The sequence below is a fragment of the Quercus robur genome, chromosome 9 (genome assembly GCF_932294415.1).
Source record: "Quercus robur chromosome 9, dhQueRobu3.1, whole genome shotgun sequence".
NCBI classification, from domain to species: Eukaryota; Viridiplantae; Streptophyta; class Magnoliopsida; order Fagales; family Fagaceae; genus Quercus; species Quercus robur.
The window spans coordinates 53,036,830-53,108,918 of NC_065542.1; the positions used below are offsets into that span (position 1 = coordinate 53,036,830).

Consider the following 72,089-nt stretch of genomic DNA (forward strand, 5'->3'; position numbering starts at 1 on the left):
AATAAATAAATAACTTTTGGCACGATACAATTACAATTTTTTTTTGGGTAAACTAAATAAATGGTCCCTATCCTTTACATTATATTTCAATTTGGTCCCTAACCTTTCAATTGTGTCGATTTAATCCCTAACCTTTTAGTGCCATGTCAACTTAATCTCTGCTGTTATCTCATGGATGGAAAAGTCTGACATGTTAAATGGTTTATGTAATGACTCAATTTGTAACGACCACAAAATGATATTGGGTTCGCATGCAAAAAGGCCCAAACAATATAATTTGTAGAGCGTGGGTTTGAAAGGCTAGGCCTTGGTCACCGGATGATGGTTAATCATGGTGTTCATACAAAATTAAACTATGTTCGCTCAAGGAGTCTTTCTCCTCGAGACGGTCTGGGAGGCTCTGGTTCTTGGCCTTTTTTCCCAGCCCCTTTTCCAGATTGCTTGCTTCTCCTTTTATATTAGCCTGTATCCCTTATCTTACGTCCACGTGTAGGTTCGACTTTCCAGAACTGATACTTGTCCCATCAGCCCATATCCAAAGTGGTTGGGGGTGGTTGTAAAAGCAGAAGAGCATGGCTCTGTCAGGTGCAGAGTATTCAATGGCAGTAATGGCAGCTTTCCCTTTGTCCTTGGTCGCCATACTGTCCAAGGGTCCTTTTTCTATCAACGCAAATATTTTAGGTTTTTCCCAAAACTGTTCCTATACCGTTCTTGCCCTTTCTTTCAGGAAGGCCTCGGGGATGCCGAGGACAGAGTCATCCTCGGCTATGTCTCAAGGTTACTTGGACTTTTATTATATGTCCTCGGCTATATCCCTCCTTGGCTCGGGCCTTGGGTCCCAATATAAAAATGGGCCAGGGTCACAAATTATTGGGCCCCACAATAGTCCCTCAAAATCCTGCTGCCCCACCTCTGGGTCGGGGAGGAGGATTTTGCTGATGTCAGGCCTATATCATGGCTTGCCCAGCTTTGTCCCTCATTAATGTCGGTGTCTCTCCAACTGCCTAGAAAATGCGCCGGGGTTACGAGACATTCTTTTAGATTTACTCACGATGCGCTCCTGTCGTTTCTGTGTACAAGGTGCGTCTTTAATAACTTCCCTTTACGAGGCCAATCAAATCTTACGGTTATAGATGGCGTTGGGAAGCTGAGTGGACACTATCTCGTTTGCAGCTCTTCTTGGAAATCTGTACAGATTAAATGCCCCTGAACTTACCTTCCATATAAGAAGTAAGGCAAGAGGGTACTTCCTTTACATAGAGACCCTTTAACCTTTCTAAAGCCTTAAACCTCAAGCTGTGCTCAAAGTTTTCCTTATCAGCGCAATCAAACCTTAGAGTGTGATATGTCTAAGGTAAAAGCGGGGGTGAAGGAACCACACCCTCTCCAGAAGCACCGTGTCCCTCCGAAACTTAAGATGACTCGGTCGGGACAGGGTAGGCAGAGACTCAAGATATTTTTCATCTTCCTTCAGCTAAAATTTGAAGCAGGTGTTAATTGCATCAAATTTTTGGTGCAACTGAGCTGGGGTTGCTCATCATCAGTACCATCCACTCTCTTTCAAGCATAGCTAATATGGTACCAGCGTAATAGGAATCAAGGCTGACGTAGGGATTAAGTATCCCTGCTTCTTCCTCTCTTCCTTCACTGGTGCCTCCTTTTGCCTCCCCTTCTTCTTCTTTCCCATCACCGGATCCATCCTGGTGCTTTTACTTCTTCCTCTTCTTCTCCTCATCCATCAAAGGGGGTCACCCTCTCATACACGATCGCTACTGGAGCAGAGTTTTAGAAAGATTTGTCGTTTTATTGTAATAATTTTTTTTTTTTTTTTTTGCTTTTGTAATTAGCTTCCTGTATAGGCTTGTTTAAGCACCCTCACTGTACGCTGTACTACTTCTTTATGTTAATAAAAGTTGACATTATTTTATTCTATGTATTCTTTCTTTTCTGCAATAGTTATGCTGTGAATAGATGTGCCATCATATGACCCTTTTTTTTTTTTTTTTTTTTTTTTTTTTTTTTTTTTTTTTTTTTTTTAATTCTGAACGATACTTAGGGCCGAAACCCCTGTTAAGAAAAAAATATCTTTACGAGCTTATTGAAACTATTCGGCACAATAATGCCGACCTGAAAAAACGATACTTAGGGCCGAAGCCCCTATTAAGAAAAAGATATTACTCCAAGCTTATTGAAACTATTCGGCACAATAATGCCGACCTGAAAAAACGATACTTAGGGCCGAAGCCCCTGTTAAGAAAAAGATATTACTCCGAGCTTATTGAAACTACTCAGCACAATAATGCCGACCTGAAAAAAATGATACTTAGGGCCGAAGCCCCTGTTAAGAAAAGGATATTACTTCGAGCTTATTGAAACTACTCGGCACAATAATGCCGACCTGAAAAAGGTTACGTACCCAAGACTAACCAAGATAACAGCTAAATGCTCGATATTGTGTAGGGGGTAATCATCTGAGGAGGGGTAACCCAAAATGAGCTGCCCATGCGGGTCGCCAAGTACTAGGGTGATTTGTCACCTTCTTATTATCCTTCATAGCCTTAGCCATTTTTGGCATCCGGTCCGAGGATTGAAGCATGATCATACCGAACTTAAATGCTCGTTTGCATCAGTTCCCTTAGAATTGAGGATCCGAGAACAGGTCGGGACCTTCATTCCATCTAGGACTTAATCCAACTTTTAGTATATAATCATCCTGTAGGACTGAGCAATTTAGAATTCTCCTTAAGTGGTTGGTTTTTCCATAGGTTTAAGTCCGAGGACCATGCAATACCTTGGTTCTGTCCAAAACTTAGCTTTTTAAGTAGTTGGTTTCCCCATAGGTTTGAATCCGAGGACCATGCAATACCTTGGTTTTGTCCAAAACTTAGCTTTTTAAGTAGTTGGGGATTTTAAGTAGTTGGTTTCCCCATAGGTTTGAGTCCGAGGACCATGCAATACCTTGATTTTGTCCAAAACTTAGCTTTTTAAGTAGTTGGTTTCCCCATAGGTTTGAGTCCGAGGACCATGCAATACCTTGGTTCTGTCCAAAACTTAACTTTTTAAGTAGTTGGTTTCCCCATAGGTTTGAGCCTGTGGACCATGCAATACCTTGGTTCTGTCCAAAACTTAGCTTTTTAGGTAGTTGGTTTCCCCACAGGTTTGAGTCCATGGACCATGCAATACCTTGGTTCTGTCCAAAACTTAGCTTTTTAAGTAGTTGGTTTCCCTATAGGTTTGAGTCCGTTAAGTAGTTGGTTTCCCCATAGGTTTGAGTCCGTGAACCATGCAATACCTTGGTTCTGTCCAAAACTTAGCTTTTTAAGTAGTTGGTTTCCCCATAGGTTTGAGTCCGTGGACCATGCAATACCTTGGTTCTCTCCAAAACTTAGCTTTTTAAGTAGTTGGTTTCCCCATAAATTTGAGTCCGTGGACCATGCAATACCTTGGTTCTATCCAAAACTTAGCTTTTTAAGTAGTTGGTTTCCCCATAGGTTTGAGTCCGAAAACCATGCAAAACCTTGGTTCTGTCCAAAACTTAGTTTTTTAAGTAGTTGGTTTCCCCATAGGTTTGAGTCCGAGGACCATGCAATACCTTGGTTCTGTCCAAAACTTAGCATTTTAAGTAGTTGGTTTCCCCATAGGTTTGAGTCCGTGGACCATGCAATACATTGGTTCTGTCCAAAACTTAGCTTTTTAAGTGGGGGGGATTAGCCCCTCGGCCAAGCCATGGGACATTGGTTTGGGGGGATTAGCCCCTCGGCCAAGCCCCTAGAGCCATCCGCGCTACTGACGCTTCGAAGCATAGCCCCTAATGGAAAAACGTAGCCCCTAATGGAACTTTATGTTAGAATACTACGACGGGCTGTTGGAAGTGATGGGGGGACTTTCTCGACCCACCACCTGTGCCAACACACAAGCCTTCCCCATAGACGGCGCTAATTGTAAGTACTCAATTTGTAACGACCACAAAATGATACTTGGTTCGCACGTAAAAAGGCTCAAACAATATAATTTGTAGAGCGTGGGTTTGAAAGGCTAGGCCATGGTCACCGGACGATGGTTAATCATGGTGTTCATACAAAATTAAACTATGTTCACTGAAGGAGTCTTTCTCCTCGAGACGGTCTGGGAGGCTCTTGTTCTTGGCCTTTTTTCCCAGCCCCTTTTCCAGATTGCTTGCTTCTCCTTTTATATTAGCTTGTATCCCTTATCCTACGTCCACGTGTAGGTTCGACTTTCTAGGACTGATACTTGTCCCATCAGCCCATACCCAAAGTGGTTGGGGCTGGTTGTAAAAGCTGAAGAGCATGGCTCTGTCAGGTGCAGAGTATTCAATGACAATAATGGCAGCTTTCCCTTTGTCCTTGGTCGCCATACTGTCCAGGGGTCCTTTTTCTATCAACGCAGATATTTTAGGTTCTTCCCAAAACTGTTCCTATACCGTTCTTGCCCTTTCTTTCAGGAGGGCCTCAGGGATGCCGAGGACAAAGTCATCCTCGGCTATGTCTCAAGGTTACTTGGACTTTTATTATATGTCCTCGGCTATATCCCTCCTCACCTCGGGCCTTGGGTCCCAATGTAAAAATGGGCCAGGGTCACAAATTATTGGGCCCCACAGTTTAAATAAAAAATTAATCTATTGGACACATGTCTTGCCACATTAGTTCCTTTTTTTTTAACCCAAATCAAATTTCTTTTTTCTTTTTTATTTTAAGAAAGTTTTCTGGTTTTATTGAACTAGGCAGACCCAAATAAAAACACATATCTCCCTAATCGTGAGGACGATGGCGCCTTCTCCTTCCGACAGCTTCTCTCTTCCAGCAGCATCTTCTCTACTCCAGCAACACTAGTTGTGTCTCTCTTAATTTTGTATTTTCATTTGGCTCAGTTTTGTGTATTTTTCGTACTTTTCTACTTCACATTTTGGCATTTTGCTTATATATAATCTTTTTTTTACTTGATTTTTAAGCTCAATCTCACATCAGTGGAGATTGGCCCTATGGTTGCTGCAATAAAGAAACTCCATTCTTTTAACCCTTTAACTTTGTAAGGTTGAATTTATTCAACCATCTAATTGGCTTTATTCCGTGCCAAATTTGCTTGTAATTCAGTATTTAGTAACCCTGTATTTAGGTGGAATTGTTGTAAGGGTAGTGAGTGAGATAGAGTGAAGTTTGCTCAAGAGTGTGCAAGAAAACAGAGTGTCGCGGCTGGGACTCGCGGGTGGACTCGCGGCTTCAACCCGCCAGAAGATGCACACGTGCCAAGCATGCTGGAAGATGAACAGTCATGCTAGCTGGAGCACTACAGGACAAAACAGGACAACTGGCCATACGGTTAACTCGCGACTGGAACTCGCGACTTAGTCAAGCCGCGAGGTCAAGCCGCGAGCCACCCCTGTTTTGGAAAAACCTGACGTTTCGCATTCCTCTTCACTCCAGTATAAATACCCTTTTAACCCACGATTGAAAGAGAGCTTCCAGAGAGAATTTTGAGAGAGAAACCCTAAAGAAAAACCAGATTGTTTCACCCACAATCTCTACCTTAGAGTCTCATCAAATTCCCTCACTCTCTTCCTCTCCATTGTCAAATCCTTGAGAGGCATTATACCAAACCTGGTTCTCACCATTATCATCTCTGTGAGACAGACGTTTGGAGTTCTGGGAAGCAGTTAGGAAGGAGCCAATCTTCATTGGTTGATGCTACGGTCTAGTAGCGGAATCCGGAAAGCTAGAAAAGAAAAAGGTTCGGCGCAACCTCGTTGGAGCAAGAAGCTTGGAGGGCTTAGGTGCATTGGGTAGATTAGGCTTGGAGGGTCTATTGCTGTCCTTGTATCCCAACTGTATTTTCTAGTGGATTGATTACCGCTTGGAGGGCGGCGGAGAGGTTTTTCGCCGAGGTCTTCGGTTTCCTCTTCGATAACATATCTGGTGTTATCTCTGAGTTTGCATCTTCCTTCCTCTCTATCTCTGCCTTTACATTATCTGCTGTGGTTTATTTTGTTGTGGCTTAGATAGTTGTTTAATCAATTCCATATTATAGCATATGTTAAGTTTCCGCACACTAGTTGTTTGACATATTGCTTGGGTTGGTTAAGTTGGTTTTTAGGGGTCTAAACGTTCAAAAGTGTTTTTGTACACGTTTTTGAACTTTCAATTGGTATCAGAGCGGGTACACAGTTGTTTGGTTTCATTACCATTGTGTGATCCTTGACTCCTTTTTTGAGATGGATAGGTGTCAATCCCTTAATGCACCTCCATATTTTGATGGAAGTAATTATGCATTTTGGAAGGTTCGTATGAGAGCTTTTTTATGCTCTATTGATGAATCCGTGTGGGATGCTGTTGAGATTGGTTGGACCAAACCTGAGGCAGCCAAATCCACATGGGATAAGGCAGCACTTGCTGCATCTAATGCTAACAGTAAAGCACTAAATGCTATTTTCTGTGGTGTGTCTCCAGATGAATTTCACAGGATTTCTCACATTACCATTGCCAAAGATGCATGGGAGATTCTGGAAACAACTTATGAAGGCACGAAGAAAGTGAAAGATACCAAGTTACAAATGCTGACCACTCGGTTTGAGGAGCTCAAGATGAGTGAGGATGAGTCTTTCGACTCTTTCTATGGGAAGCTAAACGAAGTGGTTGTCAGTAAGTTTAACTTGGGGGAGAAAATGGAGGACTCAAAGATTGTAAGGAAGATCCTTCGATCATTGCCGGAAAGTTTCCGTGCTAAAGTGACAGCCATTGAAGAGAGCAAGGATCTTGACGACATCAGAGTACAGGAGCTGGTTGGTTCTCTGCAGACCTATGAGATGTCGCTGCCAAATCAACGGAAGAGCAAATCCCTTGCTCTAAAGACCACTAATGAGAAGGTGGAAGATCAAGGCTCATCGGGAGAAGATATGGTGGACAAAGATGTAGCCTATCTTGTTAAAAATTTCAGAAAGTTTTTGAAATTCAAAAACAATGGAAAATTTGATGATAAGAGAAAATTCCAAAATTCTGGAAGGGAGAAGAGGGATTTCAATAGGAAAGATGGAAAAGAATCCCAATCCACACAAGGTGTCACTTGTTTTGAATGCAACGGGCATGGACACTTTAAGAAGGAATGTCCGAACTATTTGAAATCGAAAGGCAAAGTGTATGCCACAACCTTGAGTGACTCAGATTCGTCTGATTCAGAATCTGAAGAGAGCTGTGATGGAGAAGGAAACTATTCAGCTTTCATGACTATTGCTCATGTCGAGTCTTCGGATGAGTTGAGTTTGCTTGTTCAAGACCTTGGAGAACATAGTGATGATGAATCACTAAGAATTGTTGAAGAATCTGAAGCTGCAGAAGAAGAAAGCACAGCAACTCTTCAAGAAAATTACAACTCACTCTTGGAGAAGTCAGGTGAATACACAAGGGTAGCCAAGGTTGCTGTAAGAAAAATGAAGAAGGCTGAGGAGGACTACAAAAGTCTCCTAATCCGGTATAGGGAGGCCAAATGCGAGATTGAAACTCTGAATGGTGAGCTGTCTGAAGCTTACACTAAAGTGAGATTTCTTGAGAACGAGGTGATGCAAGCAAATGCTAAAATAGAGAGGGTCACCACCAAGAAGCTAGATGATGTTATATCTTCTCAAAAGAGCTTTTCAGACAAATCCGGACTGGGATATACCGGAGGAAGTAGCTCAACTGGAAATGTCACTAAAGAAGTGAAATTTGTGAAGGCCAAAGATCCAGTTGTAGCTGACCCTACTGGTGTGAAGCTCGAGGTGGAGGAGAAGAAGAATGTGGTGGACCAACGGATGCTGAATCATCGCAATCAGTCTGTGGGCAGGTCTGAATCTCGTGCCAAGTCACGTCCATGACCACAAAGAGGTCCTAGAGGAATGTATGTGTGCCATTATTGCGGACTTCAAGGGCACACTCGACCAAATTGCCAAAAGCTGAGAGCAAAAAACAGTGCAACTCCTCAAAGGTCAGGAGGACCAAGAATTGATAGGAGAACTTGGGCAGGTGATCAACCTAGAGAGCAACATGGAGATCCCGGAATGATGAACGTGATGAAGATGATTGGTGCATTCACCAACTGCTTGGAAAGCTTCTCACGAAGGTTTGAAAGCCCTAACTCCCGTACCCAATCCTTTAAGGAAATCACCCCAAACGCAAGTGACGTGTGGGTGAAAAGGGGTACTCATGCATAAGCATTACAACATGTCCATGCATTAATACTTCCTATGCTTTGTGACTATGTTTGTTTGGTATGCTTGTTGTGTTTGTTCTTGGTTGCTTGATTATTCTTCTTGTGAATATTTCTTAATTGTGTTTTATCAATCTTTTTGTTTCTTGAGTCAAAAATCCAAAAATTACATAAAGAATTTGAAAATCAAAAGGCTTGATTGACTTTGTTGAGTTTTGTCTTAAAACTCGTTTTGCCTTGTACATTTGTGCTAATGGCTTTGTGCATTTTCGAGCATTGCTTGTTTTCATGCACTCATATCACTATGGGAAAAATCTTGAAATCTGTGTGATTGTTGTAAATAGATCTTCAAACTTGTCATGAATGATTAGAGAATGGTTATGTTGATCTTGAAACATGCATAGTCTTGTGTCTATATCTCTTCCCACTTTTTATTTTTTTTGCTAAAAAGAGCTCACCAAATGTAAATCTCCAAATGAAAAGAGATATTGAGCTGCAAAAGCCTATCGCACATTCTAGTATTTGACTAGGAAAAAGGGTAAGCGACCTTATATTAAAAGTGAAATTTCTTTCAAAAAGGCCAAAGGCCTGTTCTTCAAAGAGAAATGTTATATATCCCTCTCACAATGAGAGATGATTGCCTCAAAAGATCAAATGTTTTGGCTGAAAGTGGAGTCAAATGAAAAGCTCCAAGTTATGTTATCAAGTTGTGTGGGAAGTCATATATTCATATTTCTATAATTGAGATTGGTCACATGATCTAGTGCTAATTATGTATGCCTTGGTTGAATTGATCATTGAAGCTTCACATTAGACAAAGGACTATCTCATTGTTGATATCCACACACAACACACAAGTTTATGTTCAATAAATGACATATTCATTTGTGTGATTGTACTTGATAAAATGTGTTTGCACATGCTCAATCTTTGTTAATTCAAGCACAAAAATATTTTTGAGTGTTTTAGGTGTTTTTGGAAAGTGTTTTGTTGGAAAAATCTGAAAAATTCAAAAATACAGTTTTGCCCTGTTTTGGTGGCTCAGTTGCGGGTATGTCAAGTCGCGAGACTCAGTCGCATCCTCGCTGGTCAGTTTTGGCGACTTGTTCGCAAGTGGAAGGTCCAGTTGCGAGATTCACTCAGAGATTTTCGCGGCTCAGCTTGCGACTCACTCGCGGGTAGTCCTTCCAGTCGCGAAAAACACTTAGAAAAATTTTTCAAAATTTTGTTCTTGAGTGCTTTGGCGACTTGAGCTGGCGACTATGTGGCGACTTAATCCAGTCGCGAAAAACGCGTGTTTTGCAGAAACAGGAGCAGTTTTTAAACTTTTTCAGTTTTTCCCTCGAATTTTTGTGACTGTTCATCTTCTCTCTAAACTCTCTCCCTCCCAAACACTCTGTGCTCCCTTTTCCAATCTCTTGTGTTGCACTCTTGTAGCTCAAAATCGTCAAGTTACAGGTATGGGTTTTCTGTTTTTCACTCTTTTCTACTTGATTTTGTGCTTTTACCCTTGATTTTTCGCATATGATTGTGTTCTTTTTGAAATGGGTTTGTGTTTCGGTCTCTGCTCCTTGTTCTTGCTTAGCTTGTGGATGCTGTTGCTATAGTTTGTGTTAAATGATTGTCATATGCTTATTGCTCTTCATCTTGTGCTTAGCTAAGTGTTTATTTTATTTCAATCTGATCTTTGAGCTGTTGAGTGATTTCTATTGGTTCGTTCTGAGGTTGTGAGTTTTACTGTGCTAGATTTGCATGCTTTTAGTGTGTTAATCTGTGGGAAGCTTTTGTTAGGCTCAATATACTGTTTGTGTGTCATATCATTTCTTCCATTTTCTGTCTCAATGTCATTTATCTGTCTTTAGGATAGTTTCACCATGTTGTTCATGTGTTTCCTATCCTAGGCTTGGTTTATCCATATGTTTGAACTAAGTAGCTTGTTGCCGAAGTTGTTGAAATTCATTTGTATGGTTGTTATCTCTCTCTGATTATTACATGGTTCTGACTGGTTATGCACATATATTGCTATATGTTGTTGTGGCCTTTTCTGATTGTTCACAGATGGCTCCCTCACCTCAAAAGAAGAAATCTACTGCAAAGAAGGCTGACAAGAGATTAAAGATGGATTCTAGATTGTTTAGGTCTGTTCACCACTTTGAGAGATACAAGGATAACTTCTTGAATGCAGGAATCATTCAAGAGAGATTTGTGGATTTGGAGGACTTAAGGAAAACTTTTATTCCCAGTTGTTTTGAAGGAAGAGGATGGGAAAAGCTTTTGGGTGGTTTCCCTGTTGTGTGTGAACCCTTAATTAGGGAATTTTACTCAAATGCTGTGATAAAGGATAATGAATTGAGTTGCTGGGTGAGGGGTAAAGAATTTGTCTTGGATGCTCATGTCATAGATGATGCATTAGGGCTTGAAGGGTTAGATGATGAAGAATTTATCAATTACAAGGATAGGAGTGTGTCTATTGAAACAATTCAACAAAGGATAGGTGGGCAGAGAGAAGGGAAATGTTTGAATACCACTGCCTTTCCAGTGGACATGAGGTGCCTTACCATAATCATGATGTTTAACCTCTATCCCATTAGGAAATTGACTACAATCAACTGTGCTAGAGCAGTCTGTCTGATGGATCTCAAAGAAAAGAACTTCATAGACATAAGTTCCCACATTTATGACACCATTGTGGATGAGACTAGAACAACCTCTAGGCCTAAATTTATCTTTCCAAGTTTGCTAATGAGGATTTTTAGGAGTAAAGGAGTTCCAATCCCTCAAGACATCAGTCCCATGTCTACACCCTCTGCAATCAACAAGCTTACCTGCAAAAGGATAAGTGTTAGGCTTCCAGGAGAAGAAGATGAAGGTGATGAAGGAGAGGCTGCTCCAATGGAGACTGAAGCAGAAGCAGCTGGACTTGCATCAACTTCAACACCTAGGAGAAGTGGCAAAAGACACAGAGCTTCAACCTCTGCAGACACACCTCCAGATGCTTTCCAGATCATTCTGGAAAGGCTTGATGGGATCAGGGCAGTCCAAACTGAGCATTCTGACAGGATGAGAGCCATGCAAGACCAGATTGATGTCTTGGCTGCTACACTTGACAGCTTCACAACTCAGCATGACAAGTGACCCTTTGGCCATTCCATGTCAAAAAGGGGGAGAAAGTTCATTGATGATTGAGAAGCAGAAAAGCAGCCCTTAAGGGGGAGTAATTAGTTGAGGGGGAGTAATGTGGTTATATATGTTTATGATTTGGGTATTTTAGTGTTTTTTATGGTTTTTGATACACTGTGTTTTGGTGTATAACTGTTTCTAACTCTTTTCGTATACTCTTGGTTTAAACTTTAATATATGTTTGATGATGTTATTCAGGTATTGGTTGGTTTGTACCCATATGCTTTTGTAAGCTTTTAGGGTTTATGTTTTATGCATAGTTTGTAGGCTTTATGGTATGTACCATGCTTAAGTGCAGCCTTTATGCTATGTTGAAATCAGTACTTTAATCTAAATGTTCTGCATTTTGGTTTATGTACTGTCACTCTTGTGCCCTTGTAGGATTGTTCCTAGATGCATATGCCTTGTGTGCTATGCATTGGTTGAGTGTTGAGCATACAAGTGTCTTGCCTTGTGCTTGTTAACTTGTATGTCTTTGTGTTCATTCCAAGTGTGAATGAGCACTGTGATCACTACCTTGTGGTGTTCACTTGGTTGATCAAGCCATGGTTTGTGTATTAACTCCATCTTTGCTTGATCACATTCTGCCTGTTTCATATGCATTTATAGTTTTCTGCTTACAATGATCATGGTGTATTGTTGTGTTTCAGGAGTTTATGTTCATATGATTCAAGTGCTTCACAGCTTCTAGAGTTAGGTGTGAGTGAGTTTTGTTCAACTGTTCCCAACTCACATGTTAAGTCTAGAGTCTGTTTTAGGGTTTTGTCACGGAATAGCCAAAGGGGGAGATTGTAAGGTTGAATTTATTCAACCATCTAATTGGCTTTATTCCGTGCCAAATTTGCTTGTAATTCAGCATTTAGTAACCCTGTATTTAGGTGGGATTGTTGTAAGGGTAGTGAGTGAGATAGAGTGAAGTTTGCTCAAGAGTGTGCAAGAAAACAGAGTGTCGCGGCTGGGACTCGCGGGTGGACTCGCGGCTTCAACCCGCCAGAAGATGCACACGTGCCAAGCATGCTGGAAGATGAACAGTCATGCTAGCTGGAGCACTACAGGACAAAACAGGACAACTGGCCATACGGTTAACTCGCGACTGGAACTCGCGACTTAGTCAAGCCGCGAGGTCAAGCCGCGAGCCACCCCTGTTTTGGAAAAACCTGACGTTTCGCATTCCTCTTCACTCCAGTATAAATACCCTTTTAACCCACGATTGAAAGAGAGCTTCCAGAGAGAATTTTGAGAGAGAAACCCTAAAGAAAAACCAGATTGTTTCACCCACAATCTCTACCTTAGAGTCTCATCAAATTCCCTCACTCTCTTCCTCTCCATTGTCAAATCCTTGAGAGGCATTATACCAAACCTGGTTCTCACCATTATCATCTCTGTGAGACAGACGTTTGGAGTTCTGGGAAGCAGTTAGGAAGGAGCCAATCTTCATTGGTTGATGCTACAGTGTAGTAGCGGAATCCGGAAAGCTAGAAAAGAAAAAGGTTCGGCGCAACCTCGTTGGAGCAAGAAGCTTGGAGGGCTTAGGTGCATTGGGTAGATTAGGCTTGGAGGGTCTATTGCTGTCCTTGTATCCCAACTGTATTTTCTAGTGGATTGATTACCGCTTGGAGGGCGGCGGAGAGGTTTTTCGCCGAGGTCTTCGGTTTCCTCTTCGATAACATATCTGGTGTTATCTCTGAGTTTGCATCTTCCTTCCTCTCTATCTCTGCCTTTACATTATCTGCTGTGGTTTATTTTGTTGTGGCTTAGATAGTTGTTTAATCAATTCCATATTATAGCATATGTTAAGTTTCCGCACACTAGTTATTTGACATATTGCTTGGGTTGGTTAAGTTGGTTTTTGGGGGTCTAAACGTTCAAAAGTGTTTTTGTACACGTTTTTGAACTTTCAAACTTCGTTATAGTCGCGACTAGGGAAAAAAAAAAAAAGAACTTCGTTATAGTCCACTGTGAATCTATTTGAGACCATCTCTACCTTAAATGCTTGGACCCACTTGTAGTAATTAACACATACAGACAAACACATTCAAATGAACTTTTGCATGATAAGTCACATGATTCTAAAGGTACTAGATTCACACAGAAGAGATAGACTTGGTGCTGCTGGAGTAAAAAAAGCGTTGTTGGAAGAGAGAAGGTGTTTCTGGAAGGAGAAGGCGTCGCTGTCCTCACCGTTAGGGATTTTAGATTTTAGGAAGATATGTGTTTTAGATTTAATTTAGGTCTACCCCTCTTTAATAAAATCTGCAAATTTTCTTATCAAACCCCCCCCCCCCACCCGCAAAAAAAAAAAAAAAAAAAAAAAAAAAAAAAAAAAAAAAACTAACGTGGCAGGACATGTGTCCATTGATGTGGCAATAAATTAATTTTTTATTTAGGCCGTTTGACACGTCAGACTTTTCCATCCATGAGATAACAGCAAGGATTAAGTTGACACGACACTAAAAGGTTAGGGTCCAAATTGACACAATTGAAAGGTTAGGGACCAAATTGAAATATGGTGTAAAGGATAGGGACCATTTATGTAGTTTACTTTTTTTTTTTTTTTTTTGGAGGAAAAAGTAAGATAGCCTTATGCAAAACCCTGAGTCATGATGGAATACATGACTCAGATCGGACTATAATTCCTCTATTCATACAACTACAGATTTTAGATAAGAATAAAAAATGAATATCCATAAATAAATATAATAGAAAGAAATGTTAGAAATATCAATTTTTTTATGTAGGATATAGCTTCATAATTTTACAAGGTAAGAAACCATTGGATTTATAACCATATCAGCCCAATTACTCAAATTGGATCAATGCCCTTAATTGGTAAGCAAAATAATAAAATTCTATAATAATAATTTTTTCAAAATAAAAAGGGATTAAAAGAGGAGGAATAAAGTTTCTTTTGTTTTTGTGGTTGAGAAACAAGGAGGAATAGTAAGTTAAGAACTAAGAAAGACACTTTGTTACTAAGGGGAAGGGGATGAGGTTATGACAATTTCTTTATTGAAAATTTTGTAGTTTTTCGATTTGTATGGCAATGCCCCAATAATAATAATAATTACATTTTACCCTTTTAAAAAAATCCATTCAATTCTTCACCTCCTTCAACCAAGACTTCAATTGTAAATTAAAAGTCCCAAAAAAGTCAAAACTTAAGAATATATTAATTTATGGAAAAACTTAACCGATGTTCTAAGGGTATTGATTTAAAAAAATATTTTTAAAACTCTTTTATGACTTTTTTTTACAACTTTTTATATTTTTCATAAAAATTGTATCAAATTTTTTTTCAAATAATCCATCAACAAATAGACTAAAGACACCTATAAATTCAACCATTACTTTTATTACATCTCTAGAAATCAGTAGTCCTAAACAAGGAAATTACACATACCCACTTCAAATAGAATCCAATATCCTTAAATATTATCTAACGTGTCAACCCCTCATTAGCTCTCACCAACATAGAAACAAAATAAATGCTACATTTTTTTTGCTAAACAAAATAAATGCTACATAAACTAAGAACTTTCCATATTTTTATACCAACTGCAGGCCTTCTTCATATCTTTAAAAAAGGCTCTCTTACTCTTATTACTTGCCCCCACACAACATCAAAACAAAAACGCTCTCTCTTGTTTGGTTTGAGTTTTGTGTGTCTAGCTAGAGCTAAGAGAGTAATCATCATGGGTAGGAAGAGGAGTTCACCTATGAATGTGTTGTCTGAATGGGTGAAGAAGCAATCTATGAGGATGAAGATTTGTCTTGGTGCAATGGTTGTACTTTTAGCTTTGGTGGCTTTGAAGCTTACCATTCAAGATCTCAACCACTTCTACATTGGCTCAGAATTCATCCATGCTTTGGGGATCATTGTCTTGATTTACAAATTCACCACCAAAAAGACTTGTTCTGGTACATGCATCTATATTTATATAGCTTCACAGCATGTCTTCCTATTATCAATTTTTAAGATAACCAGAAGCTGTTGTTGTTGATTTGTTTTGTCTGGTGTGTTAAACTATCTTTTTAATTTTTTTTAGGAATAGTTGTCTTTTTAAATTGTCAACATATTTGTTTAGATTCTATATGTTGTTTGGCAAAACCATAATTTAGTCCATAAACTTTTAATTGTTATATTTGACTTTTTTAATTTTAGATTAATAGAAAAAGAGAGCTAAATTATATTCAGATTAATAGATTTTGTAATTTTTGGACAAACAAATTATTCCTTTTAGTCTAACCCAATAACAATTTAGTTCTACGACCTTCTCCGTTCTTATTTTGAGCCCAACTCAATGCTTAAATTTTGATCCACAAAGTTTGGAATAAAAATGACATCATTAGGCGTACTTTGGACGGAATATTAACAATTTCACTTTTAATCCAAACCTTAAAAGGCCAAATGTGTCACTTGAAAATTTATAAACTAAATTGTGATCTAACCAAATCATTAAAAGGCAAATTATAATTTTTCCCTTTTATTTTTCTCTCCAAAAAATATATAATTAAAAAAGACAAAAATGTAAAACTGACCCTTTAACTTTCATCTTTTTTCATTTTAGTCCTCTAACTTTCAATTTTGTCAATTCAGTCCTCTAACTTTCAATTTTTTTCAATTCAAGGCTCCGTCAAAGGTCTGTTACTACTGGCGTTAAACACACCAAAACGATGCCATTTTCATGTGGTTTTTCTTTTCTTTTTTTAAATTCGGAATTAAAAGAAAAAAAAAAAAAAAAAAAAAAAGAAAGAAAGAAAACAATAAGGGGAATGACGACGTCGTTCCCCTTCCCCTGAATCAAAACAAAGCATTAGAAGACTTCCAAATTTCCAATCCCTAACTTTGAGAGAGAGAGAGAGAGAGACTGAGTTCACCGGCGACTGAGTTCGCCCCTGCTCTAGACCTCGCCGCCCCTGCTTGCCATGTAAACCACCTCGCTGCTCTGAGTTGATTGAATCGGTGATGGGTGTGCTCTACCTTGCCTTACTGTAGCTCCTCCTCGCAGTGTAATCCGCTTCTTTCCCAGCCACTTTGTAGGTATATTTTTGCAGCTTAATGACTAAATTAAACTAATCTGTATATAAATGGGTCATCTGCGTTGCACCCCAACCAACACTTCTCTCATAAATACCTTCACCCAGCCAAGGTGAAAGTTTATGATAATTGGATTCGGATTGCTTTTTTGTACCAGAGGTTAAGAATTATTGTGCGGAGTTAGGGGTATTGGATTATATCCAGTTTTATTATCTTGTGCCTGGGTTGAATGTTGACAATGGCCTAAGATATTTGTCTACTGATGGTGATACTCATGAATTATTTAAGTGTCTTGACCCCATTGATCCTAAAATAGGTATTTATGAAGAACATGCAACCCTTGTTCAAAAACAATTGTTAGTCAGGGATGTCAACATTGTTGATGCTGCATATTTGGTTGGTTGTGGTGTTGGTGTGGAGGGTGTGGGTGTTGATGGCATTGATGGTGATTGTGATGATAATGAAAATGATGTGGAGAATGGGGATGTTGATGAAGTTGATGTTGAGGATGGGGATGGGGCTCTTGCTGATGATGAGTTTGAGGAGGGTGGTAATATAGTCGATGAAGGGAACAGTGTTGGGGGCAAGGATGGGAATGGTGTCGTGGGAGATATGGATTATGAATGTTATGACTCTAACTATGATGACCCAGCCAATGAGCAATTATATGAAATTACTGTGGATGACTACACAATTCAGCCTACCATAACCCATAACAATTAGCCCTCACAAGAACTCACAAATGCCATCCATCCATTGTCACGCCCACCTAATTTTGCAAACCAATCACTATCCCACCTAGATCTAGTTCCAACTCTTTTTAATTGGCTGTTGGACGAAATTCCAAGTGGATCCAACCATGCATCCTCAGACCAGTTGCATTCTCTTGACAATTCTGATGGTGAGCAAAAGAAAAAATTACCTGAATTCAGAAGTGAATACTTAAAGGATCCTGAGTTTGTGTTAGGGATGTCATTTAGGGACAACAAGCAGTTCAAAGAGTTTGCACGAGCTTACAAATTGAAGCATGGATATGGCATCAAGTTGTCAAAGAATGAGAAGGCTAGGGTGAGGTATAAATGTGTTGAAGGTTGTCCTTAGAAAGTGTCTGTAGGTCTTGATAAGGAGGCAAACTTCCGGATTAGTGCGTTATATGATACTCATACATGCATTAGATCTTTCCATAGTAAGCAAGTTTTTGCACATTGGGTGGCAGAAAAATATGTTGATCAATTTCGGACTAATATTGAATTTAAAGCTAAAGAAGTTAAAGGACTTGATGTGGGGGGCAACTAAGGCATCAACAAGAGCAGCATTTGAAAGTTATATGAAGCAAATGGAAATAGTGAGCAAGGAAGCTTGTGATGATTTAAGGGGTAAGTCTCCGATGCAATGGGCTAGGCACGCTTTTCCCTATTATCCAAAGTGTAATATGCTATTAAATAACCTTTGTGAGACTTTTAATTCGAAGATTGTGGAAGCAAGAGAAAAGCCATTGGTCAATATGCTTGAAACCATTAGAAGATATCTCATGGTTAGGATCCGTAAGAATAGGGATTCAATGGCTAAGTATGAAGGCCCTATTTGTCACAAGATCCAGCAAAAATTGGAGAAATGTAAAGAGGCTAGCATTGATTGCACATCTATTTGGTCAAGTGGGGCGAGGTGGGAGGTGAATAGTGGTGGCAAGCAATTTGTGGTTGATGTGGAGAAACATTCATGTACTTGCAATTGCTGGGATTTGACTGGGATCCCTTGTAAGCATGCAATGCACGTAATAGGTTTCAGGAAAGAATGGGTTGAGGATTATGTGCATGACTTCTATAAGAAGGATACATATATTGCTTTATATTCGCATCTCATTCAGCCATGCAATGGTCCTGATTTGTGGCCGGAAGTAGATGGAGATGCAATACTTCCTCCAATCCATAAAATCCAGCCTGGGAGGCCTAAGATTGATAGAAGAAGAAAGGATAAAGATGAAGTTCATAACCCTTACAAGATGAAGAGGAATCAAACAAGTTTAATATGTGCACATTGTCATCAATTGGGTCATAACAGAAGGACCTGCAGGAGCAATCAAAGACCACCAGGAGTAGCAACTGCCAAGGGCAAAGGCAAGGTGGCAACAGACAAGGGCAAGGGCAAGGCAACAAGTAGCAGCAAAAGAGGGTATTTGAATTCATTTAAATTATTTCCTTAATACAGCAAATTATGCACATTTCTAATGTTTTTCACATGCAAGTCGCAAGAACTGAGGAGCACTTCATGGGATTTAGGGTGCAAGTATACAGTGCATTTAGCAGCCAACAAAGCAATGTATGTGTGACATGTATATATATATATATATTTATATATATATATATATATATATATATATATAGCTAGGCAGCCAACAAAGTAACTTCCTTTGTTTATTTCAGTGACGTTGTTTATTTCAATGACTTTGATATGTTTGGCAGCAACTCTAAATACTAAGCCTAAAACTGGTCCTTCAATATACTTTGTTTATATCACTGTATGTTGGATGTATATCAATAAAAAATGTAACACCTAACCGAAGCTTGATGTTTATGAATTTTAATAAAATACCAATATGGCAGCTAAATATATATATATATATATATATATGTTTATTACTTTTATATCTTTTTGCTATCAACTTCTAATGTCTGTATACTTTTCACATCTAGGCTGTCAACATTGAGGGGAACTCGAAGAGATCTAGGGCAGGAGTTGATGGTAGTCAACAAAGCTGCAGAAATTTTAATAGTCAACAAATTAGCAAAACTTAGTTACTTCTAGGAACAGTTTTTCAAAACTTGGGCATGTAGTTTGTTATGCAATTGGCCAAGCATTGTCACACGGCTATTATTTTGTGATGTTATTGCCAAACTATTAAGGCAATTTAGTTTTTGAAGTAAGTAGGCAAGGTAGGGTTGGATTTGTTTCAATTTTTCTTATACATAGTTAAGGCTTGGTTTCCTTCAGCTCGTGGTGGAATTGACCAGTTTGATTGATTTCTTGTGTTGTATGGAAGGTTTGTTCCATTTATGCATTTACAGGACAATTTGTTCCAAAGCCTATCTCCATTCTCTTTTGGAGGTTTAATATAGAAACCTGCAGTATCTCTCTGCTCAAATTTACAAATGTGATCATCCCAAGTGGGATTTGAAGCTTGATTCAATGAATTGAAAGTTCTTTAAATATTTTGTCCTATTTCCTGAGAAAAAAGTAATGATTTCTTGACCACCCAGGTGTTGACACTTTATAAATATCTCTGTCCTGAGTCAAAAACAGCACACATGCAAAATACTACCAAACAATTGCTATGCCCATTTATTGTATGCTAGATACCTTGACTTTAAAATTACATCTACAAGGGGTCCGGCTTTCCCTTTTGCACATGCAATTACCAAAATCTTTGACTAAACAAACAATAGAAGAAGTTATGAGATCCCAGAAATATATGATTTGAAAGGAAAAGAGATCTTTCGATTATCACACAGCATTTTACATTCATTCTTTTTTTTTTTTATGGAAAGCATTTTACATTCATTCTTGATTGTTAATCTTACAGAAACAAGGATTCAAATCTATTGTGCATTACAAAACCAACCCACCAGTTTTCTGAAATGGAAAACATTACAACAGAGGAAAAAAAAAAAAAAAAAAAACAATTGCCCAAAAACAAAAACAAAAATAATACATCTTCATGATACATATGGAGATAATTTATATAAAAATTCTATAAGGAGAGCAAAATTCCTAAACCCAAAATTCTATAACACATCCTGATTTCAACTATAAACAATTGCCTTTGAATGTTTTGACTTAGCTGGCTTCCTCTCCCCACTTTTACCAATCAAGTCCTCATAGTCTTCATGGCACACCCATCACCAATTCAGTCAAGGCAGAGCAGCGAGGTGGATTACACGGCGAGGAGGAGCTACGGTAAGGCAAGGCAGAGCACACCCATCACCGATTCAATCAAGTCAGAGCAACGAGGTGGTTTACACGGCGAGTAGGGGCGGTGAGCAAGGGCGGCGAGGTCTAGAGCAGGGGTGTACTCAGTCTCTCTCTCTCTCAAAGTTAGGGATTGGAAATTTGGAAGTCTTCTAATGCTTTGTTTTGATTCAGGGGAAAGGGAACAATGACGTCATTCCCCTTATTATTTTCTTTCTTTTCTTTTCTTTTTTCTTATTTTCTTTTAATTCCGAATTATAAAAATAAAAATAAAAATAAAAAACCACATGAAAATGGCGTCATTTTGGTGTGTTTAACGCCAGCAGTAACAGACCTTTAACGAAGCCTTGAATTGAAAAAAATTGAAAGTTAGAGGATTGAATTGACAAAACTAAAAGTTAGATGACTGAAATGAAAAAAAAAAAATGTGAAAGTTAGAGGGTCAATTTTGTATTTTTGTCTTAAAAAAAAAAAGTTGAGTTTCTTTTACTTTATTGACTAAAGTCTTAACATCATGTCCGATGAGCGCATGCATATATGGGAATTAAGTTTTTATCAATGACCAGTCTTTTTTTAGTAGCACAACTAGGATTTTAATGATTAAGGAAAAGTAAGTAGCACAATTAGGATTTTTTTTTTTTTTTTTTTTTGAGAAGACACAACTAGGATTTTAATTCAAGGGGAAAGATTAAAAGATAACGTTGACAAGATATTAATTTTGAACTTATCAGAAAAAAATAAAAATATATATTTTTGAAAATATAAACTAATATAATTAACAAAAAAAATTAAACAAAATTTTTTTGATACAACATATAATAATATAATAAGAATGTAATTTGTAATTTGCGATAACTTAGTGATAATGACATCTTTTATGGTATTATATGTTTTTAGTTCAAATTAGCTACCTTAGACCCTTCCCATTTGTGTACCTCTATATATATATATATATATATATATGATGATGTGTGTATAACTTACTGATTGAAGAGAAAAAGATTTTATAATGTTACATTAGATATGGTTGCGAGAATTTGGGACATGGAATGAGAACTTGAGGTCCCTATTTCAATTTTATTATTTTCTTGCTTTATACACCAAAATTAGCAATTATATAAAAATCTACGCAATTTAAACATTTTTTTTTCCATAACCTGTTCCGCAAATATTGGGGTCTGTTTGGTTGTCTTAGAACTTAATATTTAAGCATTTTTATGGAATAATAATAAATTCTGTAATTTGCTCTGGTGTTATATATTGAAAATATGCTACCATATGCTGCTTTGCTAATTTTGGAGAATAGAAAAAGGCAAAAAGCGAATGATAGGAAAACAAAAAGTTTCAAGGAAATTTTTTTAAAAAATAGTGCAAATTGTTTCATATCCTGTTTTCTTTTTTTCAACTTTTGTTTGCCATGTGACTCTTAAGTCTTAACAACAAAAACAACAACCCCCCACCCCCACCCCAAAAAAAAATTAAATAAATAAATAAAAATACTTTTTTTTCATGAAAATAAGAATTCTCTTTCTATAGCATTTCTTGACGTGGTGTTAAGGTTTCAAGTGTGAGTGTGTGACAAGCACGAAACTTTTTATTTTCTACCTACCTTCACAAAGATATGTGTTGAGTTCAACCCATTAATTAAGCTTGAGGAGTATTGGTAGTTCAGTAATAATGTTTTATTGCCTTGTTCAGGTCTCTCGTTAAAGACTCAAGAACTCACAGCTCTGTTCGTAGCTGCAAGGTCGGTCACCATTATGGCGGGTGGAATTTACATAATATTAGATGTAATCACCCTGGTGGCAACATTATTGGTTATATACATGATCCGGTTCAAGTTGAAGTCAACCTACATCAAGGAGCTTGACAACTTTCCCTTATATTATTTGGTAACAACATTTCTGCTTCTTCTGTTCAGATTTAAACATTTAGCCTATAATCATTCCTTTCCTTTAAATTTATCATAATATACATTCCTTATCCTTGCTATAATGAGTATTATTTATAGTAAAAAAAAAAAAAACAATTAAAATCATGGAACTGCCTTTTTGTTTAAAGAAGAAGTTGATTTAGTATCGAGATTATTGAACATACTGCTAGGAAATTATCTTATGTGGTAAAAATCATGCCTGATTGATTTGTTTCTCCTTAGTCTATTGCAATGAAAGGAAAGCCAAGACGACTGCATTTATAAGAGCTTTAGACTGTTTGTTTTGAATGTTGCATTATTATTGTATTCTTACATGTTTCACTTTTTGTTGAATGCTCATCTTTTTAGCTAAACATAATTAGCCACTGCAAAACATTACATGACAGTTGGAATTAGTATGTGTTTGGAATTCTTTCAAGGAATTGAACTAGTATGGGTGATATTTAAAATATATATATATTTTTTTTTTCATTAGCTTTTATTTTGTATCGCATCTTTGTAAACATCAAAAGGATGTTTTGTTGTACCAATCGTATGGAACAACACGAGCATTGATGTCAAGTTATTAGCTAATCTTTCAAAATGTTTTATTAATATATTGCATTGAACACTACATAATGACTGCCATTTAATCTTAGATATTAAAAGAAAAATTGCTGTTGTTTTAGCAAAGTATAAAGAGAGATGAATTAATGATGTTCTGCTGGTTATTCTATGACAGGTGGTGCCTTGTGCTATCCTTGCCATACCTATCCACCCTAATACATATCATTTTCTCATTTGTCGAATCCTCTGGGCATTTGGTTCATATTTGGAAACCATTTCAGTGCTGCCTCAGCTCCGTCTGATGCAGAATGCAAAGGTTTTAGCTTCATTCCTCTCTTTCCTTTGAACTCAGCATTTTATAAATTTCTAGGAAATTCATACTAATTTTGGTCCATTCTGGCTATATTGTTTCAGATGATTGAACCATTTACAGCCCATTATGTGTTTGCAATGGGAGTTTCAAGATTTTTAGCATGCGCTCATTGGATAATTATGGTGAGATATTGTAGGATCACATAACGCATAAACACAATCTGAGTTCAATATGACTATTCCTATTGCATCCATGAAAATTTAGTGGACTCTGTGGAACTGGAAACAACTTGCTAGAAGGGAACAACTTAGTAATAGTAATGTGTGTTTTGCTTGAGCAACTAAACATTCCTTAATTTTACTAATAGTATTCTTTCTTGATTCGAGTTTAAAAAGTATTTAGGGGGAAGATCACTATGAATTATTGCCTGAACAAGCTCAATGACATCTTTACAGATGTTGTTCAAATGAAAGAATATATAGAATAAATCATCATTAAAAACAACTATATCCTCATGGCATTGTGTATCTAATCTGGATATTTATCCTCCCCAATTTCCAAGTTTTATAAAACAAGGGCACTTCATTGGTTCACAATTGGAAAGTTCATAAAACTGTTTGCTGCAGAGTTCAACTCTACTGATACAATATTTTATAGTTATATAGTATTTGCAAGTATATAGCTTCTTTTATTTCAGAGGGAAATATTAATGTAGGCATTGGATTCTCTACTTATTTCGCAACGTATACACTATCAGACATTGGTTTTTAACATACCACTCCATTCTTGATTTCAGTGAAGTTTCAACATTTGCTATGCTTGGAATGCTTCATTATTCTATTATTTTAAGGCTAATCATGAGAACCCCATATTAGAATTGTTAATTTAACCCCAAGGGATTGCTCTAGTAGTTCAAAAAGCCTCAAGAGATCTATTAGGTCCTGGATTCAAAACTCCTAGCCAGCATTTTCGGACCACCCCCAAGGGGTCCCTCCCACCAAAGGAAATATATTAGACTTGTTAATATATCTGTAAGCTGTATACCACCTCAGTTGGATTAAATTCTTAACTTCCAAGCACAACTCATGTGATGCTGGCCATGGGTTTGTCCAAATGTATTTCTCAACATTTATGAATAGATCCTTGTGCTAATTAATTGGTTCCAGGAATTTGCATGATGTCAAAATTCAGGCCACATAGCGTTCATAACAAAGACACATTATCTGATTAGTTATGAACTAAGCCTTTGGACTAAAATGTTTAACAACACTTGAATCTAGTCTATGAGATTAGGTCTATATCATACTTAGAATAACAAGGAATAGGACTATCCATGCTTTTTAAAATTTATTAGTGACAATAGTGTTGATTAAATTCTCTCTTTTTTGCTTCATTCATAGTCTGTACAAAGTCCTATGTGCAGTGAATCACAACACATAGAGAGATAAAGCAAAAATTTTGCAAAATTCAGCCACCTATATCATTATGTTTAGTGGTAGCTTCACTTTTAGAAAATAACCTTTCTTTTGTGCCTTAATGATGGGAACAAATAAATGCAAGCAGATTTACGAGACCGGTGGAAAGTATTTTTATTTGATTGGTAGCGGCTACTTCTGGTTTGGGGCTGCTCTCCTCGCAGAAATAGTCCAAACATTCATCTTGGCTGCCTTTTGTTACTATTACATCAAGAGGTAAGTACCCTTCCATATGTAATTTTTGTTATCAACCTGTGTTGCCGTCCATCATATATCTAATTGTGTCACATTGTCTTTGTCCCTCCTATCTTTCAATTTGGAGTTTCATGCAAGGCCAACTTATAATGAGGATGCCAGTTTAGAAATCAGTCTTGGAGATTGTAACATTTCGTTTACCTACATTGGCTTCTAATTCAAGAACCCAATGAAATCAAAGTGAATTTCCAAATTTTGATCTTTGTTGAGGTACAAATTTTTGGGCCTTGGTTTTGTTAGCCCACTCACAAAATACCCACATAAGCCCACTCATTATTTAAAACCCACATAAATATTTCCCATATATATTACCCAAATATTCTCAATGTTATTGGGCCTTCACAAATACTTCATACACAAGCCCATAAATTGCCATGAGCCCTCTCACAAATACTACCCATTATATCCCACATATCATCCAACTTAGATTCTCTACAAATAATGCTCATCATATTACTACCAAAATTGGGCCGCAAAATTACATTATCCCCACACAAAGCCCAACATCATTTGGCTTGTGGGCAAAACCCAAAGAAAGCCCAAACTCCCTAAAGTCCCACTACGATGTGGCTAATTCAATGTCCCACTACGATGTGGCTAATTCAATGTCCCACTACGATGCGGCAAATTCAAAGCCCGCTACGATGCGGCACTATTTACAAAGCCCGCTATGATGCGGCACTATTTACAAAGCCCGTTGCTACATGGCACCTCTAAAGCTCGTTGCTACACAACACCTCTAAAAGCCCGTTGCACACGGCACCTTAAAACCCGTTGCTACATGGCACCTCTAAAACCCGTTGCTACACGGCAATACTTTACAAAATCTCAAAATCATTTTCACAAAGCCCAAATACTAATTTGGCATCTATTTTTACAAAGCTCAAATACTAATTTGGCACTATTTTACAAAGTCCAAATGCTACTTTGGCATCCATTTTACAAAGTCCAGATCCATTTTAGCAATTATCTTACAAAGCCCAAAATAATATTTTGGCAAAAACAATTACTTTATACTCAAAGCCCAAATGTTAATTTGGCACTTATTTTGCAAAGCCCGAATATTCCTTTGGCAACTATCACATAAAGCCCAAATGCTACTTTGGCACATATCTACTAAATTCAAATATTATTTTGACACTTATTAAGTCACTCATGGAAAATACAAATTACTCATCTCTCAAAAGAATATTTCTTTCACAAAATTTTATGGGAACTATGTCTATTATTTCCATAATCAACTAACTATAGAGCCCATGAATATCACCCATGGCAAAACTACTCATCTTGTAGGGTTAACCAAGCCCAAGCAAGCTTATCTACAAAGCATAGCTGGGTCAGGCCAGCCCACACACAAATCTCAGCAATTGAAAAGCAAGTGAACTGGTCAGCCAAATTTCAGCAACAATTGAACAGTTGGAGCCCCTTCCCATCAGGTCCCAACTTGTCCAATCAGATCAGAAAATAGACACGTGTCCACTAGGGGATGAATCCTTTCTCCACAAGCTGAAATCTCATCATTTCTCAAGTGACATAAAGCTGAAGTGATGTGACAGAAAGCTGGGAAAGCTTCAGCCAGCTGTTACTTCTTTCTCCTTTAACTCATTCAGTCAAGAACCCAAAGCTGCCATGACCACACCAGTGAAGCTCCTGAAACGACACAAAATCAGCTCATTTTCATACTAAAAATATGTATTCTCTGGTTCATGAACCAAGCACATGATCCCCAAATGGGGAAACTTAGGGAAATGTGGTTTGGAGGGCACCAAGGGGATCCCAGCAGAGTTCCCAGCAAGGGCTCCAAGGTTGACACCTGGCTTAGGGTGGTCTAATCTACCCTAGGGAACTCTGATTTTAGTTGCAGCATAACTAAGATCATTAGCCTAAAATATGCTCTAATCCCATCAGCCAAGGCTAATCAGCATTCAATGCTAAAGCCAGAAACCCAGCTGTCCTTTTATTTAGATGTTGGGGCACGGCAAGTCCCAGGAAAGTATAGGTTGGCTTCTAAAGTTGAGCTTGCTACTCTTAGCTAAAAATCTTAAGAACGATTCTCTAAGGATTTCTGGAGATTGAGGAAGATTTAGCAAAGATTATTTGCTAATCACCCCCTGAAAACCCTAATATAAATGGAACTCTCCATTAATGCTTAAACCAACCAACAATACACTAAGACATACACCAGAAAAGGTTCTTCCTCTCTGCTTAAGCTTTCTCTCAGCCCTAAAAAAATCTTTGAACTCTTAGTTTCAAGCTTAAAAACTAAGTTCCCCAGCTCCTAACTCACAAATACTTTCTCATAGCTCTACTCTTAAACACTTACTTGCCCCAACAGAATATTCCAGCAGTACTACTATACACTCTCACTCATTACTCATACTACTCACAAATGATTCTCTTTACTCACTACATACATTATATTCATGAGCATGCCATGGCACCATAATGAACTTGCTGCGCTAGCTGGGATCTCTCTCTCCCGTCATCTCACACTAAGTCTTCTCCATTATTTGTCATTATGGAACCCATGATATTTACTTATTCATTTACTATCAATGGTTATGATGTAACTATTACTATAAAGTATTTCCCTCATATTGTTGTACTAGAAGACTCATCTTCGGAGTTAACGGATGATGAGTCTAAAAACATAGATATTTCCCTTAGTTTGTAAAGTAACTAACGGCCGGAGACCTATCTTGTTTTGTTTTATTGCTGGGTTATTTTCTGCAAGAAAACTTTACCGCTGGGCCGTTTTCTGCATAAACAATTCACTGCTGGGTTATTTTCCTGCAGAAACACTTTACCATTGGGTTCTTTTCTGTAGAAATACTTTACCGCTAGGCTATTTCTTACAATATGTTTTTCAACCATGCTGATGTGTTCGCTGTAGGGATTGTTCATGGGCCACTCTTGTCAGTTCCAATCTAAGCCCAATGCATAAAATATAGTGGATTTCTTGGACCTTCACCGATAGCCTTTGGGCCGTGCATCGAAGCCCATCGTCGAGTTTTGGTTTAAACTGCCAACCCAACTTAAATCTTATTTGTCAGAAAGGAAACTTTTTTGCCCCCAACAATCTTTATTGTCTCTCCCCTTTTTTTCTTTCTTATGCTATAAAATTTACAAAGATTTGGGTTACCTTTTATTAGGTTTTGATTCTTAGAACATTCACATTGCAGGAGTTATTTTAACAAAAAAGCTATTTTAGCGCTCACATAACCAAAAACCATGTAGGAAGAAGAATGAGTAAATGTGGATGAATGAGTAGATATAATTCCAATGGGTTGGCTAGTTATAGCCTTTCCTTTGGTGCTTCATTTAGAACCCGGTGTGTACAATGATCCCTTGAAAAGACGTAGGAAGAAGAATGAGTAGATATGGATGAGAAGGCAATCAACACAATTCCTCTCAATCTAGGTGATGAGGTGATTCACAACATCCTATAAGCAAAGATAGCAAAAAAAGTTTGGAAAAGTTAGAAAGTCTCCATATGAAAAAGAAATCTAATGAACAAGTTGTAAGTGAAGAAACAACTTTATGGTTTACAAATGAAAGACGGTTCGACTCTGTTGGAGCATCTCAACTGTCACGCCCCAAACCCGATACCCGGATTTGTGACCATGACCGGCATGCTAATATCAAGTTTAAACCTGATATTAACAAGAACCAACTTAACTTTTACAAAACTTTTCCAAAAACTTCTCTTTTTTATTTTCAGAATAATTTTGTTGTTTCTTTACTTCTTGATATCACTTTTCACTTGATAGTCAGAGCATCTATACTGTACTCAAAATATAACATAATCCACCAATCATTTAATTTCCACACTTTCACATAATACATCTCTTAATACTTTAAGATACACAACTTTCTTTAGATCCTAAAATACACGATACTACAAAGCTAAACATAAAATTGCTAATTTAGGATCTATACATATAAAACTAAACCAGCTCCTTCCAAAACTCGACTAAGGCTCCCTCTGCTCCAAAATAAAACCTGCTAACTGCAAGAGTGGAAGGGGTGAGCTACACAGCTCAGTAAATGTAAGATATATGAGAATTTAATAAGGATGCATGTAACAAAATCATTTCATTCTATGAATATTCGAATAGGAGAACATCTTTTCATGCATAGTATTTTGTACTATTCATAATAACAGCTTATACGCTCATCATAGAAAATAATTGTTCTCCTTTTTCTTATTGGTTTAATATTACCAAAACCTTTCGGATTAAACTTCTTTCATTTCTTACAAAGTTGCCATATATATATTCTCGTTACAAAATAATTATTTTAACTCAAATCAGATAATCGACAACTTTGTATTAAACTAGAAACATCTTGACTAATAAGAAAACTTTTCGTTATAAACTTCTTCTCATAGAATACTATAACTTTCATGATCATAAAAGTTAATGTTTCATAAAAACAGATATCTGATAACCTTTAAACATAAACTTGTACTTTCATCAGAAACTTTATCTTTATACCACAACAGAACTTCAGAAACTTTAATCTTTAATGAACAGCTTTCTTTTCATTAGAAACTTCATATTTTCATGAGAGCTTTTAACTTTTCATAATGCATTTAAAAAAAATAATTCTCTCATGATTAATAACATAACATAGCTGTTCATATCATATTGGTTAGTCCATGTCTGATAAGCTGTACAGAGAAGGCCTCATCACATTTGGGTGCCCCTGTGTGTATGATATTGTCCCCTTTGGGAGGCCTGATGGCACATCCCCTCCAGGTTTTGTTCCTCCCCGCCGTCCGTACACATTGGGGAGAAGGCCTTAGTCAGATTAGAGTTACGGGCAACCCCATTTCCTCTACTTTAAATGGCCTAGAGTTACGGGCAGCCCCATTTCCTCTACTTTAAATGGCCAAACATATAACATTTAACCCCTACTAGCCGAGTTCAGATTACCAAAGGACATAACCCGAAAACATTTCATACTTTAACTCATACTGAAATTTCTTATTTTGCATGACATTTCATGATAATAACATTTCCATTCTTTTCTTTAGACATCATGTTCGTGGAATCAATAATAGCATCAATATGCTTAAATCATATACATAAGTTTTTCAAAAGCTCACGAACATATCTTTGTCCGAATAATGATTACATGTCATATCTCTAATCAAAAACATTTTAATGTATAATATACTTTAAAATAACCTCATGACTTACCAAATGCCCATATAACTTATTCCTTACCTGAAAGCAGAGGAACCGAGAGCCTAAAGTCGAAGGAGCTTAGACTTGGATACTGGTAACACCTAAACCATAAATCAAAGCTTATTACTATCCATAATTCTTTACCATAAACTTCACATTCATCTCAAAACCTATCTCTTAGAATCAAGGAAGTCCTAATCCCACCTCAACGAGGTTCCCACAAACACAAAATGCATTCATCAAACCACATGATGTACTAAATCATAGAGAAACCAATTCATAAAATTTATATATGATTCTAACATACCAAAGGATGAGCATACAAAATTATAGCTCAAAACATTCATCTTAACTTTAGAATTAAATCCTCAAAGTTAGGCATGTCCCTTACTGTTCACTGTTCTATTCCAGCAGCATATGCCCCATTTGTAAAATACAAACGGGCTGTCCAAACACATCCAATTGTCATGAATTTTACATAACTACTCCTCTGTATGTCCAGTATATACCATAAAAATTTCGGATTCAAAGCACAAACCCATGATTTATTAAAAATCACACAAGACGGCATACTCAAATCTGTCCTGACAGAATTTCATGCAACTTATAAATTAAACCATTATTTTTATGTTCATCCAAATGCTGTGAGACCACGTCTATAACAACCATATGTGTCTTAGAATTCATAAAAACTACTCCTAGCATCCTAATTCACAGAATATGATTTAATACATATTTTTCTTGTTATGAACATCAAATCTGTCACAGAGACAGCTTCAGTACATATTCTTACAAAATCATCAACAAAAGCAATAGACCTTAATTTCATTTGGGTATTTTTATACCTATAGTATACATATTAAGATACCCTAATAAGCATTCAATAGACCACAATATCATCAATATTTCAAGTAACTAAAACAGAATCACCAATTCAACTTCCAAAAACAGAGTAGAGAACAAAGAGGGAAAGTAAGCAAACAATTATACTATCCAAATACACAAAATCAGATGAGGTTTAATTACTTACCCACACACTTTGAAGATGAAACCTTAAGGCTAATTGTTTAATTTCTTCTTTAAAGAAACTAGAATTTTTGGTGAGAAAGGAAGAGAGAGATGTTGCCGTGTAAGAAGGGAAGAGGAAAGAAGAACAAAGAAAGGGGAGAAAGGAGTAGAGAAAGAGGAAAGTGAGCTGCTGGACTTCAGATGCAACAAAATAAAGATAAGTCAAATTGACTTTAGGGGTGGGGTACGTGGGATGCTAGGAAAGAAAATATCCCACCCCTTTTCAATTTTTTTTTTTCTTTGCATTCACACTTATATTTATATATATATATATATATATATATATATTCTTTGCATTCACACTTATCTACAAGAATAATATTATTTTACACACACACACACACATATATATATATATGTATATATATCATTACCTTTATACACTAATTAAACACCAATAATTATATATCTAATAACTTAAACCACTTAATATAATTTTGCACATATTTAGTATATATTTAAAATACCGATAGCAATTCAATTATGTATAATCTTTACAATTCTCATTCAATGGCATTATAAAATAATATGCTCATTGAATACTCTTCTACAAATTTTTGTAAGTAAGTGGCTTAAAATATTAATAATACTTAACCACTTAAACACATAGTTTAATTATAAAAATTGGGTCAGGGTGTTACATCAACACTCAATTGTCAAATTTTGGAGTAAATTATGAGGAAAATGATAAAGCGTTACTTTATTATCATTGCTTACTATACCTTTTGATCATCTTCTAACTACTTTGACGTATGGGAAGGAGACCCTAGAACTGGAGGAGGCAATCGTTCAAGCTGATAGACTTATTGTAAAATCAGAGTCAAGCAATTGCGGTAGAAGTAGGTCAAGAGGAAGGAACTCCAGCATAAACAGATGTCAATCTAGATCACGTGCAAAGAAAGATGTAAAGTACTTTTATTGTCACAAAAAATGGCACTACAAGAATTAGTGCAAAGAGTTGAATAAGCATCTAGAGGAGAAGGAGATTGGAAGCTCTTAGGATCAGCTAGTGTTGTGAATTTTTTTGATGAATTTCTTATTCTTTTGCAAGATTTTCACTTAAATTTTATGTTATACTGTTTTTATCACTAGTAACTTATTTATCCCAAAACCCTTTTTGACACTCAATTAATTTTTCTATTCCTCTCACTTTTTTTCAATTTTTTTTTCATATCTATATGTACATTTTCTCGTAGACATTTATAATAATAAAATATTTAGAACAAAAAGAAACACTATCTATGAGATTATAATAGACTAGAAATAAAAAATAATAATTAAAAAAAAATGAGTATAGAGATGCTATCTATTGAGTTAAGCAACCAAGTACTAACAACTAAAAATTTTATGAGATTATATATATATATATATATATATATTTTTTTTAAATTGTTGACATCTAGGATATTATGTACTATATAGAATTTCATCTCTCTATGTGTAAAGAAACAAAGAAATTGAAGGTGAAAATTTAAGTATGTAAATAAACTAATAATGTAGTGGTCTGTGATTTTTTTTTTTTTTTTTTTTTTTTGGTTTATTTTATAAAACCTATGCTACCCCTACCCACGTCCCTACCCCACCCCAATTTGTAAGTTAGTAAAATTATTGAATGAGACATTTATCGACGCCTATGTCAGAATGTAAAGACTTTACAGTAAAGCAAGTACAAAGTAAAAGCGCAAAAAGAAACAGAGTTTTTAGAGAAGAAACCTGAAGGAGCATAATCAGCTCAGCCTTCAATGGCAACACTCAATGAAGAAGAAAGTTTGAAGCGCAACTTAGGTAGTTCAAAGTTAAAAAATAAAAATAAAAATACTTTCTAGCCATTTGTATAGAAAAGAATGAGGTTTGAGATTGATTTTTTTTTTTTTTTTCCTCTTAAATTCAGTTTTGTTTCATCAAGAGAGATAGAGAGTTACTTTTTAGCATCTATGTTTGAGAGGTTTAATGAGTTTTATACTCTAGAACTCTCGTAGAGAATAGGAACAATTTTAGGGTCTATTTGGATATCACTTATTGCTAAAAACTGAAAACTGAAAACATTGTAGTAAAATAATTTTTAAATGTGTGAATAGTACCGTGGAACCCAATTTTAAAGTTGTTTTTGTGAAAAAAAAAAAAAAAAAAGTATTTGCGGGTCCTGTGAATAGTACATGGGACCCACCAAAAAAATGTTGAACTCTAGACGTGGACGCTGGATGTGCTATCCAAACAATCACTTAGTCACACATTCATTGATTTTTTTTTTCTTCAAAAAAAAATTACCTTTTATTCATTAGTTAACATATGGGACCTAATTAATATTTTCACAGATAAAAAAAATATTTCTATTGATTAAAATTTTGGGCCTTTTTTTATTTGGGGGTCTCAGGTCATTGCCTAACTCCATCTAGTGCTTCAGCTAGCCCTGTGGAGAGTTCCATGAGCTCAAGTTATTAATTCATCCATTTCCTTCTCCTTTTCAACCTTACTTTCTCATTTACAGTACATTTGGTTAGGGTGATTATGGGGAGGGTGGAAAAAATAGGATAGAAAATGGATGAAAGGGAGTTTGGTTGGGAGGGGGGAAGGGGGAGAAAATCTTGAGACTTGGTTCATTTTTCTCTAGGCCCACCAAAAAATAATCTCTCCAAATCAAGGTGAATGTACACAAGAATATGTGAAAGGCTCACTGCTGGATCTTTTGGACAAAATTGTCGTTTGATCCTTCCTAGCTGTAAGGGTTCAAAAATGGCCCCAGGCCCACCTAGAATAGTGGTACTTGGTATTTTTGGCTCAACACAATTAGAGTCTATTTGAATACTGCTTATTGCTAAAAACTAAAAGCTCAAAACTGAAAATATTGTAGCAAAATAATTTTTAAATGTGTGAATAGTACCGTGAGACCTAGTTTTATAGTTTTTTTTTTTTTTTGCTGAATAAAGTACTTGCGGGTCCAGTGAACAATGCACGGGACCCACTGGAAAATGCACAACACAATTGAAAAATCAAGGACGGAACTAGGATTCGAACCTTGTGGGGGCAAAGCTTAAAACACAAATTTTTTTTTTTATGAAAATAAAAACTAACATCTATTTCATATTTAACAAAATACTACATATAAAATAAGTGTTTCTTAAACATTTGATATTATAAAAATGTTGACAAAGTATAACATATAAAATAAGTGTTTCTTAAACATTTCAACACATTTATCAAAATGGAACTCGACGCTATTTCAGAGGAGATCCAAAAATGTATATATTTAAGGGTAAATCTTAATTTTTCAAATTACATATGTATACCAGTTTTTTTTTTTTTTTTTTTTTAATTGGGGGGGCTATTAGGACCAAAATTTAAAATTTCAACACATATATATACTAGCTTTTTTTTTTGGGGGGGGGGGGGGTGGGGCATTGCCCTGCTGTAGGTCGGATCCTGTGAAAAATCATTTCAGCTCTATCCAAACGTTCACTTAATTTATAAGAGAGTGAGCTTTCTAAGTCAACTATAATGCTAAGTAGGGGCTTTTTATGTAAAACTATCTTCTTCTTTTTTTACTTCAAATTTTAAACAGTGCAAAAAAAAAATGAAAAAAATGAAAAAACAAACAAACAAATAAAAAAACCAGCCCAAGAAAACTGTGAGTGAAATAATAAATTTTGGCTCACTCAATTTAACAAAACTAAAAAAGAAGTCTAGGAACACAACAAAGTAACACAACATTTTCACAATACTTCTATTTTCAACCATGATAGATCCCAATCTAATAATTTATTATTTTATTTTGACCTGTAAGGAACTTACACCTTAATAGTTCTAAAAATATTGGGATATAACAAAATGCCTTAACATTTTCATGGTACAATACCATTATTTTTAGTTGTGCTAGATTCTAGTCTAATATTTTATTATTTTATTTTTACACATAAGAAATTGACACGTATATAACAACATTTTTCACAATATCTCTATGTTTACATTAAACTTACATTAATGTAAACTAGTATGTAACCTATGCTACCGCATGGGAATAGTTAATTGTAGTGATGTTACTGGTCAAATTTTTTTTTTTTTTTTGGTTTATCACACAGAGGGATAGAATTAGATAAAACAATGGAAAAAAATATTGCATTTTATTATTTAAGTGATGTTATTGGTCTTTTTTTTCTTTTCTTTTTTTGGTTTATCATACGGAGGATAGCATTAGATAAAACAATGAATAAAAAAAGAGAATATTACATTTTATTATTTAAGTGATGCTGCAATGAAAAAAGGAAGAAGAGAATATTGCATTTTTATTATTTAAAATATATAAAGGGACATTAATATATATTTTTTGCTTGTAAATTGTGTATACAACTGCATAGAATATAAATGACGGGAGAAATTAAAATAAATAATGAGCAAGCATGTTTCAGAAAATCATGATAATTATTCAGGGAAAAAAATGTATCTTCAGTTCGTATTTCCTGCAAGTACTTTGCCAAAATGTTGTCCTTTCTTTATGTCTTGCAAAAGTGCATCCAATTTTATTTTAAAAGCTCTTGCAACAATGTATGGTCGGTCTTCTGGTTTTTGACCGGGAATCAAATTCTAAGAAAGAAACTATTTCTGGCCATTTAGGATTGCATGTAAAAGTAAGGAAGAGGTCTGGATAGCCTACCCACCAACATATTGCCATGGCATCTTGATAGTTATGAATCATGTATCTTGGGCCACCAGTGAAAGAAGATGGTAAAACTATTCTTTTACCAAAAGATGCTCGAGTTGTGTCTCCCCGTTGTACTGCATCTTTAAGGCCACTGTATATCTCAGCTCTTTTTTTTTTCTTTTTTCTTTTTTCTGTATCCACCACAAACGAATTCCTTCAATACAACAATATGCGTCAACAATATATTGCTGAAAAAGTCTACCACCAGAAATTATTGTGTTGCCTTCACTAAGTCGTTGTTGGATACGGAATGCATAATATTCTCTCATCGTGAGAGTTGAATTTTCACTTTCATGTGTTGAACCTCTTGATCTTTTTGGTATACCAAGAGAGAAGTCATCCTCACCTTAAGGAAAAAGCAGATGATATTGCATAGCCATAAAAGCTGGATGGATTTCACTTATACGTCGGAGCCCACAATCACGATCCTCAACAATAATATCACGATACCCATTATTAGGGTCAAAATCACCCATAATAAGACCAGCAACTTTTGAGGCAGTAGGTTGATTATACTGTGAAGAATGATTGGTACGGCAATTGATGAGACGCAATCTCATATCTGCGGTATTATGTTAAGTGTAGCGACCCCTGGCCATTCTGAAAACCTTAACCAAAGCATTGTTTTCATCAAGCATTTGTATTAGAGAGTTAACAATTTATATATATCTAAAAGTTGAAGCGTAGTATTTATTGTTGTTACGCTCCAGTTGAGCCACATCAGCATCCACCTCATTATCATTTTCTTTCTAACTTTCCTATAAGTGTTTTTTACATTTACTTTTTATTTTATTTTAATATTTACACTTTTTCAAACCTTTCTCCACCCTTACCTTTTCATCTCCCCACTACTCTCTACATAATTTTTTTTTTTTCTTTTCATCTCTCCACTACCCTCTTCATAAATATTATTCTTCTTCTTTCTCTTCATCTTCCTTTATTTTGTCTCTTCTTATTAACACTCTCTTACTATAAATTTGTAACTATCTATTCCATTCTAAGCATGATTTTCTCTCACAAAAAAAGGTTCTATCTCTCTCTCCCTCAATTTTTTGATGAATTTTTTATACATTCTTCTATTTATGCCAAATTACTAATCTTTGGGAATCCTTTCTTTTCTATTCTTTTTTTCTTTTCTTTCTTTTTCTACACTAAAATCATTATGCTCATTTTCTCACTTAATTTAATCGGGTAGTTTGCTGGAATTCAAAAAAAGGTTCTCTCTCTCTCCTTCTCTCTCAATTTTTCGATGAATTTTTTATACATTCTTCTATTTATGCCAAATTACTAATCTTTGGGAATTCTCTCTTCTTCTTTTTTTCTTTTTTTTTTTTCTTTTTGTCTACGCTAGAATCATTATGCTCATTTTCTCACTTAACTTAATCAGGTAGTTTGCCAAAATTCAACTAAAACCAGACAATAAGGAATTTTACGGCATAGGAGAACGCCTGAATATATACCGGCCAAAAGTTGAAAGTTAGCAAATTAGTGGAGCTATAATTAATCTTCAAATGGGGTTGATGGTATTGCCAATGTTCTTTAATTAGCATCCTTACTTCTATTTCTCTATATATGTTTCCTAGAATTAGTATTAGTCTCATTTTTATTTTCTCTATTATATTCTAGGTAAACCAAGAGTTCTTTAAAACTCCACATTGGTTAATGCCATTTAGATTTGTTTTTTAATTTTTTTTCTCTTTAATTGTTAAATGTTAACCTATTTTTGTTCTTTCTTATAACTCTAATTAATGTTGATGGTTCTTTTTTTTTTTCTTTTTTTTTTTGGTTAGTTAAGGTTGATGTTTCTTTCTTATAGAGAAAAAAAAATTGAAAACAATTGAATTCCATATAATCCTGTACCTAAAGGGATAGGAGCCTCTGTTTATTTGATTAGAGACAATATATTAAAGGGGCATATCCTTTGGCCATTGCATTGCATTTCTTAGAGGTTAAAAGATAAAGCTTGTCATTATAGGAAAACATTTTGGGTGAGGATAAGGGTGTCAGTTTGTTTGCTCTAAGAGTAACAAAAGATCCTATTATAAAGGAAGCCCACAATCATATCACATGCTTATACACTAACCATGAGCACAACCCATTATTCTCTCTCACCATGTTTCTACTACATTTGCATTTAGCAACCTAAGATTAGAATTTATTCCCAATAGAAGACTTGTAGAATCATTTAGTTTTTATAGGAAACTAGCTGCAGACTCGTGCGATGCGTGAAAATATAAATATTATGCAATGAAGTGTAATATATAAAAAGTAACAATTATTTCAAGCATTGTCTTTTTTTCAAAAAAAAGGATTTTTACACTTATTTTTTTTAATCTTTTTAACTCTACAAATATATCATTTTAATATTATTATTTTTTTGTGCATTTCATTAATATGTTTTAAGATGAACCCTATTCTTCTAACTTTTTTGTAGTGTGTTACATTTGCTTATTATACAACTCATCTCTGAAGGAATAAGGAAATTATCATAATAATAAAAAATCATCACAAAATTACAATGTTAACTTAACCAAAATTAAAATAAAACTAAAGAAATAAAAAAAAAAATTTATAATAATTTATTAGTCAAATAATTGGTAGGCATATTCAAATCTCTATTTCCAAAAACAACTAAGTATTAATCCAAACCAAAATTCAATCCAAATTATAAAAGGGAAAGAAAAAACTTTCTGATGGGAAATTAAAAAAACACAATACTAAAACACATATTATAAAATAAATAAAATAAAAAAACCATCAATCTTAATTAGAGTTATAAGAAAGAACAAAAATATTTTATGTGCAATTATTCTCTTTATTGGTATTTATTGTTATATATTTATTTTAACTTTATTTTTCTTCTCATCTTATGTTATTCAACATTTAAATTCAGTCACGTCTTCCACATCATTAAATTATTTATATTTTCTCTCTTTTTTATTTTTAATAATTAAACATGGAATATTTTATTTAAATTAAAATCAATAAAATTATCCTTAAAAAATTTTACTTTTTTTTTTTTTTTTTTACATTTACACTTTGTCCAAGCTTTTTCCTTACCTTTATCTTTTCATCTCCCCACTACCTTCTACCTTAATATCACTATTCATCTCCCCACATCTTCTATATCATTAAATTATTTATATTTTTCTCTCCTTTTTATTTAAAAAAAATTAAAATTTTACTTAAATTCAATAAATAAAAGTGTCCTCATAAAGTGGAGTAATACTAGGGACACACTCATTCTCAAACCCAATACATCAAAGAAAAAATATAATACTAAACAAATGCCAATTGGGAAACAAACACTAAATTAAAAAATAATAATAACAATGAGGAAATCAAACCAAATATATATAAAGAAACTAATAGTTATGAATATACTAACTTAAGGGTAGCAAAATTAAATAATAATAAAAAATAAAAATAAAAAAAATAAAAACTAAAACTACAATACATATTTAATGCAATAAAATCTTCATCAAATTTTGGAAAATAGTAGGTTGCCTATGGAGAGAGAGAGAGAGAGAGAGAGAGAGAGATGTCAAATAGTAACTATTAATTGGAAAACAAAGAGGTTGTAAGGAGAAGTAAAAAATAAAAAATAATATGACCAATATGGAGAACATTAAAAACTTTTTTTTTTTTTTGATAGAAGAACATTAAAACATTAAAAACTTTACAGTGAAATAAAATCAATTGTTACATTCACTTAAAAAATTGAATCAATAATCAATAATTAAACACAATCATAGCAATATATTTAAACTTAAAACTAATCAAACTCTAATTCATAACTAAAAGGAGATGTTCTCATGTAATAATAGAAATTACATAAGAAATAAAGTTAGAAAATTTTGAAATCCCTTTTTTGACATTTCATTTAACTTTATATATACTAGCATTTAACCCGCGCAATGCGCAGGAACATTGTACATATTTAAAATACAATCAACTTGACATAAAACAATACAATAAAATACATTGAAATTAATCCGGGTAATGGAGTACATCCATTCATTTTATAGAACGATTAAATTTTGTATCTCAATTATAGCTATACTACGTAAAGAACAATAATATTTACAACATTAATTTATTTATTTACAATATAACAACAGACAGCATAAAGAAAAAGAATTTAGTTTAAAAGTAAATTAATTCTAAAATTAAAAACAATCATATAAAACAACGTAAGAAATGATCTTAGCATGGTCTGTAGACTTGTGGAAAAGGGGTATTTGATCCAAACGTAATCCACAATGTATATTATGGGTTCTTGGTCCATGATAGGCAATATCGACATGCAAATCTACAAAATGACCTCCACAAAAATAGAAAAGGAGAGAGTTTAAAATGAATGATTATGTAGTAATCATAACTATTCTGTTTAGATGGAGAAGAATTTTAAATACAGTTAACCTCCTGCTTCAAGTCTGTAAAAATTTCAAAATCATAAATGCAATACAAAACAAACATCAACTGATTTGATCTATTTGTAATAAAAATAGAATATATGAAGTATTTACGTCTATACAATGCTCTACTTACATCTAGAACAACATTAACATTTTGTTCATAGCATTTATTTATTTGCAACATGGGTTCTTGGTTTATCATAGGCAATGTGGGCATGTAAGAAATACTTAAATGCAGGCAAATCTGCAAAATCACCTACACAAACACCAAAAGAGAAAAAAGAAAAGAAAAGAAGAAAAAAAGAGACTTAAAAATGAATGTTTGTGTGGTAATCATATTTGTTCGGTTTGGATGGAGATGAATTCTAATTGCAGGTTCGGTCAGAATGAAGAATATATGTTGAGATTATGCTATTCCATTTTATTTATTTCATAGACTAACGGCTTTCCTAATACTTGAACAACTTAGACTTTTAAAAAAAAAAATATGAGGACCAACCACAACAAATGAACAACTTTCCTTAGTTTTTGAAAAGTTGGTCATCTCATACAAATGTTTGCATTTTGAATTTCTCAACTCCAAATGTTTTCCTTGTTCATGGTACTTGTTATTTGTCTAATACCACTTTGCACTCCAATTTTCTTCAATTGAACAAAGACACAAAAAATGATAAGATGGAAAGAATGACATGAACACATTGAGATGTAAGCAAGATCTACCTAAAAATCCCCTAACCATAACTACAATTAAGCAAACAACATTAGGTTAAATTACAACTGAGTTCAAAATTGGAATCACAAATATTACATCACTTGAATTTCACGTTGATATAAGTCTTAGGATACTCAAAATATCCTATGACAAAACCAAAAATTTAATGAAAAATATGGTATAAATAAACTAAAACAAATCCTCCAACAATTATAAAACCATAACCTAAATATAGAATATTAAATCTCTCATAATCTGAAAGAAATAAAAAAATAAAGTAAATAACAAAAGGGTACAATGAAACGAACTTGAGAACTGGTTACCTTTGTTTTACTTTTTAATTCTTAGCACCAAATAGATTGCCAATCTAATTTTAAGAATGGAATACAACTTTAAAAAACTATAAAACCGAGCATTGTAAACAATCAAATCAACAATTAAAACTTTCTCCAAAAAAAAAAAAAAATCAACAGTTAAAAATATTTTAAGAAATAAATCTATATCAAAACGTAAAAGTAAATAACATTATACTTTCAAATTTCACAGTTTTAACAAAGTGACAAATCCTTCATGCTTTTTCAAACAGAACCACTTAGGAGAAACAAATGTAGTCAAATGTATTCAGTAAACTATATCAATAGGATCAAGTTTCCAAATCTAAGTAACAGATGATAGAACCACTCAGGTTTATAAAGAATAAAAAATAAAAATAATAAAAATTATTAATATATAAGAAAATTATAGCTTCTTCTAAACTATTTATTCATAACCAATTCAAATGCGAGCATAACAGTAGTATTACCTAAATATAGTCTTCTCGTTCTTCTTTAGCCATCCTTCAGAACCTTATCTCGGATTTGGTGTGGTGCCAACATATTTGAGTCACCGATCTCTTTTAAATTAGAACAGATTTCGATTCCCTTGTCCAATATAGCGAACTTGGAAAGAGTTTTTTGCTTCCTAGATCTTCTAGTAACTTTTGTTGGACACAATTTTGATTCTATCATCTACTCTTTGCTATCTAGGCATATTGAAAAATTAATAACAGATAACAGGAAAATATACTCAATATCAAAGCATCATAAATAAGGGGGTGGGAAATAATTGCATCAAGCATTTTAAAAAAAAAAAAAAAATCTATAGGGCTAAATCCACATTTGCATGTGTGTTTAACCATTGTCATTCCATAGTTGCCACATTGCAATGAAATTTTCAATGTTAGACATGAAATCAATGTCTATGGAAATTTGGAAGCCCTACCAAAAAGGTAAGCATAAAAAAAAAAAAAAAAAAGGTTTAATAATAATAATCACATATCAGAATTTGGATTTCCAAAAGACACGAATTCAAAATAACCATTTCCGAAAATACTCTTTGCTCCCTACACTAATAGGAAATACCTGTCAACTTACTGTTACATTAAGCGGAATAACGTGTTTTTTCTTTTTTAACTGTACATGAGGTATAAGTTTAAGTGGGTATTTATCCTACGTGGCATAACATGAGACATTTTAATAAACCATCAGCTTAACTGTTAGTATTATAACAGGGGGGCATTATTGAATCAATTTGGTTCCTTCCCTTTATATCTACAACTCTGTATCTTTCACTTTTTAAAATTTTGAAATATGCAGCAAAAACATGCATGTGCAGAATTTGGTGAGAAGCAAAAAAAAAAAAAAAAAAAAAAAAAAAAAAAAAAAAAGCTTGTAATGTCGAACACTCATAGGACCAAGACTAAACTGGTTTAAAATGTAAATTCAATGTTTAGCAAGCATTTGATTGTAATTAAAGCGGTTTATTTTTTATTTATTTATAATGAGAGGCTTTCAAACAGTGTTGTAGTAGTAAAAGTTAAAATTTTAAGATTACTAAAACGATGTATCGTGTGGGTCTTTTAACTTAAAGCTATAAATAATCTGCATATCAATAATCATGAACATATATAAAACTGATTTAGAAGTAAGCATTGTTTTAAGAAAATAACTCACTCAGAAAAGATGGATTGTGGATAGGAATTCCGAAGCTAATGAAACAATCCATGCTTGATCTGCAAAAAAAAAAAAAGAGAGAAAATTAGAGGAGCAATGAATGGAGATATAGATGAGAGAAGCGGATGATAGATGGGTGAGGAAATACCATTTGATGTGAATGTCATCGGCAACAGAGAAGATTATAATTTTTATATATGTGTGAAAAAAATGTAAACTTTCTTTAATTGCTAAGATTAGCATTCCTTTTTTTTTTTTTGGGGGGGGGGGGGGGGGGATAGATTAGCGTTCCTAAGATAAGTATTTGAATTTTTTTTTTTAAAAAGGTCGCATCAAATACCAAGCATAAAATTTAAAATAAGAACAATAGTAAAAGCCTTAATATTGTTCACATTTATTTCTTTTCCAGTACAATTCTATCAACAAATGAAGCATCAAATTAATAACCTTTCACACATTTTTTACTATTTAGTCTCTAACAAAACCAAAAACTCAAACTTTGCTCATTCAATCAGTCCCCAATTGAACCAAAACAAATTCCAATTTCCCTCATCATTCCCTCACTTAATCCTCCATTTTCTCAACAACCAATCAAAAACCTCATTGTTTCTAATTACGCAAACTGAATAATCCCTTGAGTTATTCTCTTTAAAGAAAAATAACAAATAACAAAGCATATACAATAACAACTTTCTTGGGAAAGAAACAGAGATGGAAAGCAAGAGAGAAAAAGTGAGTTAGGGCAAGAAGGAAAGAACCAAACAAACAACATCAAAATCTACAAACCGTAACAGAAAATCCCAAACATCAAAGCAAATATCTAAATCTATACCTATCCAACCAAAATACCCAAAAACTAAGTCATATTAAATACCCAGATATAAGAGAGGGGGAAAAAATAGCCGGTGGCAGTTTCGGCGATCTGATGATGGAAGGTAAATGGCTTGAACGGAGTTAATGGCACTTAGATTTCTCTTCCTCAATCTCAATTCTTGTGTGTGCCTGCGGTTTCGGTGTTCTGAGTCTAGCGAGGGAATGGATGGCAGTGGAAAATCTAACAGTAATCGTGTTTTGCCTCCCTCTATTTCCATCTCTGTGTGTATCGTATTTCTATCTCTCTTTTTCTCTGCTTCTTTCCCCATTTCCTCGTCGCTTCTCTCTCTCTTTCATCGCCTCCCTATTTTGATCTGTGTGTATATGGAGGTGCAGCGAAGAATCGAAAGTTTAAGTTTGAATTTTGATCGGGAAATACGGTTTGGGTTTTAGGGTTTGCGTTTTTGTTTTTGTTTTGTGGATAAGCGGCGTTTTAATAAGGGTTTACGTTTTTTTTTTTCTTTTTCTTTTTTTGGATAAGCAGGTTGGTGTCTGAAAATGAACCTCCCCAAACGCACCGTACGGTTTTTTAAGTTTAAACTCTATACATGTCAATTTTTTAGATAGCCATTTTTCCTAACATGGCAGCACCTCCTTAAAGGCTTCTGCTATTATATATACTAGCATTTAACCCGCGCAAGGAGCAGGGTCATTTTACTTATTAGAAGACAATAAAATACATTAAAATTCTTATGGGGCATGTATAATTGAATTGTGAAAGTTCAAAAACGTGTACAAAAACACTTTTGAACGTTTAGACCCCCAAAAACCAACTTAACCAACACAAGCAATATGTCAAACAACTAGTGTGCGGAAACTTAACATATGCTATAATATGGAATTGGTTAAACAACTATCTAAGCCATAACAAAATAAACCACAGCAGATAATGTAAAGGCAGAGATAGAGAGGAAGGAAGATGCAAACACAGAGATAACACCAGATGTGTTATCGAAGAGGAAACCGAAGACCTCGGCGAAAAACCTCTCCGCCGCCCTCCAAGCGGTAATCAATCCACTAGAAAATACAGTTGGGATACAAGGACAGCAATAGACCCTCCAAGCCTAATCTACCCAATGCACCTAAGCCCTCCAAGCTTCTTGCTCCAACGAGGTTGCGCCGAACCTTTTTCTTTTCTAGCTTTCCGGATTCCGCTACTACACCGTAGCTTCAACCAATGAAGATTGGCTCCTTCCTAACTGCTTCCCAGAACTCCAAACGACTGTCTCACAGAGATGATGATGGTGAGAACCAGGTTTGGTATAATGCCTCTCAAGGATTTGACAATGGAGAGGAAGAGAGTGAGGGAATTTGATGAGACTCTAAGGTAGAGATTGTGGGTGAAACAATCTGGTTTTTCTTTAGGGTTTCTCTCTCAAAATTCTCTCTGGAAGCTCTCTTTCAATCGTGGGTTAAAAGGGTATTTATATTGGAGTGAAGAGGAATGTGAAACGTCAGGTTTTTCCAAAACAGGGGTGGCTCGCGACTTGACCTCGCGGCTTGACCAAGTCGCGAGATCCAGTCGCGAGTTAACCGTATGGCCAGTTGTCCTGTTTTGTCCTGTAGTGCTCCAGCTAGCATGACTGTTCATCTTCCAGCATGCTTGGCACGTGTGCAGCTTCTGGCGACTTGCAGCCGCGAGTCCACCCGCGAGTCCCAGCCGCGACACTCTGTTTTCTTGCACACTCTTGAGCAATCTTCACTCTATCTCACTCACTACCCTTACAACAATCCCACCTAAATACAGGGTTACTAAATGCTGAATTACAAGCAAATTTGGCACGGAATAAAGCCAATTAGATGGTTGAATAAATTCAACCTTACAAATTGATTGTTAAAATAAACCAACATTAAACTATTAAACTTTAATTATGGAAACAATGTTTTATAACAATTCTTAAAAAGCTGTCTAGAACAACCTAACATAAAAATTATATACATAAGAAATCAATAAACATATACAAATGTTATAATGAATTATAGAATCAATTTAAAATGTAAGATAAATAAATAAATAAATATATATATATATATATATATATATATATATATATATATGGTACAAATAGATAAATATAAGGTTTGTCAAGCAAGCTGAGGTTTGGGAAGGGAAAAAAAAAAAGTCTTTCTACATCTTGTGATAATGACGAAGACATAGCAGGTATTAGGGTAATTTCTATCATTGATAAGGGTAATTTCTATTTTCATCTTCCGATCATGATGAAAATGCAACCACCAACAACCTATTAAGACATAGCACATCAAGGGAAATAATTAATAAATCAACCAAAGAATAAAACATACATACGGACACATAAACAAAACATAACTCTCACTAAAGTGTTTTAAGTAACTTCCTTAGACAATGTGGCTCAAGCCACAGCAAACCCTTACATGTAAATTAATGGGGGGGAAAACCCAAACACTATGACACTTCACAGCAAAGATTGAATAATTATAAAAATGGAAAATAAATTGAAACGAAATTAAGTCAAATCATTTTTTTCACAGTAAATTTAGTAAAGAAAATTGAGTATAACACATACACAACATTGAAATAGTGAAAAATAAAAACAGAGATAATGGGAAATATACATTAAGTTTGAATTATAACACATCCCAGTAAAGAAAATTGTCAAAAAAAAAAAAAAAAAAAACCTTCAAATGATCCAAGTTCAATCAAACAAAACTATCAATTTATATAAGCAGAAAAGCTGACATGGTAACTTCACTTTTTAGCTTAGCATCAAAATAAAACAATTAATTATGAAATTCAAAGGTTGCTCCAAAAGAATAAAGCCTAAAGCCTCGTCCTTGGACTTGCTCATAATACAACAATACATATAATTAATAGAAACAAAGAAATGCACTTGTTCAAAAATAATAATTAAGTAAAATAAAAAAGTTCTACTTATTAAAATCTTTGAAATACTTTATTCCTTGCTGAATGACTTCCTGCTTCATCTCTAAATCTTGTAGGTCCAAAGTTGTTAACAACCATGCCTTTGAACATTGTGTTTAATCTCATAATTTCTTCATCGGCTAAACATAAATTAAATATCATCAGCCAATGTAAAAAATATTCCTAAACCTAGAAAAGCTTACATAATGCAAGTTCAATCTTGACCAAGGAAAATCCAATAAATAAGAAAAACAAAGTAAAAATAAACATGATATGATAAAAATTCTAAGATAGCTTGGTTATATTTATACACACAAAAGTAAAAGTAATATTTTAGCCTGGTTATATTTATACATGTAAATTATAAAGCAAAAAAAAATAGTAACAATAATTAGTTTAGAATATTTGCAATTGCCTTTGATAATCACATGCTTCAATCTATTATATAATTTAGTCTTCAAAATACATTGGTTAATGGTTACACGCCCATATAAGTCAATTTTTTTTAAACATGTGTGTGCACCAACATGTAATTGTTGAAACAATAGGCCACCATAAACCAAAGTTTAAAATCATCTTCACGTTTGCAAGAACCTTTTTCATAAAATTTTAAAATAAATATAGTACGAAGCAAAAAGTTTGACTACAAACTCGCTTATAACCAATGTCTACAACTCCCACTAAAAAAATTTGTTAGGTTCTAAATGTTTAGAACAATTGGCAAATTGTGAACATAAACTTGTCTAGATATAGATCTTAGAGTCTATAGGTTTTATTAGACAATGCTCAAGGTAATTCAAGTCAAGATTCAAGAACATACAAGCTGCAGGAAGAAGACTTCATATTCTGCTTGGTTCGATCGATCGAAGAACAGGCTCGATCAATCGAAAATCATATCTGCAAAATTTTAAGTTGGCCCAAATAGCAGCTTAAGCCCATTAAGGATTAGGGTTTCAGATCTACTTCTCCCATTATATAAAGGAAACCCTAAGCCACGTTTTTGAGACTGAAGAGAGAGAGATTAGAGTGCCTCTTGTACCTCTTTTGGTTTTAGGGTTTTGTACCCAAACCTCTCTAAAGTCTTGGTTGTTGAGAGTTGTATTATTGCCCATATTGCTGTTCGTGTAAATCGCTTGTGAGATTTAGAGGAGCTTTCCTTTACACAAACTTAGAATTTTCAAGGAGGAGACATTTTTCTACCCCTTGATAATCAACTCAGTTGCTGCCATTGGAGCTTAAAGAAACATAAGCGGGTGTGCTTGTATCTGGTGGTGAATCCAAGAAAGAAGGAGTCCGTGGATTCGGAGCTTGCACGTGGTCATGTCAGTAAGTTCTACTGGTGGGTAGCAATAAGAAGTCGAGCGTGGGGGCTTGTAAGTCTTATTGTATGAACTTCGATTCTTTCAAGATAGTGGATTCAAGTTTACCTTGAGGATAGCTAGGTCAAATCCTCCCCAGGTTTTTACCGGTTTGGTTTCCTGGGTGATCATATCTTTGTGTTATTTATCTTTCCGCTGCTTTGCATGATATGATCTTTGTAATTGTGATAACCTAGATTTGTTAAATTGGGCTAAGTAACAACTTGGCTAATTACCTAGGTTAATCCAATTGTGTTTTAAGGGGTCTAAAAACTATCAAGTGGTATCAGAGCGGTAGCTCTTTTGTTTTAGATCTTTTGATCTAAGAGCTGATCCTTGACCCCTGTTATCATGGATAATTTGGAGTGTCTTTCTAATTATGTTTCTGCTCATGCTTTTGTTGATTTTATTGATGCTTGTAAAACTCTTCGTAAGGAATTATTGAAATCTATGAAAATTGCTAAGAAATTCAAGGAAGAGTTAAAATTGACTAATTTTGAAAAAGAGGAATTGCTTGTTAGATTAGATGAATCTAATAAAAAGAATGAATTTTTGAGAAATCAAATTTCCTCTCAAGATGAAAAGATAAAAAGCTTGGAACAAGAGTTAGTTGAATCTAAAACTAAAATTGAAAATTTGACTTGTACCAAGCCTACTATTGATAACAGAAATGTTTATGTTTCTCTTAAGCCTAAAACTGAGAAAGTTTATATCCCTTCTTTCAAGAGAAATGATAAAGAAAAGGTTTATTTTGCTAGGTTAGACAAAGGTAAAAGTTCTGATGTAGACGCTGAAATTTCTAAACCTAAGTCTAAACCTACTGTTAGAGAGCATAATAAATCTGTTTTTGTGCCTACCTGTCACCTTTGTGGTGTTGTTGGCCATATTAGACCAAATTGTTCTTTGTTGAGGCAAAAACCAAAATCTGAGACTAGATTTGCTGTTAGAAATACTGATGTTCTTAAATTTGGTCTTGTTTGTCACTTTTGTGGTGTCTCCGGTCACATTCATCCTAATTGTCATAAATTGAAATTTAAGCATTCAGTGTTTCAATCTAGGACATGTGATGATATTTCTCCTGCCATAAGTCCATATAAATTGTTTCATATTATTTTGAAAAATTTAAGCTTGTTGGCTTGTGAAAGGAATTTGCAGGATTTCAGTCTTTCTCGGAAGATTGGTGTAATCCCTCAAATACACTCTACTTCACATGGATTTTCACCTACAAAACTGAAGACTCGTGCCAGATGGGTGAGAAAAAATTCTCTAAGGTGAGTGTTGCTGACTTGTCCCTGATTTAATTCTTTCAATTGTTTATGGACATGTCTTGTTTTTCTCTTTGGTTGTTTTGTTTCTTTTAGAATGTTTTTTTTTTATTTAATAAAAAAATCCAAAAACATTGAAAAATTTTCAAAAAGACAAAAATATTTTATTTTGAGTCTTGTTTTATTTTTTCTTGAGGATTACATGAATTATGATATCTCTCTTGATTTAGAACATGCTTGACATTGTGGAAAAACTTGAATAGTATGTGTTATATAAGTGCTAAGCTATTACTGATTTTGTGTGAGTATGTACTAATTTGTACATGTACTCAGGGTTAATTAAGAAATTGATATTTCTTGTTTGCGTACCCTCTATAGTTTAGTTAAGCACTGTCATGCATTGCATTTGCATTGTTCATTTAGCATAATATGTGCTTTTTTTTGTTTTTAGTCATATAGTTTTTTAAAACCAAAAAGATTTTTGTGTTTTGTATTTCACATCTTGGATTTATAATCAAGAATTGGCCATATCATCTTTACATAACAAGTTTATGTACCTTGTTTAGCTTTGATGAGCTTATTTATTGCACTTGACCAGTTGAAACTTTGTAGTGCATGTTATGTGGGAAAGATGTTTATGGTGTTTATCACTTTGTCTTAATCTTGAAGTCACATGTTATTTGACTGTCGGACTTGATCCTTTTGAGAGAGACATAAATAACCATCTCACCACTGTTCACTAGACAATCATGAACACCTTAGTGCATATCGTAAGATTTTATGCTCGAGAAAGTGTAGCACATGCACAAAAAGAACATAAGGTGTAGCCTCGGTTTAATTGCTTAATGCTTAAAATTGGTGTGTACTATTAGGCTTGATGCCAAATCACATAATTAAAATTGGTGTGTACATTATCCTGACTTTTTAATAAGTTTCTGAATGAATTAAAATTGGTGTGTATATTATGAGGCATAATTCAAGAAACTTACATGATTGCAAGCTTATGATCTAGGAGATGTGGGAGTTATATGATGTAACTCTTTAGGTGATAGTCTCTTTCAAATTCTATGTGATGAATTTTGTAGACATTATGATTGATTTCTATTTACATATCACCTCACATATATCTCAAGCTTTTACTAGTTGCACACACTACACAAGTTACTCTTTGCTAAACTTGGTACATTATATTGTATGTGATCTTGTTGTGGCCATCCAATATTAAAGTTCCTTGATTTTGATGCAAAGTGTGCTTAATGTTTGAGTTTTTGAGGACAATTGGTTGAAAAACTTGTTTTTAGAAGATCTGGGTTGAATTCAAGTTTTTTTTTTAAAACTTTTAATCTCATACTCATACATTTCATTCATGAAATATTGTGCTTTGAGGAGTTTCTGCATTAAATTGCTCTATTTTTTCAAAAATTTGATTTTTCCATGCATCATTTATGTTTAGGATTCACATGCATTGCATTGTTTTCTGTATCCATCTTGCAATTTTGCAATCATATCTCTCATTGTTTTCACACATAACATGCATACACTTTGCTAAATTGGGTACTCAACTTGATTTAAAAATTGATTGATTAATTTTTGAGTTATGTACTTTCTAGTATATGCTATTTTTATGTGTGAATTGTAGAAAATTATTTTCTTAAGAGATATGATGGATAATCAATGTGCAAATATTTTCTCTACTCATGCAATTGTTTATGGGTCACATAGTGCCATGTTTGCATTTTATTGAAAGAGAGAATATTTTTTCTTCATGTGTATCCTCAATTTAGTTTTTTTTTTAAAACTTGGTTTGTGTCTTTTTATTTACCCCACCCCTTTTATTTTTCCCCAAAACTTGTTTTGTTTTTCCTATTTTTATAGGGGGAGAAATTTTTTTTAACCTTTGTGGTTCTTAGGGGGAGTTGTTGTTCTTCATAGGGGGAGTTGTCTCTATTTTCTATAGAATTGATTTGTTTTGTGTTCCCTTGATTCTCTTTTTTCTCTTATCCTTTGTTGCGTATGTTTACTTTTTATTGAGTTGTCTTTGTCAATACGTGACAAAAAGGGGGAGATTTTAATGAAATGTGGGAATCCTGTTTGTTTTGTTTAGGGGGAGTTGAAATTGTTTTTGAAAGGGGGAGAATATAAACTTTTTGATGTATCTAACTTAGGGGGAGAGTTAGAATTTACTTTTGATTTTTATATTATGTTTCATATTATTGTTTATATGTCTTTCTTTTCACACATGTGGTGATGTGTTTGTTGAGTGTTTCAGGAAAAATAGGTTCATTCTAATCAAGACCTTCTACCTTTTCTTGCAACTTCTAGGTTAGGAGTCTTAGATTGGGATTTGTGATGTAATTGGGCATTTTTATTGTATTGGGTTGTTCTTGTATTTGAGCATTTCATTTTGTATGAAAGTTTTGTCACGAATTGCCAAAGGGGGAGTTTGTTAGGTTCTAAATGTTTAGAACAATTGGCAAATCGTGAACACAAACTTGTCTAGATATAGATCTTAGATTCTATAGGTTTTATTAGACAATGCTCAAGGTGATTCAAGTCAAAATTCAAGAACATACAAGCTGCAGGAAGAAGACTTCATATTTTGCCTGGTTCGATTGATCGAAGAACAGGCTCGATTAATCGAAAATCGTATCTGCAGAATTTTAAGTTGGCCTAAACAGCAGCTTAAGCCCATTAAGGATTAGGGTTCTAGATCTACTTCTCCCATTATATAAAAGAAACCCTAAGCCACGTTTTTTAGACTAAAGAGAGAGAGATTAGAGTGCCTCTTGTGCCTCTTTTGGTTTTAGGGTTTTGTACCCAAACCTCTCTAAAGTCTTGGTTGCTTGAGAGTTGTATTGTTGCTAATATTGCTGTTTGTGTAAATCTCTTGTGAGATCTAGAGGAGCTTTCCTTTACACAAACTTAGGGTTTTCAAGGAGAAGATATTTTTCTACACCTTGATGATCAACTCAGTTGCTACCATTGGAGCTTAAAGAAACACAAGCGGGTGTGCTTGTATCTGGTGGTGAATCCAAGAAAGAAGGAGTTCGTGGATTCGGAGCTTGCACGTGGTCGTGTTAGTAAATTCTACTGGTGGGTAGCAATAAGAAGCCGAGCATGGGGGCTTGTAAGTCTTATTGTATGAACTTCGATTCTTTCAAGATAGTGGATTCAAGTTTACCTTGAGGATAGTTAGGTCAAATCCTCCCCATGTTTTTACCGGTTTGGTTTCCTGGGTGATCATATCTTTGTGTTATTTATCTTTCCGCTGCTTTGCATGATATGATCTTTGTAATTGTGATAACCTAGATTTGTTAAATTGGACTAAGTAACAACTTGGATAATTACCTAGGTTAATCCAATTGTGTTTTAAGGAGTCTAAAAACTATCAAAATTAACATAATTACATATTTTGAAAATTGAACTGTTGGATTGCATATTCTTTATGTTCTTAACACGCGTGTCAAATTTCATACCAATTAGATTTACTATTCAATATGAAAAGAAAACTGTAAAATAAGAAAAAATAACCCTTGAATAGCTCAATCAAGTTGTTGCATAATACCACAGCTTTCCAAAGTACTATGAAATCATAGGTCAGAACTTTGGTGATACTTAGTGTGAAAGTATTCAAGTTCTCTAAGTGCTACATAAAATCACAATGTTGGTCAAAATTATTCAACACACTTAGAAAGAATTTAGTACCAATTCAAAATGATAATTCAGCATTTATAAATTAGAAAGCAAAGACGATCAATATTAAATCTGGATAACCCATTTTACCTAAAAAATGTTCATATCCTAACACTAATTGATAAAAAAATATCTATATTAGAATTAATTTGTAGAGGAATAATCACCAAATTCAAATATAATAAATGCATAAATAAAAATAATTCAAAGACATGCATCATGTAAGTTTGAGAAAGTTGTAAGGTGCAATGAATACAGAAGAAATTTCTAATTCTATCAACGTGAATTAGTTACATTTAAAATTACCTGATTTTTTTCTATCCTTCTCACGCTTTCAAAAATCTTCTTAAGTCCCTCTTCGTTTGATTTTTAAATGCCCTTACAAACACAAAGTGTCATTGAGCAGCATTTAGAAATTCACCCAGTGAAAGTTTTTTAAAATTCTTTTGAAAAATTAAATTGAAATCTTACAAACATATGAATGTACTTTAGTGACTCTAGTGGAAAACACTTGAACAACATGACTAACCCTCCAAGATAGCAAAATATTATAACAAATTAAGATGCATCAAACATGAAAAGAGCAAGAAACTAAAAGTATATGAATGGATAAATAAGAAAGGATAACGCGATAAAATCTAAAACAACAATTCCATAGCGAAAGAGTAAAGGGTTCTTCAAATTGTTCATATTGTTAAACTCATATCTCAAAGGAAACAACAATTTCTGAAAAATTTATTGATTCTATTCTTTTAAAAAACAGGTGGAGCACATCATTAAACAAATATTTGAAATAAATAAATATTGGGACTTGAAGCTCAAATATTTGACATCTAAAAATATTTTCCACGATCTGTATTTCTCTACACCTGTTGGTCTGCATTTTTTGCAATCTGCATACTTGTTGCTCTGAATTTCTCTGCGCGTACCTATTGCTCTGTACTTCTCTACTGTATTCAGCTTCTTGTTCTTTCTACTTTCAGCTTCTTGTTTCCTCTATATTTGGATTTCAGGGCTGTCTTATATGTATTTGTTTTCACCTGTTATCAATAAATAGGAACAAAAATCCAATTCAGATGCAAAGTCTGCAATCTTAGCCCTATTGATCAAATATGGTCAACCTCATTCTACATTACAAAGTGTGTGTATACCAATGAAATACAATTTAAAAATAAAATTGGCACAATCACTGTGATATGTGAACTATATGAAGAAAAAATCTAATACACAGAAGTATATACTGGAAAAACTTGATAACAACGCTAGAAAAGAAACATGGGAAACGAAATTAGCAAGGGAAAAAATGTTTCAACAAAAAATTTAAAACAGAATAAATATAATGAAAGCTTTAAATTGTAGAGATATACTCAAAACAAATTGACCCTAATTATCCAAAAGGAAAACCAAATCCAACACAAATAATAGATTTTAAAAACCATTCTTAACCCAAATTCCTTATTCAAAACCAAATCTAAGCCAAAAAAACTGAATGCAATCCAATCCAGTCAAAATACCCCGACCAAAATCAGATTTGACCCCAAATTAAAAAATAAAAAAAAAAGTAAAAAACCAAAAAACGGAGACTATACTGGTGGAGGGAATGGGTTTGACGATGGCAGAGGTGTGGACTATCGCTTGACGCAGTTGGGAGCAGATTTCTTAGTTTTTTTTCTCTCTCTCCACTCTCTGTTCCTAATAGACTCATTCTCTCTCTCTATGTTTATCAAACTCTCTCTCTCTCTCTCTCTCTCTCTTTTAATCCGTGTTTTCTGTTTTAAACTTTGTAGGTTGCATAATAAACAGTTAAAACTTAAAGCCTCAAACGGTGCAACGTGCGGTATTTTGTAACTTTCAAATTGTAAGCATGGTAGGTTTTTAAGTGGGCAATTTTCCTTACATGTCATCACAGCCTTAATTCCTGGGAAAGGCTGAAGCAATGGAAGTAAAATTAAAAGTTATATGAAAGAATTAAACTGGAAAGCATTAATCAAATTTGCTTTCCTATATAGCTAATTGATTAGAAATATAACCAACTATTTCATTTTTCATCCTATTATAAGACTCAATGGAACTAAAAAAAAATTGTCAAGAACTATATAAAATCATCCATCACCAAACACTCTACTTTATCCTTATTTTTGTCATATATCTATGAGTTTCAAAACTAGGCAAAGTTGTAGATAAATGAATCAATCCTTGAGCATGTGCACACGTTTAGATTTCTTGAGAAGCAACACAAATATTAAGAGTTGGATTCACTACTTCCAAGAGTCATCTGAAAGATTAATTAATCTTTGTGTTGATCATGGCAATATACACTTAAGCAACTATATTTTAAAAAAATTAAAAAAAGATATATGTAAAGAAACATCCAATAGATGTCCTATAAATAAAGAGGAAAAAGTACAGATTAACTATTATAAGAAAGATATAAAAGTATAAATACATGTTTAGTGACAGATTATTGTAGACAGAGAAGCGGTATCTAGCAAAGAAGATATGATTGGCAACATTGGCCACGCTTTGAATTCTTTTGTCCCCTCACTATGAAGATTGTAAACTTACTTACAGGACAGCCCCAAAACCAATTCAATTCCTAATATCCAAAACAAAAACAAATACTAAATAAATTCTAATTTTCTAACCCAAATACCTGAATCAAAACCAAATCTAACCCAAATGCCTAAATCCAACCAAATACCCAAACATAAATCATACTATCCCTGAGAAAATTATCTTTTTTTGATAAGTAAATCTCTGAGAAAATTATTCTTTACCATAACATACAAAGCAATAAATTTTGTACAAAGAACATCATTCTTTCAGATTTAAGAATTTAAAACATGCAAAACCTAGAGAAACCCAACATCAAAAATAACAAAATCATGACTTAAAAGAATCTTTTAAAAAAATATCGTCTAAAATCTACAATGTATAAACAAAATAAAAAAATATTTTCAGATTTCAAAATCCCACAATTTCAATCCCCCTTACAAATAACAGAACATGTAAGAGACGTAAAGTTAGGTGAATATTAGGAAACAAAATTGGTACCTTTGCTTTGATGAAATTAGAGACTCCAGATTGAAGAAAGATTCCACTTCATCTCTGCAGAGAAAGAAATTGAATGTTTTACATCCAAAAGAGAAGAATTTAAACAAATTGTAAGGTTGAATTTAATCAATCATCTTATTGGCTTTATTCCGTGCCAAATTTGATTGTATCTCAGCATTTAGTAACCCTGTATTTAGGTGGGTTTGTTGTTAGGGTAGTGAGTGAGATAGAGTGTTGATTGCTCAAGAGTGTGCAAGAAAATAAAAACTCGCGGCTTGATCTCGCGGGTGACTCGCGGCTGCAAGCCGCTAGATGCAGCACACGTGCAAAGCATGCCAGAAGGTGAACAGTCATGCTAGCTGGAGCACTACAAGGCAAAACAAGACAACTGGCCATACGGTTATCTTGCGACTGGGTCTCGCGACTCAGTCAAGTTGCGAGGCCAAGCCGCGAGCCACCCTTGTTTTGAAAAACCTGACATTTCACATTCTCCTCTCACCCCAATATAAATACCCCTTATACCCACAAATGAAAGAGAGCTTCCAGAGAGAATTTTGAGAGAGAAACCCTAGAGTAAAACAAGATTGATTCACCTAAAATCTATACATTAGAGTCTCTTCAAATTCCTCAACTCTCTTCCTCTCCATTGTCAAACCCTTGAGAGGCATTTTACCAAAACCTTGTTCTCACCATATTCATCATTGTGAGAGGGCTGTTTGGTGTTCTAGGAAGCAGTTAGAAAGGAACCAATCTACATTGGCTGATGCTACGGTCTAGTAGCGAAATCCGGGAAGCTAGAAAAGAAAAAGGTTCGGCGCAACCTCGTTGGAGCAAGAAGCTTTGAGGGCTTAGGTGCACTGGGTAGATTAAACTTGGATGGTCTATTGCTGTCCATGTATCCCAACTACATTTTCTAGTGTATTGTTTACTGCTTGGAAAGCGGCGGAGAGGTTTTATGCCGAGGGCTTCGGTTTCCTCTTCGATAACACATCGCGTGTTGTCTTTGTGTTTGCATCTTCCTTCCCTTTTATCTTTGCCTTTGGTTCTTTGCTGTGGGCCTATTCTCTTGCAGATGTCTCGTCGATCCTCTAAGGGCAAAGACATTGTTGCTGACGATTCAGCAACCCCAGTTGCTAAAAGGACTCGACTCTCATCACAGTCATCTCAAGACTCCAATTTGGAGAAGTTTAGAACCCCGCTTACCTCACACATCTACTCAAACATCTTTGACAAGCCAACTCCTATAGTGGAACGGGTGGTTGAGTTTGACACCTTAGGGACCACTTTTATCCCTCGAATCTTTGAGCCACGAGATTGGGCAAACTTTTTTGGGAATTTTGTCGATCCAATGGATGAACTGGTTAAGGAATGCTTCTGTAATGCAAGTGATCTTAGAGTTGAACTCATTTTCTGGGTTAGAGGAAAGGAATTTGGCATTTCCCCGAACTCCATTGCCGATATTCTCTGCATCACTAGACCTCAGGATGTGGATCTAACTCCGTACGATGATCAAACTCCATATATTCAAGACATTCTACAAGTTCTAAGTTCTGATCATGAAGTATCCAATACAGGCACATCCATCAGCACTGCAAAGTTTGCACCAGAGCTGACCACACTGAAGTTGATCATGTTCTCTAATCTCTACCCATTGTCCAACACTACCTTCATAAATCTTGGGAGAGCTCAATTCCTTTGTGATCTCATTACAGGAGCCCCCATTGATATCTGTGCTCACATCTTTCAAACCATGAGGAAGACTACGGTTTGAACTGCAGCTCGAGGATGTATTCCATTTTGCAGTCTCATCATGAAGTTCATTCTTCATGAAGGCATTGTTCCTCCCACAGATGGAAAAATGTTGACCCGTCAGCATCCAATCTCCATGTACACTCTTCAAGCTAGCAGAAGTCACTCCTCTAAAACACCAAAGAGTGCACACATCTCTCCGATCACTCCATCTGCTCCAGAGTCAGAGACACCTGTACATACCACACCTACTTCGCGTGAAGTTCCTCAAGCTAGCATTCCGCAAGCATAGACTGGTCCTCAAACTGATAGAGTGGCTAGTTTGCTTGCAAATATTCAGAAACGCGTTGATGAGATGGTGACACTTCTCTACTCCACCAACAACCATGTTCAAATGCGACTCGAGACCATGGAGAATCAGCTAGAAGCTATTCAACAGAAGTTGGATGACAGCCTTTAGCTATTCGTGCCAAAAAGGGGGAGAGCATTCAGTAAGGGGGAGAAAGCTCAAAGGGAAATGTGCATAGTAATAGGGGGAGTACACACATACTTTTGTTTAAGTCTTATCCTTTAAACTTATAGGTTTATGTTTTTGGATATTTAGTGTTACTATGGGTTTGATACACTGTGGTTTTGGTGTTTTTTTGTTTCTAACTCTTATCTTATAAACTTGGTTTACTCTTTATATATATTGTTGATGTTATTCAGTTTATATTGTGTTTTGTACCCATGTTGCTTATGTAAGCTTTTAGGGTTATGTTTTATGCATGTTTGTAGACTTTATGGTTTGTACCATGCTTTATGCAGCCTTTTATGCTTTGTTTAAATCAGTACTTCTATCTAAATGTATTGCATTTTCTTTTAAGTACTGTCACTCTTGTGCCCTTGTAGGATTGTTCCTAGGTGCATATACTTAGTGTATTATGCATTGGTTGAGTGTTGGGCATACAAGTAACTTGCTTTGTTCTTGTTAACCTGTATGTTCAAGTGTTCATTCCAAGTGTGAATGAGCACTGTGATCACTACCTTGTGATGATTACTTGGTTGATTAAGCCATGATTTGAAACTTCACTTCATCCTTGCTTGATCACCTTAAGCCTGTTTCATGTGCATTTCATACTTTTCTGCATACAATGATCATGGTGTATTGTTGTGTTTCAGGAGTTTCATGTTCTTATGATTCAAGTGTTTCACAGCTTCTAGAGTTAGGTGTGAGTGAGTTTTGCTCAACTGTTCCCAACTCACATGTTAAGTCTAGAGTCTGTTTTAGGGTTTTGTCACGGAATAGCCAAAGGGGGAGATTGTAAGGTTGAATTTAATCAACCATCTTATTGGCTTTATTCCGTGCCAAATTTGCTTGTATTTCAGCATTTAGTAACCCTGTATTTAGGTGGGTTTGTTGTAAGGGTGGTGAGTGAGATAGAGTGTTGATTGCTCAAGAGTGTGCAAGAAAACAAAAACTCGTGGCTTGATCTCGCGGGTGACTCGCGGCTGCAAGCTGCTAGATGCAGCACACGTACCAAGCATGCCAGAAGGTGAACAGTCATGCTAGCTAGAGCACTACAAGACAAAACAGGACAATTAGCCATACGGCTATCTCGCGACTGGGTCTCGCGACTCAGTCAAGTCGCGAGGCCAAGCCGCGAGCCACCCCTGTTTTGAAAAACCTGACGTTTCACATTCTCCTCTCACCCCAGTATAAATACCTCTTATACCCACAAATGAAAGAGAGCTTCCAGAGAGAATTTTGAGAGAGAAACCCTAAAGTAAAACAAGATTGATTCACCTACAATCTATACATTAGAGTCTCTTCAAATTCCTCAACTCTCTTCCTCTCCATTGTCAAACCCTTGAAAGGCATTTTACCAAAACCTTGTTCTCACCATATTCATCACTGTGAGATGGCTGTTTGGTGTTCTGGGAAGCAGTTAGGAAGGAACCAATCTACATTGGTTGATGCTACGGTCTCGTAGCGGAATCCGGGAAGCTAGAAAAGAAAAAGGTTCGGCGCAACCTCGTTGGAGCAAGAAGCTTTGAGGGCTTAGGTGCACTGGGTAGATTAGGCTTGGAGGGTCTATTGCTGTCCATGTATCCCAACTACATTTTCTAGTGGATTGTTTACCGCTTGGAGGGCGGCAGAGAGGTTTTTCGCCGAGGGCTTCGGTTTCCTCTTCGATAACACATCGCTTGTTGTCTTTGTGTTTGCATCTTCCTTCCCTTTTATCTTTGTCTTTTATTAGCTGCTGTGGGTTGTGATTTTAATTTGGCTTAGATAGTTTTTCCAATTCTATATTATAACTTATGTTCATTTTCTGCACACTAGTTGTTTGACATAAAACTTGAATTGGTTAACTTGTAAATTGGGAGTCTAAACGTTCAAGGGTGTTTATACACATATTTGAACTTTCACAAACCCATTACTAAAAATATCTAATAAAGTAGTCACATATCAGAATTTGAATGATTTAATTCCAAAATAGACGGATTGAAAAAAATCTATTACCAAAAAAATTAAGAAAAGAATAGTCACATATTAAAATCTGATTTCCTTAGCCCTAATTTTTGAATCCAAATCTAGAACCAAATTGAAAAAATTGAAAGCATATAACAAAACTAATTTACCTTAAAAAAATCGGAGAAAGAATAGAACCCATCGGAGGCGTTGTTTTTGGGCAGAGGGGACTTTTTTCATTCTTGACGCTGAAGTCGGTATCATCTTCCTTCTTCTGATTCTTGCCCTGGTAAAATCAAAATGGCGAATGAACTCTGATCTTAGTGAGAGAAACAGAGAGGCGTTCTCTTCTTTCTTTGTGTCCCAGGATCGTCTCTCTCTTTTTCTGTTTCTTTCTCCGTGTCTCCATCGCCTCTCTCTTGATTTCATCGCCTCTCTCTATTTCTATCCTGGGGTACATCTAATTTTAAACGGTTAATTTTCTTATTTATAAAGAGAGGCTTTTAAACGGTGCTACATTATTGCTAAACAACATAATTTATCGCTTTTAACTTATACGTGGCAGAATTTTAAGGGGCCTTTTTTCCTAACGTGGCAGCACCTCCTTAAAGGCTTCTGCTATTATATATAGATAAACATGAACAAATTTAACCCAAATAATCAAAACAGAACCACTTATAACTCAAATACCATAATGAGAACCAAATATAACCTAAAGACCCAACCAAACAAATATCAAAGCTTGATCAAATGTCAAACTGAAAGGTGAAGAGAAAAACTTAATTTGAATACCAAAATCGAAACCAATCCAAACAAAATATCAAACCTTAATCATAATTAATAAACAAACTTAAATCGAAGATAAAAACTCATCGATATATGACGGCGGTGGGATGCTGAAGGAGTGAGAGAGCAGCGATGGGCTAAGGTTTAGGGGTTTTGAGAATTGAGAGAGGCAGAGAAAACGGCTTCAACACAGAGGAAGAGGCAAAGAAGAAGAAATGGTTTATCGGGAGTGGGTACTTTTGGGTTTTATGTGTAAATCGGGCTTTCAAACGTTGTAATAATCGGGATTTTGGTTGGATTTAACAGTAAACTTGGCAGAATCGATGCTGAGTTCGCCGTTCTGCCTCTTTCTCTGCTTCTTTCCCTGTGTGCTCGTCGCCTCCCTCTCTTTCATCACCTCTCTATTTCTGTTTTCGTGTACCCTTTAATTTTAAACGGTTATTATTATTTTATTTTTTTTGGTTATTTATAAGAGAGACTTTAAACGGTGTGGAGCAGTACCAAACAACATAATGTATCGCTTTTTAACTTAAACATGGTAGAATTTTAGATAGGCAGTTATCCTATTTGTCAGCTCCTCCTTAATTGTAGGAATCAATTTTCTCTCAACTTCTGCTATTATATAGATATAGATATTAGATATAGATATAGATATATATATATATATGTATGTATGTATGTATGTGTGTGTGTGTGTGTGTATATATATATAATCTTCATACCCAATTACATTTAAAAATCTAATAAACGATGCTACATCTCATTTAATACCCTTGTTATGAAAATCATTAGCTAGTAAATATATGATAATAGTAAAAAACGTTATAAATGAAATTATGAAAAAACGTGATAAAACTAATTAACTACTATCATTACAAAGTAGTAGTCTATGATTTTACACATCTAAAGAAGTGGAATATATAGAGTTTACTTAAGGTATATGTAAAGATTCACATTAAAAAAAAGATATGTAAAGGTTAAAAAAATTTATATTCTATAAATAAATAAAAAGGTATATGTAAGGTTTTTATTAACTTAAAAGAAAATGAAAAATCAATTAATAACAACAACAACAAGAATATAGGGGTCATTACATTCCCCTTCCTTGAGGTTTGAACAAATGATACTCTACTCCAAACTTGAAAGGAAAAAATATTTTCACCCTTTACATTTTTTTGACCAAACTTTGTTAAATTAATATTAAAATATTGTATACCAACCTGCCTGTACTTAAGGCAGGTTCAAAAATTATCCTTAATTTTAAATTAAATTCTTTTATTTTAAAATTTTAAATTAAAGTGTATTTCAAAATATTTAGTAATTTTTTTGCTTCCTACTCCCCCCCCCCCCCTTTTCTTTTCCCAATGAGTTACGGAGAGATTTGTCATTTCAAATGTTTTGGTATTTTGTAAATTTGTATTTTAATTCTAAAGTTATGAGTAATGTCTTTGAAAGTTCAAAAACGTGTACAAAAACACTTTTGAACGTTTAGACCCCCAAAAACCAACTTAACCAACACAAGCAATATGTCAAACAACTAGTGTGCGGAAACTTAACATATGCTATAATATGAAATTGGTTAAACAACTATCTAAGCCATAACGAAATAAACCACAGCAGATAATGTAAAGGCAGAGATAGAGAGGAAGGAAGATGCAAACACAGAGATAACACCAGATGTGTTATCGAAGAGGAAACTGAAGACCTCGGCGAAAAACCTCTCCGCCGCCCTCCAAGCGGTAATCAATCCACTAGAAAATACAGTTGGGATACAAGGACAGCAATAGACCCTCCAAGCCTAATCTACCCAATGCACCTAAGCCCTCCAAGCTTCTTGCTCCAACGAGGTTGCGCCGAACCTTTTTCTTTTCTAGCTTTCCGGATTCCGCTACTACACCGTAGCTTCAACCAATGAAGATTGGCTCCTTCCTAACTACTTCCCAGAACTCCAAACGACTGTCTCACAGAGATGATGATGGTGAGAACCAGGTTTGGTATAATGCCTCTCAAGGATTTGACAATGGAGAGGAAGAGAGTGAGGGATTTTGATGAGACTTTAAGGTATAGATTGTGGGTGAAACAATCTGATTTTTCTTTAGAGTTTCTCTCTCAAAATTCTCTCTGGAAGCTCTCTTTCAATCGTGGGTTAAAAGGGTATTTATACTGGAGTGAAGAGGAATGCGAAACGTCAGGTTTTTCCAAAACAGGGGTGGCTCGCGGCTTGACCTCGCGGCTTGACTAAGTCGCGAGTTCCAGTCGCGAGTTAACCGTATGGCCAGTTGTCCTGTTTTGTCCTGTAGTGCTCCAGCTAGCATGACTGTTCATCAGAGATTAGATCATGAAGAAACAAAGCACGTCCGAGATTCATATACCCAGTACTTGATAAAGGGTACAAATTGTGAAACATCACAATTGTAAGCACTCGCAGTTTCAGAGAAAGGGAGGAAACACTGATGGATTTGCCATTGGGTGAGAACTCCAAGTCTTGACCAAGACTTTGTTTGAGAAGCTCCTCATCAGGACATAGATCATCATAGACCGGTGAATGACGAAAAATGGGTCTGTTGATGTGAAGAATTTCTGCCAGGTATGTAGGAGAGACAGAAAAGCTCTTTTGCCGAACCCAGCACTTAAGTTCATCTCCTTCCACAAGTGTGTTAGCATAAAATTCTTTAACCAACTCTTCATACACGATATCCGGATCAGAGAGAAGGTAATTCCAATCCTTGTGAGCAAAACATATCGGAATGTCAGTGTTATGAAGTGAGGGCAGATCCACAGCTCTCTCTAGTAATGGTGTGGCATGAAGAAAAAAATTCTCATATGACTGATAGGCTGAATAGGATCTGAACTTATTTGGATCGAATCGCTATGATGAAGAGCGAGTCACTTTCGGGAGAGGTGTGTCTTCATCAACATCAATTACGGGTTCCTTCCCTTTGGAAGAACCTCCTTTCACAGCAGCCTTTTTGAATGGAGACATGACCAGTCTGTATTATAAACAAGGAAAAATGACAGAACACAATCCAACAGACTATATCAGCAGTGGGTTAGTGAAAATTTAGGAACAATGAAGAAACCCTAACAGCTGGATGAGTATGGTCAGAAAGTAACAATGAGGGACACCAAAGGCCCAAATTGGAACTACACAGTATAGAGAGATCAAATATAACCACATAATCAGCTGAAAAAGGACCAAAATCAACACCACATCAACAAGATACCACACAAGATCAAAGTGAAACATGATAGCAACAGCAGATCAGACAAGAATTAGCTAACCCTAGCTAAGCCCATGATGAAGAACACAACCAACAAAATAAATTAGCTCAAAATCAGAAACACAGGCTACCATAAGCTAAGAAAGGACAACGATGACAGCACAAAACCCATCACAAAACCCATCACAAAAATGAATAATCCAGAGGGAAAACCAAGACATTAGGAAAATTAGAGTGCAAGACAGAAAACCATACCTGTTAGTCGACGATTTTTAGCTGAGAAGAAGCAAACAATGGAGATCGACAATGGAGGCACGGTGTGAAAGGGAAAGTGCAGAAGAAAAAAGGCAATGAACAGTCACAAAAAGATCGAGGGAAAAACAGAAAATTTTAAAAAACTGCCCCTGTATGCTCAAAACACGCGATTTTCGCGACTGAAACAAGTCGCCACACAGTCGCCAGATTAAGCCGCCAAAGAACACAAAAACAAAATTTTGAAAAATTTTTCTAAGTGTTTTTCGCGACCGGAAGGTCTACCCGCGAGTGAGTCGCGAGCTGAGCCGCGAAAATCTCTGAGTGAATCTCGCGACTGGACCTTCCACTCGCGAACAAGTCGCCAAAACTGACCAGCGAAGATGCGACTGAGGCTCGCGACTTGACATACCCGCGACTGAGCCGCCAAAACAGGGCAAAACTGTATTTTTGAAATTTTCATATTTTTCCAACAAAACACTTTCCAAAAACACCTAAAACACTCAAAAATCTTTTTGTGCTTGAATTAACAAAGATTGAGCATGTGAAAACACATTTTATCAAGTACAATCACACAAATGAATATGGCATTTATTGAACATAAACTTGTGTGTTGTGTGTGGATATCAACAATGAGATAGTCCTTTGTCTAATGTGAAGCTTCAATGATCAATTCAACCAAGGCATACACAATTAGCACTAGATCATGTGACCAATCTCAATTATAGAAATATGAATATATGACCTCCCACACAACTTGATAACATAACTTGGAGCTTTTCATTTGACTCCACTTTCAAACATAACATTTGATCTTTTTGATCTTTTTGAGACAATCAACTCTCATTGTGAGAGGGATATGTAACATTTCTCTTTGAAGAACAGGCCTTTGGCCTTTTTGAATGAAATTTCACTTTTAATATAAGGTCGCTTACCCTTTTTCCTAGTCAAATACTAGAATGTGCGACAGGCTTTTGCAGCTCAATATCTCCTTTCATTTGGAGATTTACATTTGGTGAGCTCTTTTTAGCAAAACAAAAATAAAAAGTGGGAAGATATATAGACACAAGTCTATGCATGTCTCAAGATCAACGTAACCATTCACTAATCATTCATGACAAGTTTGAAGATCTATTTACAACAATCACATAGAGTTCAAGATTTTTCCCACAGTGATAAGAGTGCATGAAAACAAGCAATGCTCGAAAATGCACAAAGCCATTAGCACAAAGGTACACGGCAAAACAAGTTTTGAGACAAAACTCAACAAAGTCAATCAAGCCTTTTGATTTTCTACTTTTTATGTGATTTTTGGATTTTTTTTTTGACACACGAAACAAAAATGATTGAATCAAACACAAAGATAACCAGCAGTAAACACAAAAGAACAAACAAACAAGAAACATGTTGCAAAAAAAAATGTGTGCTCCAACACAGACAGATATATCATAAAAAATGAAGCACACAACACACAAGAGAGTCAAGGAATTGTACCGACACCAATGGTCTTACGGAGTGATTCAAACCGTGGACCATCGAGAGGCTTGGTGAAGATATCCGCCTTTTGATTGTCGGTGTGTATGAACTCAAGACACACAACTCTTTCCTCTACCAAATCCCGAATGAAATGGTAATGTATCTCTATGTGTTTGGATTTTGAATGCTGAACAGGATTTTTGGAAAGATTGATGGCACTGGTGTTGTCACAGAAGACACACATCGTTTCTTGAGGAATTCCATAGTCATGAAGTAATTTCTTCATCCAAAGAAGCTGAGTGCAGCAACTTCCAGCAGCGATGTATTCTGCTTCTGCAGTAGATAGAGACACTGAATTCTGCTTCTTGCTCATCCACGAAACAAGATTGTTACCAAGATAAAAACAGCCGCCTGAAGTGCTTTTCCGATCGTCTACACTGCCAGCCCAGTCAGCATCCGAATACCCAGCAAGACACGCATTTGAGTCTTTTGAATACCACAGACCATAGTTTGCAGTACCATTCACATATCGAATGATTCGTTTAGCAGCAGTCAGATGAGATTCCTTCGGATTAGCTTGGTACCTGGCACAAACGCCCACACTGAAAGCAATGTCCGGTCTACTTGCTGTAAGGTAGAGCAAACTTCCTATGATGCTCCTATACAATGTAGGACTTACTTCGACTCCTGATGAATCCACATTCAGTTTAGTGGAAGAGCTCATGGGAGTGGAGGCATGTTTTTTGGAGTCTAGGCCAAACTTCTTGACAATATTTCTGGCATACTTCTCTTGAGATACAAATATACCCTCCTTCTGTTGTTTGACTTGAAGACCCAAAAAGAATGTGAGCTCCCCCACCATGCTCATCTCAAACTCCTTCTTCATCTCCTCAGAAAATTCAGTAGCACGATCTTCGATAGTTGCTCCAAACACTATGTCATCAACATAGACTTGTGCCACAAGGAGATAATCTTCATCATTTTTGACAAATAGAGTTCGATCGGCGTACCCTCTCTTGAAACCTCTATCTAGAAGATAATGTGTAAGACGATCGTACCAGGCTCTAGGCGCTTGTTTTAAACCATATAGTGCTTTCTTCAATCTTAATACATGATCTGGAAAATGAGGATCCTCAAATCCTTTTGGTTGCTCAACAAAAACCTCTTCATTTAGATATCCATTCAGAAAAGCACACTTAACTTCCATTTGATAAAGTTTGAACTTCAAAGTGCACGCAATGGACATGAGGATTCGAATGGATTCGAGTCTTGCCACCGGAGCAAATGATTCATCAAAATCCACCCCTTCTACTTGTGTGTATCCTTGAGCCACCAACCGAGACTTGTTTCGAATTATCTCTCCATCTTCATCAGTTTTGTTTTTAAAAATCCACTTTGTGCCTATAACATGAACGTTCTCAGGCCGTGGAGCAAGTTCCCACACGTCATTCCTCACAAACTGATTCAGCTCTTCATGCATTGACTCAACCCAATTCTCATCTTGAAGAGCCTCTTCAACCCTTTTTGGTTCAAACTGTGCAAGATAACAGTGATATGTTACATGATTGGCTAGCAGAATATTTCCTTTCCTGAGGCGAAGACCGTCATCAAGTGATCCTATGATATTACTTTCCGGATGATTCTTGATAATTCTTGAGGATGGCCTTTTTGAAGTGGAAACTTCATCACTACGAGAGATAGGAGGATGAACTTCTGGAGGAGTAAGAGGACTTGAAGTTCTAGACATCGATCTCGTTTCCCTTCTTGGGTTGATGGGAGTCGATTCTACTTCTGGTATAGGTTCTTCACCTTCTATATCCAAAGCTTCTACCTCAACATCAGGCTCTTCGGTGCTCGGCCCTTCTACATCATCAATCATTTCCACCTTAGGTAAGGCATCATCAATCTTGACATTTATGGATTCCATCACAGTCTTTGTTCTCTTGTTAAACACTCTATATGCTCGACTTGTAGTAGAGTAGCCAAGAAAAATACCCTCATCACTTCTTGCATCAAACTTCCCAAGATTCTCTCGATCATTTAAGATATAACATTTACTTCCAAATACCCGGAAATACTTCACTTTAGGCTTCTTCTCATTCCATATCTCATATGCAGTCTTCTTTGTACCAACTCGAAAGAAAATCCTATTGCCAATGTGACACGAGGTGTTGACAGCTTCTCCCCAAAATTTTTGAGGTATTTGCTTGTTAAGCAACATGACTCTTGCCATCTCCTGAATCACACGATTTTTTCTCTCTACCACTCCATTTTGTTGTGGAGTTTTGGGAGCTGAAAACTCTCTTTTAATGCCATTCTTCTCACAGAAGGACTCGAATCTTGCATTCTCAAATTCTCTCCCATGATCACTTCTAACTTTGGCTATTGGAATCCCCTTTTCATTTTGTAATTTCTTGCACAGAATCTCCAGCCTCTCACAAGCTTCTGATTTTTCTCTTAGGAATTCAACCCAAGTGTATCTTGAGTAGTCGTCCACAATGACCATAATATATCTTTTTCCCCCTAGGCTTTCAGTTCTGGTGGGCCCCATCAGATCAACATGAAGTAACTCCAAACAACGAGAGGTGGCTATCACATTTACCTTGTGATGACTAGCCTTAGTTTGCTTCCCCATTTGACATGCACCACAAATGGTCTTCTTTACTTTTCCAAACTTAGGAAGTCCCTCGACTGCTTCAAGTTTGGAGACTTTTGCTACTTGTTTGAAGTTGGCATGCCCAAATCTGTGATGCCACAGCTCCAACATATCCACCCGAGCACTTCTACACGATATTGATGCCGTCGGAACTATTCCATAACAATTATCCGTAGTCCGATTTCCTTCCAAAACCTGAATCCCCTCTTTATTGATGATCAAACATCCTTTCTTGGAGAATTGTACCAGGAAGTCGTCATCACAAATTTGAGTGATGCTCAGCAAATTCGCCTTCAGCCCTTTTATGAACAGTACATCTTTCAACAGAGGCAAACCGGGTATCTCAATGGTTCCTTTGCCTAGGACTTGAGCATGGCTTCCATCCCCAAAGGTCACATAGTCACCCACCTTTTCTTTGAGTGACTTAAACAGTGACTTATCCCCTGTCATATGGCGAGAACACCCACTATCAAGATACCACAAACACGCATTAAATACCTTTAATGAGGTATGCACAAATAGGTTCACATGTGACAGACAATCTTGACCTTCAAACACAAACTCATCATCAGGTTTCATGCTACTCTTAGATTGATTTTTCATTTTCAGATTCTCAATCATCTCACACAACATTCTATTCTTTCTTTTATATTTCTTAATCAATGATTTTGATTCAGATATGCTACTGTGTAAGGCAAGATTCTGATTCTCAAGATTTTTCAGCATGTGAACAAAAACTCTAGCATGTTTCTTAGTTATTAATAACTCTACAAGATCATCAGTAAGACACCTTTCAGACATATGCATAGAGACATTTTCATAAACACTTGAGCTACAATTCAGCATGGTATAAACAAAAACAACAACCACAACTCAGGGGTCTAGGATCACACTGAGGTAATAAAACCAACAGCAGTGTACCCGCTCTGATACCAATTGAAAGTTCAAAAACGTGTACAAAAACACTTTTGAACGTTTAGACCCCCAAAAACCAACTTAACCAACACAAGCAATATGTCAAACAACTAGTGTGCGGAAACTTAACATATGCTATAATATGGAATTGGTTAAACAACTATCTAAGCCATAACAAAATAAACCACATCAGATAATGTAAAGGCAGAGATAGAGAGGAAGGAAGATGCAAACACAGAGATAACACCAGATGTGTTATCGAAGAGGAAACCGAAGACCTCGGCGAAAAACCTCTCCGCCGCCCTCCAAGCGGTAATCAATCCACTAGAAAATACAGTTGGGATACAAGGACAGCAATAGACCCTCCAAGCCTAATCTACCCAATGCACCTAAGCCCTCCAAGCTTCTTGCTCCAACGAGGTTGCGCCGAACCTTTTTCTTTTCTAGCTTTCCGGATTCCGCTACTACACCGTAGCATCAACCAATGAAGATTGGCTCCTTCCTAACTGCTTCCCAGAACTCCAAACGACTGTCTCACAGAGGTGATGATGGTGAGAACCAGGTTTGGTATAATGCCTCTCAAGGATTTGACAATGGAGAGGAAGAGAGTGAGGGAATTTGATGAGACTCTAAGGTAGAGATTGTGGGTGAAACAATCTGGTTTTTCTTTAGGGTTTCTCTCTCAAAATTCTCTCTGGAAGCTCTCTTTCAATCGTGGGTTAAAAGGGTATTTATACTGGAGTGAAGAGGAATGTGAAACGTCAGGTTTTTCCAAAACAGGGGTGGCTCGCGGCTTGACCAAGTCGCGAGATCCAGTCGCGAGTTAACCGTATGGCCAGTTGTCCTGTTTTGTCCTGTAGTGCTCCAGCTAGCATGACTGTTCATCTTCCAGCATGCTTGGCACGTGTGCAGCTTCTGGCGACTTGCAGCCGCGAGTCCACCCACGAGTCCCAGCCGCGACACTCTGTTTTCTTGCACACTCTTGAGCAATCTTCACTCTATCTCACTCACTACCCTTACAACAATCCCACCTAAATACAGGATTACTAAATGCTGAATTACAAGCAAATTTGGCACGGAATAAAGCCAATTAGATGGTTGAATAAATTCAACCTTACAGTCTTTACTAACCATGGTTAAACATTTATAAATATATTCTTAAATAAATTTAAAATATTTTGTTATTAATATAAACAAAATGGGAGAGTGTTATTACTTATTACCCCAAATATATTTAATAAGATCACCCTAAAAAAAATTATCTCATGCAATGCGCGGGTCTGCGACTAGTTTCAGTTAAAAGCTCCAACGAAAAGCATATTAACAATCAGTCATATAATTTACCACTAATAATAAGGACATTAACTGTAAAACAGTAGCTAACCTTTGTTAAGAGAAAAAGAAATTATTAATGCATTATTGAGGCTAAATACTAACCATATTTTTGTAATCACAATATAAACAGGAAAAAAAAAAACTGACATTTTTTAAGAAAATAAGCAATTACTATGCAATATCACAGCTAAGTACTTGCCATATTTTTTAATCACTTGAAAATTTATTGATAGGAAAATAGAAATTTCTGGTAGAATTGTGACTATCGTTAAAATGAAAACAATAAAAGCTCTAATAAATAGAATATCAACAACCTATCATATAATTGACCAATAATAATAAAAACATAAACAATAAAAAAGAGCTAACCTTTGGTAAGACAAGAAGTAGTTAAAAGCCTCAATTCGTTAGCAACAGAGTTTCCCAATTTTATAACAATCTCCTGTGAACAAAAAAAAGCACCCCAAATAAGAATATAAACTGTATAAAAAATAAATAAACAAAATAAAATAAAATAAAGATGACATTTGTTAAGACAATAAGCCGTTTAAAAAGCCTCACCTCGTTGGCAACAGAGTTAATAAAAAATAAAAAAATAAAAAGAGTTGGCCACATATGTATTTTGCTAAAAATTCCTATAGTCTATCTTATTCCTCTTTAGTATATGGATCAAATACAATTGCGGTACATCTACCCATTAAGTATGATTTTTGACTTGTCTTCTTCAAATAGTACAGTTTGGACTTGGTTTTGGTCCAGTACATCTAGTGCACTAAAACCGATCAGATGGTGAAATGTTTCCACTTTTGGACACGTGTCATCATCTTAACAGGTCCAGTACTATTAGACACTAGACCTAAGCCTAACTTGTATAATTTAAGCCATATGATAGATAACAACCAGTTTCTTTCTAAGAGAACATTTGTCAAGCAATTGTCATGCCTTATTATAGACTAAATCCACATATATCAACCCACCCACATAAAAAGAGAGTACGCCATCCCATTTCAAACATCACACAACCAACACAAAAACCAAACCAAAATCATCACCTAATTGATAACATACAAAAATCAAAACTCTTATCTCTAAAGATTTATTATATCCACTATAGCTAACCTTTGTT

The 72,089-nt window shown here is 35.4% G+C and overlaps 1 protein-coding gene and 2 long non-coding RNA genes across 3 annotated transcripts; 1 reads left to right on the plus strand and 2 right to left on the minus strand.

Annotated features, from left to right (window-relative positions):
- Positions 1-15,065: 15,065 nt before the first annotated feature.
- Positions 15,066-25,006, plus strand: LOC126700528 (uncharacterized). Its single transcript, XM_050398718.1, has 6 exons — positions 15,066-15,291; positions 22,076-22,269; positions 23,032-23,172; positions 23,271-23,351; positions 24,733-24,860; positions 24,967-25,006. Exons 1-6 carry the CDS (start codon positions 15,066-15,068, stop codon positions 25,004-25,006), a joined length of 810 nt encoding a protein of 269 aa, XP_050254675.1.
- A 3,691-nt stretch (positions 25,007-28,697) lies between these two features.
- LOC126699065 (uncharacterized) lies at positions 28,698-31,334 on the minus strand. The gene is made up of 3 exons (XR_007646676.1): positions 31,122-31,334; positions 30,131-30,192; positions 28,698-28,908 (listed from the first exon to the last, which is right to left on the minus strand). It is a non-coding gene; the product is annotated as an uncharacterized LOC126699065 (long non-coding RNA).
- Positions 31,335-45,965: 14,631 nt separating this feature from the next.
- LOC126700530 (uncharacterized) lies at positions 45,966-56,201 on the minus strand. Its single transcript, XR_007647212.1, has 3 exons — positions 56,122-56,201; positions 53,937-54,107; positions 45,966-46,092 (listed from the first exon to the last, which is right to left on the minus strand). It is a non-coding gene; the product is annotated as an uncharacterized LOC126700530 (long non-coding RNA).
- Between the last annotated feature and the right edge of the window lie 15,888 nt (positions 56,202-72,089).

Coding starts and splice junctions, on each gene's coding strand:
- LOC126700528 (XM_050398718.1), top strand. CDS start 15,066: ATGGGTAGGAAGAGGAGTTCACCTATGAATGTGTTGTCTGAATGGGTG. Junction 15,292..22,075: donor CACCAAAAAGACTTGTTCTG/GTACATGCATCT, acceptor TGCCTTGTTCAG/GTCTCTCGTTAAAGACTCAA. Junction 23,352..24,732: donor GCGCTCATTGGATAATTATG/GTGAGATATTGT, acceptor AAATGCAAGCAG/ATTTACGAGACCGGTGGAAA.